Source organism: Ochotona curzoniae, unplaced genomic scaffold, assembly GCF_017591425.1.
Source record: "Ochotona curzoniae isolate NIBS_2020 unplaced genomic scaffold, NIBS_Ocur_1.0 contig_1071, whole genome shotgun sequence".
Taxonomy (NCBI): Eukaryota; Metazoa; Chordata; class Mammalia; order Lagomorpha; family Ochotonidae; genus Ochotona; species Ochotona curzoniae.
In genome coordinates, this window is record NW_024464939.1 from 4528957 (window position 1) to 4601045 (window position 72089).

The 72089-nt window shown below is 38.4% G+C and overlaps 1 long non-coding RNA gene across 1 annotated transcript; it reads left to right on the forward strand.

Moving 5' to 3' along the window:
• The first annotated feature begins 25557 nt into the window (after window positions 1-25557).
• Window positions 25558-41922, forward strand: LOC121166152. The gene is made up of 3 exons (XR_005885347.1): window positions 25558-25577; window positions 39505-39730; window positions 41772-41922. It is a non-coding gene; the product is annotated as an uncharacterized LOC121166152 (long non-coding RNA).
• The last annotated feature ends 30167 nt before the right edge of the window (window positions 41923-72089 follow it).

The following is a 72089-nucleotide window of genomic DNA, read 5'->3' on the forward strand; positions in this document are numbered from 1 at the left end:
ATTTTTCCCAAAACACTAAAAGACCTGAAGGAGTTTTGAGTACAAGGTGACACCATTTCAATTTGAGTTTTAAAAGGAACACGAATGTTAGATGACTAGGGGAGTAAGGTAGGCTTGGGCTTCAGGCAGTGAATGTGCTGCAAGTGAAGGGACAATGATAGTTTGGACAGGCTTGCCGTGGCAATGGTGTTAGAAGCCGTCAGGCTCTGGATGCATGCACAGTCGATCCTGATTATAGTGTGCATTTATAAACAGGCCTATTCACTAAACTTTGTTTTTCTAACCCAGAAGTTTGAACTTGGGCTTTATTCTCGCTCTGTCATTCATATGCATATATATGCACAAAGTAGTGAGTTATTTGAGTTGCTCCTAGTACATGTTCTCAGCTGAGTGCCAGCAAGAGAATGCTCTTCCTTCTTGTTTCTGGTCTCATGTTGTAAGTAAGCATCATTTAGTGCTTTTTATTTTTTTGCAGATTTATGCGTTTTGCTGGTGATTTTCTGGTTAATATATCCATGCCCCAGGATACTCCTGAAGTATTATTTATGTTCCTAAGGATGGGAAGGTTGTGGTCTCGCCTATAGAAAAAAAAATTGCTAGATAAATATGATTTATGCATGAATGATAGTGTTTTGGATTTAAGGTCAATGTTATCGGATCAATCAGATATACTAAAGAAAGTTTTTTTTTTAAAAACTGGAACATATTTTAGATAAGATTATGTATTGATTAACTGATGAAAATGTGACCAAATGCATTTGGAAATATAACTATATATTTCCCCAAGGAGCAATCATTAAATATTAGCTAATTCAGTGACTGTGGTTATTTTACAGAACATAACTCCTATGAATCAGAGTTGGTTGTGTTTTGGAGATAATGACTAGGCTTGCTAATGGTTTGAAAATGGAGTATGAGACAGGTAAGAATTTAAGAATTTTGGTCCCAAACACTGACAGAGTGGAGTTTCCATTTGCTATGTCAGAGGAGCAAGTTTGGTGAGTGATACCAAGTTTGTCCTGACATAACTTGATGGATATCTTAGTGGAGATGTTAAGAAATCTGTTAAACATTAGATCTCTACGGGGGCACCGATTTCACATTCACTTTTGTCAGCTTTTGAAACTGTAGTCCTTCCTCCTTACTTTTGTTGTTTCAGCAGGAGAGGTAGAAAAACATAATCAGTGACTAGGTAGAAGAGAAGGTGGGTTAAAGTGGAGATAAGAAACCTTTGTCCTAACAGCCTGACCTGGAGAGTTAGGAATTTTTATCATCATACTGGATTTGACTATAATAGCTTATCAGCAACATTTTACCAATTTTGCCTGACAGGAAAGCTAGATCTGCCTGAGGTTTTCTCACAGTGTTGGGGGGAAAAGAATGGACCCATGATATGAGTTTCACAGACTATAGAAAAGATAGCACATCCTATTCAGTACAGCTGTGCCTGTGATTTTTTTTTTTTAGGTTCCATATGCTGGTGGATTTCAGATTTGCATCTTTAAACAGAGCTTATGAACTCCAGAACTCTCATTTCCATGTAACTGTTTGATGTTTTTATTTGAATATTTCTAAGTTGCCTCAACTTCAGCACATTTGATGTTGAACTCACAGTCCCTCTCCATGCACTACCACCTCTTTCTCCCTCCAAAAGTATTTTGATTTCAGTAAATGCCATCATTATTCAAATCTTATCCTTGGCATTTCCTCCTACTTCAGCTGACATCACCTCTTCAGTCTCTGTTACTGTCATTGTGTCCTGTGGTTACAACTTCCAAATATTCATTGAGCATCTTTTCAATTCCAATGTCATCACTTTCTGGGAAGCAGTAATGGAGCACAGAAAAGAAGTCAGAGCTTTATATTGTCTGTGCTTCAATTCCTGTGCCATTGCTTATTCTCTTTATGGCATTTGCAAGTCACTCAGTAGCTCTAACCTTCCCTTTCAGATTTGTAAAGATGATTGCAATCTCCAATACATAGAATTGTTGTGAGGATTGTATAACTTATAATGTATTTGACATGTGTTTTTTTTTAAAGTAAGCTACTATTACATTAAGATACCGTTGTCTCTTGCCTGTACTGTTGTCCTTTTAACTGCCTCTGTTCGGTTTGCTTCCCACCCATCTCTAGCTTGCAGCCTTAACCCTAGGGAGATTATCATTTCAGAATCCAAATCTCATTGTATCAGTGTTTATTAAAAACTTCCAAGGAATTTAATGATTTTAAAGATAAAGGCTCGAGTCCTTGCTGTCTCTGGAGCTTGCCTTTCTTGCTAGATTTAGCTTCTTGAACTTCTATGCCCACCTTCTTTGTTTTTCAAGTGTTGCATGCCGTTGTGCCCCTGCCATGTCCTCTGACTGCCCGTTGCTACAGTCTTCCTGAACAAATTGCTTGCTCAATCTGGGATGATGTCCACAGGTCCTAATTAGTTATCTTTATCTTTCATGTCTCAGCTTTGGCATCTTTCTTGAAGATGACTTTTTCTTACTCGAGCCCAGTGAATGAAATCCTTTGGCATATGCTCTTTAAAAACTGCCCTGTCTTTCAGCTCTTCTCCACTTGTTTGTATGCTTGCATTTCTTGACGTTTTTATGATTCATGTCTATTTCCTGGTAAGTTTAATGGGAATCAAGGTTGAAGAAGCATTTCCCCCTCTCGACCAAGTATTTAGTAGATAGTAAAGCTAGACACATAGTAAGCAAGAGATTTTGTTGAATTATTGTGCATATCAAGTACTTTTACTACCTAAACATTAGTTATCAGTGATGTTTATTGAATATGGGGTGATACGATTCTCTCATTCTCTAGACCATCAGATTAAATCCCTGAAGCAAAAACCTAGGCTAGACAACTCGTTATCATTTAGAAGGCTAAGGTCTAAGGGCCATCATGTAGGAATGGCAGAAAAGTCTAGAAGGCATTGTGGACTGGAAGATTATGTTGGACAGTCTTCAACATCAGAGTCTTCAACATCCTTTTTCAAAATTAATTATTTAATTATTAATTACATTGCATTATGTGACACAGTTTTATAGGTACTGGGATTCCCCCCCCTCTCCCTAAACCCTTCCCACTTGGTGGATTCCTCTACCTTGTTGTATTACCACAGTTCAAATTCAGTTGAGATTCTTTCATTGCAAGCATTTACCAAGCATAAAGTCCAGAATCCTATTGTCCGGATAAGTTCAGTGGTTTCTTGGGGAGACCATCTCTGGTCTGAAGGTAGAGCCAACAGAGTATCATCCCGATCAATTAAAAGCCCCAACATAACATCAGTAACAATTTATAACATTATGGAACTAATTGACATGGTATTGAGTAACCAATATGTTTTAAAAAATGCAAGTTCTTAACCACATCCTGTGACTTCTTCATTGACATTTCAATTTTTTGTTTATATACAACCAGGTTCTATACACCTTAAAATGGCTATAGATTTCTATTAAGCTGTCTCATGTCTATTTTCATTTTAGTATTTAACAGTTTATGGCGTTGAGGCATGATTTTGCTGAACCTGACTGTTTTTTGGGTAGTCTTAACTAGCTTATAACTCTAACAAGACATGTGTCACCAGTTTAGGTGCAGAACATTTTTAGGAAGGGTGTGCAAAGAAATCTTCAATACCCTAGTGAGGAGTAACTAATTTTTGTATCCCACCTCATGTGGTATAAGTGAATCCACGCTGACCGTTTCCTGTCTGTTTCTAAGCTTTCCTTGTTGTTCTCTGTCTGTCTATTCTAGATTTTTTGTTTGTTGGTTTGTTTGTTTTGAGGGGTTTCTGGAAGATGCCTGGATCCTCACCAAGGACTATCAGTAAGGGCACCAGGGTCTTCATCCCATTTACTAAGGAGACCACGGGGAATTGGAGTGCCTCCAGGGGCCGAGAACTCTGAGGTCACCCACCCCCGTTTGAATCTCCCACATGGGATGGAAGAAGTCCAAATCCCTCCTCACAGGGCTCAATGTCACCAGAACCACAGCCAGGAGCCCTGAGCGGTTTGCAGAAACAGAAGAATAGTAAACTTCCTTTGGGACTAGGGAGGGGAGCTTTCTCTGGTCCTTGCTTGGTTCCAAGTTTGGGTCCCCACCCTCATTGGCAATGACCATCAGGAACATTCTTTTTTTTTTTTTAAAGATTTATTTTTATTTTTATTGGAAGGGAGGATATGGAGAGGAGAGACAGAGGGGAAGATCTTCTGTCCAATGATTCACTCCCCAAGTGAGCGCAATGGCCAATGCTATGCCGATCTGAAGCCAGGAGCCTGTTCTGGGTCTCCCACGCGGCTGCAGGTCCAAAGCCAGGAGCCTCAAAGTCCCAAAGCTTCGGGCCTTCCTCCACTGCTTTCCCAGGCCATAGGCAGGGAGCTGGATGGGAAGCGGGGCCACCAGGTTTAGAACCGGCGCCCATATGGGATCCTGGACGTGCAAGGCGAGGACCTTAACCACTGTGCTACTGCGCCAGGCCCCATAAGGAACAATCTTAAAGGGTCTGCAAATAAATTATAGGGTTTCTGAGAGTGGCTTTTGTCTTGAAGAAAAAGGGCATTTTTAAAAAATATTTATTGGAAAGGTAGATTTACAGAGAGAAGAAAACACACAAACAGAAATATCTTCCATCCACTAGCTCATTCCCCAAATGGCTGCAATGACTAGAGCTGAGCTATTCTGAAACCAGGAGCCAAGACCTTCTTCCATGTCCCCCATGTGGATACAGGCACCTGAGGATTTTAGCCATCCTCCATTGCTTTTCCAAGCTGTAATTTGGGAGCTGGATCAAAAGTAGAATAGCCAGGCATATGCTGGTGCTAATATGGGATGCTGGTGCTTGCATGTGAAGGATTAGCTATTGTGCCATAGATCTGGCCTCCGTTATAGTCATAATACTGTTATGGCAAAGGGAAGCTGACCAGAAAGACAAGAAAACTGTTTTTTTAATCACATCTTCTATTCTTTGTCATTTCTTTTGTTTCCAAAACTTTTAGTTTTGAATATGAAACTAGATTGTACTTATACCCTATTTACTTTCTTTCTCCCAGTATATTATGCCTTTGTTATTTCAGTGCAAAAACAAAATCAGACTGTATACTATTTCCCTAAAAATCAAGTATAATAAGTTTAGAGTTGTTAAGTGTATTTTAATGTATTTTTTACTGATGTTATTGTTATTGTACAATTCATATGAATGAAGGAAAGCTACAGGACTCTTTCACCTTAATAGAGATACTCTACTTCCACACTTATTTCTCAGACTATGCTAATGTTATATTATAGTGGGGTGGAGAGCAAGGATGGAGAAGTGGGATATGAAAGTTGGGAGGGGAAAATCCCTGAACCTAAGGAAGTGTTTCATGGGAAAAATATTTTGAAATCTATTTGTAGCCTTAAAAAGTGTTCCTGCTGGACTTCATCATGGGTTTTGTTTTGTTTTGTTTTGTTTTGCTTTTAATTTGTGAAACATGAGCTTGTGACTATTCCAATTATTTCTGAAAGGAACATTGATCAGCTTCCTTACTTTGGTGCAAACAATGCAGTTTTCCGTTTGTTAATGGAATTTTTCTTTTCTGTACCTAGATTTTTCACTCCCTAATAGACGATCAACTGGTGGAGTGTTTATCATCATTTTGCTGACTTTCTACATGATCAGTGGAGTAGATTTGATATTTTCTAAAGCCTAAAATACTTGGACGGCAATAGCAGTGAAATTAAGGCCAAATGAGTCTCTTGCATGTAAATAAATGAAGTGTTTATGCCTACTTGACATGGTTTTACAAATTAAGTTACATGACGAAAACACTGAGATTTAAGTCATTTGTTTGGTATAGCATTCTTTGTATTTTAATTTGCCAAATGTATTTATGCTTCCTTCTTTTCCCACAAATAAAATTGAGGTTGATTGAAAAAAGACAAGTTCATAGAAAATGAAAATTACAGATAACTAAAATCAGGAGTGTTTTGCAGTTATATTTAAGAGTTGACACCAGGATTCTTGGTCCTGGCAATCAAGCAACAACAAAAAAAAAAAAAAAAAAGAAAGAAAGAAAGAAAGAAAAAGCAGTTCTCATTATTGAAACAAGAAATAACATTTCTTTAGTGGATTTTTACCCCCACTTTAAAATTTTAAAATATCTCATTCAAGACTTTTTATCTAGGACACAGAATGATTGAATGGACAGTATTTTTTTTTAAAGATTGTATTATTTTTATTGAAACGCGGATATACAGAGAGGAGAGACAGAGAGGAAGATCTTCCATCCAATGATTCACTCCCCAAGTGAGTGCAACGGCCGATGCTATGCCGATCCGAAGCCAGGAGCCTCTTCTGGGTCTCCTGTACGGGTGCAGGGTCCCAAAGCTTTGGGCCGTTCTTGACTGCTTTCCTGGGCCACAGGCAGGGAGCTGGATGAGAAGCGGGGCTACTGGGATAGAACCGGCGCCCATATGGGAACCCTGGGCGTGCAAGGCGAGGACCTTAACCACTGTGCCATCGCGCAGGGCCCTGGACAGTATTTTAAAAATTCATTATGACATAATATAGCATGTAGAAATATTTATCATATATAATAAAGTTTTACATTATAACTGGTATTTTAGACGTTAATTTGGCCATGAAATCCAAGATCTCATATTTTTACATGGTGGAAGCTCATCTGACTGATTTAAGAATAGCGAACAATAGCAAACCTATTGGCAATGTGAGTGGCCTTTAGGAGAAAGTACTTACTGTTGGAGAAGATGCATTCTAAGAACTTGCCTAACAGTCTTCTTTGTGTGCGTTTGTTAAAACTGGCAGATGATCTGACTCAGTGCTTTCATATATTGATTAACTTCAGTTTCTAAAGTTCACTGAAGAACATTTACAAGGAAACTTTTAGGCTAAGTAAGAATACTATATCTGAAAGCTTAGAGAAATACATTTTTTGTTACTCAAATTCTTGTTTTAAACACATGTTAGTAACTTGCCCTCGATGGGACTAGTCTGTTAGAGTCGAAGTTCACAGCTTTTTGGAAAGGCTGTATCTTCTGGTTCTTGGATCATATGCTCTGTGTAACTGCTTCTTCGGTATGCCTATGTCTCCTCACATCACCTCACAGAATATTTTCCTACAAAGTAAAGCAATGAATTGATAAAGAAATAAGTGGCATATCCATCATAAAGATACCATCCTTCTTTGTCCGGGGTGTAAGTTTTATACATGTGCAGGATTATTCTGAGTGCCAGAGTCCGGGGAGTGATTTTATCTTAGTTTTTCCTGTCCTGCAGCGAAGCATCTTTGGGGACTAGTTCATCTGTGTCTTTTCTATTAATCCACATACATTAATCAGCTAATAATTGGAGCAAATATATAAAGATTTATTTTTATTTTTTTTTAACTGGAAACACAGATATACAGAGAGAAGGAAATACAGAAAGATGTTATATCTGCTGGTTCAATCCCCAAGTGACTGTAACTGCTGGTGCTGAGTCGATACAAGGCCCGGAGCTTCTTTTGGGTCTCTCATTTGGATGTAGGGTCCCCAGGATTTGGGCCATCCTCTACTACTTTACCAGGTCACAGTCAGGGAGATGGATGGGAATTGGAGCAGCTGGGATACAAACTGACACCCATATGAGATCCTGGCAGATGCAAGTTGAGGATTTAAACACTAGGCTGTCACGCCAGGTCTCACTACAATTTCTTTATTCATTCCCCTTGGGATGGGGATATAGGTGATTTCCATGTCGTTGCTATTGTAGATTGTGCTGCTGTAAACATAGTATTGCAGGTCAATCTCTAACATGTGGATTTCATTTCCTTTGTATATATTCCCAGGAGTGGGATACCTGGGTCATTGTAGATGATTTTCAGTTGTCTTAGCATTCTCCACATGGACTTCCATAGCAGCTGCATTAGCCTACTTTCCCATCAGCAGTGCAGTAGAGCACCTCTCTCCCTCCATCCATGTCAGCAAAGGTTGTTAGTAGAATTCTCAATGTAGGCCAATCTCACTGGGACTAGATGGAACCGATTGTTATTTTTATTTGCATTTTCCCGATCGTTAGGGAGCCTGGGCATTTTTTCATATAGCTGTTATCCATTTGAATTTGTTCTTTGAAAAATGTTGATTTTCTTCTCCCATTTATTCATAGGGTCATTTGCTTTTCTCTCACCGAGTTTCTAAAGCCCTTCATAAATCCTAGGTATTATTCCCTTAGTGGTTGGGTAGTGTGCAAAGATTTTCTCTCATTCTGTTGGTTGTTTCTTCACCTTGTTGATCATTTCTCACAGTACAGAAGCTTTTTAGTTTTACGTAGTCCATTTGTTTATTTTGGCTTTGGTTGCCGGTGCTTTTGGTGACTTTTCTAAAAGTCTCTACCAGTGCCTGTATCTTTCAGTGTTTCCTCTATTTTCCTCAGATTTATGTCCTTGATCTATTTAGAGCTAATTTTTGTATAAGATGACAAGTGGGGGTCTTGATGCTTACTTCTACAGGCTATCCAATTGTCCCAATATCATTTGTTGGAGACCAGACATTTCCCCTAGATTATTTTCAGTTCTGTTGTCTAGAATCAGTTTGTTGTAAACGCGTGGGCTCCCTTCTGGATTTCTATTCTATCCCATTGATCTTCTTCTCTGTTTCTGTACCAGTACCAGACTATTTTGGTGACCAATGCTTTGTAGTATTTCTTGAGGTCTGGAATTGTGATTTCTCCAGCTGGTTTTTTATTCTTCAGGATAGCTTTGGCTATTTGTGGTCTGTTGTGTTTCTAGTTGAACTTTTGTATCATCTTTTCTATTTCTGAGAAGAGTGTTGGGATTTTGATTTTGATTTCATTTAATCTGTATATTTGGTAATATGACATTTTGATGACATTGGTACTGCCAATCCAGGAACATGGTCAATTTCTCCATCTTTTAGTGTCTTCTTCTGATTTCATTTTTAAAAAATGTTTTGTAATTTTTCTCATAGAGGTCTTTCACATTTTTGGTTAGGTTTATTCTAAGATTCTTTTCTGGCATTTTAAAGGGGACTATACTTACAAGTTGTTTCTCAGACATGAGGTCGTTTGTGTATACTAGGGTCAATGATTTATGCCCATTGTTTTTTTTTTAACCGTGGTAACTTTCAAACACCCTTATGCATTCCAATAAACTCTTTATTGAGTCTTTTGGTTCCCTTATCACCTGTGAATGGAAATAATTTTACTTCTTCCTTGCAATTTGCATTCCTTTAATTTCTTTTTTGTGCTAATTATTTTACCATGTTGAACATCAATGGAGAAAATTGTCATACTTGTCTACCTCCAGATGTTAGTGGAAAAGCTTCCAGTCTTTTCCAGTTTAGTATGATGCTGGCAGTGTTTTTTCTCATACAGTGCCCTGATTGGGTTATAGAATATTCCTTTTATGCCTATCTTATTTAGGGTTTTTAGCTTGAAATGGTACTAAATTTTATCAAGTGTTTTCATCAGTGGAGATGATCAGACGCTTTTTAAATTCAATTTGTCAATGTAGTGTGTTACATTTATTCATTTGTGAGCATTAAACCATCCCTGCATGCCAGGATAAATTTCACCTGTTTTGGGTGAGTGATTTGTTTGATGTGCTATTGATCCTGTTGGCTTGTATCTTGTTGAGGATCTGTGCATCTGTGTTCATCAGAGATATGGATTCTGTAGTTCTCTTTTTCTGTTGTGTCTCTATCTGGCTTTGGTATTAAGGTGATATTGACTTCATAGGAACAGTTTGAGAGGATCACTTCCCTTTCTGTTGTTTTGAATAGCTTGTGGAAGATGGTGGTAAGTTCTTCTAGAAACATTTGGTAGAATTCAGCAGTGAAGCCAGCTGTTCCAAGGTTTTTCTTGGTTGAGAGAAAGAGAGATTTAATTACTGATTTATTACCCATCCTGTTTCTGCTCTATTTAGATTATTAATTGCCTCATGATTGAATTTTGGTAGATTGTATATGTCCTAAAATCTATCTATTTTTCCAGGTCTTATGATTTGTTGGCATATAACTGTTTATAATAGTTCCTGATTTTTCTATGTATATGCAAGTTATCTGTTGTTCTGTTTCCTTTTCTGTCTCTGATCCTATTGAGTTGTATCTTCTACCTCCTTTTTTTTCTATTTAGTTGGGCTAGTGTGGAATCTATTTTGTTAACTTTCTTAAAAAAAAAAAGAAACAACTCTTTGATTCATTGCTCTTATGAATTGTTCTTTTGGTCTCTCTTATTTGGGTTATTTCTTTTTTCCTGCTAATCTTGAGACTACTTTGCTGTTATTGTTCTAGTTGCTTCAAACATATGGTTAGCTCATTTACTTGATACATTTCTAATTTTTTGAAATAAGCATTGATTGAAGTGAACTTTTCCCTTAACACTGCCTTGATCATGTCCCATACATTTTGATATTTCATGTTGATACCATTAATCACTTCAAGCAATTTTCCCTTTGTTTTCTTCTATAACCCATTGTTTATTTAATAGCATGTTGCTTAGTCTCCAAGTATTTGCATATCTTGCATTTTGACCTGTTGGTCTCCGGTTTCTGATTGTCTGAGAAGTTGCACGTTATAATTTTGACTTTTTAAAAATTTGCTGAGGCCCATTTTGTGGTCTATAATATGGTCAGTCCTGGAGAGAGTTTCATGTACTGATGAGAAAAAGCATCTTCTCTGTAGGAGGAAACATTTTATAGAATATGAATTCTAATGCAATTTCAAAAAAAATTTCTCAAATCCAGCTTTCATTGAGTTGACAGATGGTACATTCTACAGCACAATTAGAAAAAAGCCTTTCAGGGAGTTAAAGTATATGAGATGTTTTTATTAGCTTTTGTTGCATTTTAACGAATTTCATTTTGGAATGAACTTTTTCACTTTTAAGACTAGAATTGATATGAGATCCTGAGGACAACTTTACTTTAATTCTACACTGCCTCATTCTGCCATTTTTTTCAAGTCAGACTCATTTACATTGATGCTTTTTGTATATGGATGTGATTATGGATTCCTCTGCACTTTAACGTATTTAAGATTATACACTGCCAATATCTGTTTTCCTAAGTTCTATACTTCTAGGAATCATAAAAGCAAAGGTGAAGTTTGGAACTACTTTTAACTTTCTTGGTAGTCATCATTAGATATATGATAATCAAAGCAATTTAGCACAGATAAAGGAAGGTGGTTTTCTTGACCAGATTTGACCATAAGGCAACACATACAGTCTAAACCAGCTAACATCCGTATGCAAAAGTCCCAGGTGTAGTGTGTTGTAGAGGCTGCTATGACAAGATTTAAATATCAATTACATGCTATGTTTGTTTTTTTTTGTCTGTTTGTTTTGTTTTGTTTTTTCTTTTGTCTTGTTTTTGCAGGAGAGATGTTGAAGATATAAAAGCCTAACCAGTAAATTCTCCCCTAAGCTGTATAAACAATATCTTCTGAAAACACAAAGGATTTGCCATTAAGTATATACTAGTACTTCATTTGCTTTGGCATGTCTATTCCAGTTGTCAAAAGCTGTTAGGAGACATTATTTTGAATTCATGTAAAGCCAACCACCTGGCCTACATCTTAGAGACAGAAGGTTAGTTTGCAATTTCATATGGTTGATGGCATATATCAAATGTCTGTGGCACTTTTAAAAGCAACTTTTTTTTCACTGACTATATTCATTTTATGACATAAACTTAGCAAAGTAAAATCTAAGGAGCTGTATACTAACCAGATAAAACATTTTTTTTAATGTTTTGCCACTGCACTTAAGACAACTGATTACTTTTTTTAAAAAAATTACTTTTTAGCAGTGCACCCTGGATATCAAACAGTCACCTTTTTTGGTAAACCTTGGATAACTTTTCCAGGATAATTTAGTGTAATAGCTACTACAAATTGTTAAAGGTCACCCAGATTTTTAAATCTAATATCACCTTTCTTAAAAATAACTGCTAATAACTGCTGACTCATAGTGTTACTCATCTACCCTTTCTCTCAGACTTTATTAAAAACCACAACCAGTGAGTCAGAAGTAGGGATTTCAAAAGGACAGTAAATTTCCAGGGTGAGACATTTTTGGAAACTCATCATTTTGCATGGTTGTCATTGTTTTTCATAATAATCCCTCCTGATTAGTCCACCTTCCTTCGTGTAACCTTGCGTTTTGAGGACATTTACTAAATCATCAAGTGCTATTTTCTCTTTTCAGAACATTTGCTTCCATATTTCAATCAAATTTTCTGAGAAACCTTTGAAGTATTTTGCCTCATTCTGTGATAGGTATGTCTTTTAGTATATTTGCCTTTTGGTGTTGTCTGTTTTATTTTGCTTGGAAGGTATTTATTTTCCTTGGAAAGGCATATTTACAGAAAGAAATCTTTAAATTCCAGTTCACTGCCCAAGTGGCCACAATTGCCAGAGCTGAACTGATCAAAGCCAGGAGTTAGTAGTCTCTTATAGGTCTCCCAAGTGGGTACATAGTCCCAAGACCTTGGGCCATCCTCTTTTGCTTTCCCAGGTCAAAAGCAGGATTGCTGGATGGGAAGTGAGACATGAACCAGCACCCATATGGGATCCTGGGCACATGAAAGGCAGGGTTTTAGACACTGAGCCATTGCACCAAGTCCTATAGTTGCCTTTTGTGGCTTTCCAGTCTTCATGCACATTTTTTTCTCCTTATATACTCTTTTTTAAAAAAATGATTTATTCATTTTAATTGGAAAGGCAGATTAGATTTATAGAGAGAAGGAACTACAGAGAGAAAGATCTTCCATCTGCTGGTTCACTCCCCAAGTGGCCGCAGCTGCCAGAGCTGAGCTGATCTGAACCAGGAGCCAGAAAGCTTTTCTGGGTTTCCCATTACGGGGGTAAGGTCCCAAGGCTTTGGGCCATCCTCTGCTGCTTTCCCACATCGGAAGCAAAGAACCAGATGAGAAGTAGAGCAGTTGGGACACAGATTGGCGCCTGTATGGGATCCTGTCCAATGCAAGGTGAGTATTTGGCTACTATGCTTCCATGCTGGCCCCTTTTTATACTCTTTTAAGTTATCTGCTTTGCTTCATTATTTTTGCTCTCTCTCACTTTTTTTTTTTGTAATTATATAGTTACTGTTATTTGGCAGATTCAAAATAAATTTTCTTTGTGTCAGTGCCCATTAATTTTCTGTATTGAATAGTAACCTTTTTTTTTTCATTAAAAAAAAAATTGCCTGACAAGGATGGAAAGAAATGGAAAGAGAGGTGGAGGAAAAAAACCTACACACTGTATTATGCCTCAGATGAGCACAACAGTCAGTGTTCGCCTGGGAACCAGAGACTCTGTCCAGGTCTCCATGTCAGTGGCAGGAACCTAATTACTAGAGCCATTAGTGCAGGCTGCCGGGTCAGGAGCCAGGGCCTGGCATCAAACTCAGACACTCTGATGTGGGAAATGGATTTCTTAACTGCCAGGCTAAGCAAGAAAGCTCTGTAGTCAAACTTTAAAGCTTCAGTTTTCAATTAAAAGGCATGATGTTTCTCACCCTCTAGCATTGTCTAACAGAATGGAGTATCTACAATCCATTTATCCTTTTCCAAACTACATTCCCAAAGAAAGTGTAGTAATCATAATTTTAGCTTTTTTCTACCTCCCCTTCTTAACTGATATTGAGAATTTACCATGTGTCACAGCCTTCATGTGCATGGTCTTACATTCACAATCAATAATGCTCTTCCTCTTGTTCCTCTTTGGCCGTAAAGTACTTGAAGATTAGAGCTTGAAGGCATTTACAGATCACAGAGCTGGAGGGGTGTGAGGCTGCGTGCCACGTGTGCTTCTAGCAGAACGTGCTACCACCACTCGTTTTTTTCTGTGAGAAAGCACATATTTTGTGCGTGTGTTTCAAGGATCACATTCTGGGTTGCAAATCGATTTCCAATACAAGTCAATTATACAAGAAAACAATTATTTTCACATTTCCTCCCTCCAGTCATCTTGCCAGATTGATATCTTTAACAGCAAGGTTTCTCCATGTCATAATTAGACAACAAGTAAACCAGAAAGCTTGGAGTCTGCCTTGTATCCTGCTGGGTACATCCTCGGGGAAAAGTCATTTTGATTCTCATGCAGTCCTGCTTTCTGCATTCTGCTTCACATCCGTCTGTTTTCTTCAGATTGCTGTGAACACAGCTCCCTTTCTTCAAAGAGAGTCTGGTAAAAGATCCAAGAGAAGCAAAGGCATGGAGTGCACAAAAGTGGAAATAGCAGCTGGAGTCAGTTTCCATCTGGAAAGGGCTTTACTTGGGGGACTATCCTGCATTCTGGGATGAGGGCGTCAAGTGGAAGAGTGACTTCTGTAACCAAAAATTTGAGCCATTTTTCTGTTGCTGAGATTTCTGAAAATTGTAAAGCTTTCTTAAAAGTAAATGTGTAAATAGAAATATGTGAAATACGAAATAATTTAATGTGTTAACAGTAGAGTGAAGGATGCTGTAGAGTTTGGAAATGGAAATAAAATGTCCTTTATTATTCACTGACAGTTAAAAACATCTATTAATTCAAAGAGAAGACACTTTCTAAATGTTTATGCTTGAAGGATATTATTCTGTGTTCTTTTTCTTTTTTTGAGTTTATTTATCTTTATGATAAAGGCACAGTTACATGAAAGGAGTGAGGGTAGTTAGGATTGGGCAGGAGGAGAAAAAGATCTCTGATCTGCTGGTTCACTCCAAAATTAACTTCAGAATCTGAGACTCGACCAGGTTGAAATCACAGGTCAGGAGTTCTGTTCCATCAGTGGGAGGCAGGGACACCTCTGCTTGTCATCACTACCTTCCAGGATGCAGAGTAGCCAGACGCTGCATCAGAAGCAGAAGTGAGGAGTTGGTGTGTGGCACAATGGGTTAAGCTTCCACCTTCAATGCTAACATTTTATATCAGTTTAACCTCTGGCTATTCTACTTCCAATCCCTGCTAATCAGCCTGGAGAGCAGAGAGGGGTGGTCCAAGTGCTTATGGCCCTGCCACCCCAGTGGGAGACCGAGATTCCACATTCCCAGTTTCAGCCTGGCCCAGTGCTGTTATTGATTGCAGTCCTGTAGAGAGTAAATTTGTGGATGGAGTATCTCTCCCTTCCTCTCCTCTCTATCTCTCTCCTTTTCTCCCCCTCTGTCTCCTGCCCACTCTGATTTTCAAATAAATGAACTAAATCTTTTTAAGATTTTAAAGAAAAGAAATGGAGGTGAAACTTGTTTCCAGGCACTCCAATGTGGGATGCTTTGATAATTTTTAGATTCCTGTAGTGAAGGACATTAATGCCTGCATCTAAAAATTATCCTGTATATTATACCCCTTAACTGTGTTTTTGAATGTTTGGTTCTGATACACTACCTTTTATAATTTCAACTTTAAAGAATATATTTATTTATTTGAAATGAAGAGTTGCAGAGAACAAGGGAGAGAAACATACATTGTATGCATTTCCATGAATGTTTTGCAGACCTTGTGTATTTCTTTGTCTTCAAGATGAAGTCTTTAATCTTACTAAGGTTTTTATAAAGAAGGAATTAGTTAGCCCTAGTGCAAAAGCCTAGTGATTAAAGTCTTTGCCTTGCATTTGCCAGGATCCCATATAGGTGCTGATTCGTATCCTGGCTGCCTCACTTCCCATCCAGCTCCCTGCTTTTGGCCTGGGAAAGCAGTAGAGGACAGCCCAAAGCTTTGAAGGGACGCTGTACCTGCATGGGAGACCCAGAAGAGGCTTCTTTCTGACTCCTGGCTTTTGATCTGCTCAAGTCTGGCAGTTGTGGCCACTTGGAGAATAAACCTGTGGATGGAAGATCTTTCTCTCCATCTCTCTTTCTCTCTATAAATCTGATTTTCTAATAACAATAAATATACAAATCTTAAAAAAAAATATTAAAACTATCCCAAATGTAACACTAACACTCCTCGAAGAAAACACCAATGTGGGCAATCACCCCAGGCCTCTGCCCTGCTACCTACTGGGTGTGGCTTAAAGCTTACTTTCCCATGGCCTGAGGTACAGGGTTCGGGCCTACATTTGGAGTGTGACCTCTGACATGGCTAGAAGAGCAAGGGAATACAGGTTGAACATGACCTCTGATATGACCAGAAGATCAAGCAAAATAGATGTGTTGTATAGCCAATTACAGTGTCTTTGGTAGGCAAAGAGCGGGGCGGGGATTGCTGGAAGACGCCCTTCATATTCTTCATATTCTTCCCCTTCCTGAACCTTTATAACTCTGGACTTTGTTCTGAATAAACAGACATTCCTCACCTGCTTGTCTCCGGTGGTTCTTGCGGCCAAAGGACGCAGTCTTCCTCAACCTCGGTGACCTTGGGGCCTGGGGGCAGGCCTAAACCTTGAAAACTGGTACCCAAACAGCGACTTGAAAACACTGCCTTGAGTGTTCATGACTTTGGAGTAGGCAATGCTCAAGCAATAAGAAGATTGGTCACCATTAAAATTAGGCTCCTGAAAAAAAAAATACAAGAAAAAGAAGCAATCCTTTGATAAATGGGAATCTTATAGTTATCAAATTTCTCATAAATATTTAATAATTTTGCTCCAATGCATTATGAACAATGCAATTGTGAGTTAATATTAGCCGATTTTTGGAAATACTACCTATTTTTGATGATTGTGTGATATAAGCACCACCTTTAAGAACTTGTAAGACTACGATTAATTGTGAATATTTTGGAAATGCTATTTACTGAATAAAACTCAAAACTATGCTTCTCCAGTCATTTTCACTGTCATTACCTTTGTTCAGGCCTTGCTAGCTCTCATATGGGATGTTAGCAATAAGTCTCCTAATTGACCTTTTGACATAACAGTGCTTTTTCTATGGTTTTTCATTCTCCAGGCCCTTCCACCTACTGCTGCGGCAATATCTTCTTTAAGATAATTCTGATAATTTCAGCTCAATACTTTAAAACTCTTCAATGGAATCAGACATTTGGCAGAGTGGTTAAGATGCTGCATGCAACAACCTCATTGCAAGTCATGATGCATGAGTTCGAGTCCAGGCTCCTAGGCATGAACTCCAATTTTCTGCTACTGGACACCCTAGGCCACAGTTCATATGTTTATATTCTTTCTGCAATGATTGCCCAGTTTTTCACAAAAAAATTCCTGAATTTAATATGTTTTCTCACTTTTTAGACTGGAAATAATGGAAGAAGGAATTGTGTCTATTTCATATTTGTGTCTCTATACAAAAATCCATTACTCTGCAGAATACTTGGCATCTAAGTGAAGATGAAATTACTGAATATACATTTATTACTATAGTATTGTTGTGTTTGAAGTCAAATTAAGCCTGCTGGTATAATCTATAAATTCACTTCCCGTTTTATAAGTAGCCTCTTAAAAAGCCAAACCACTAGCTAAATATTTAAAGTGATCACAAATTTCAGTTTGTCGCTGTATTAAATAACTGGTAAGTACCTTCTCTTTTGTTTCTTTGTTAGCAGAAAAAGTTAATGCAGCTTTTAAAGCACATAAGTTGTAACTTGATGCCATGAGTTCAAACCCATAAACTACATGTTTAATTAGTGTGAATTATCTACTGCTTGGTTAAGAATTGTGTTCATTTTTTCCATAGACTATCCTCAGAGAAAGAAGTATTTTAGAAGGGATAATTTAAAAGATCTACTTCCGCTCTATTTAGCTTGTGTTCAGTCAAATCACTTTGGTTTTTAGGAAGACACTCAGTAACTAGGCACTAATTAGTGCGTAGTTTCACTGAGTCTGAAGGGAAGCATGCCTCCCGCAACTAAGAAACCCACAAATATCTTTGATTCCCCCAGAGCTCCTTGTAGGGTCTATGAAGGGGAGGAGGGGACGACTTCGTGTTTACATAATGTTAACTCCAGACACTTCATGTTCTTATCTGAAATATGTGGACATACGCACAGCCACATAGTTTTCACACTTACATTCGGTTTGGGAGTTGGGTTCCCACATGGTCAAAATATCTCAGGAAGTAGTATGAGAATAAAGGAGAACCCGGTCCAGGCTGCCTACTTACTAGCCTAACATCCTTGTGAACAATACCTTGTGCCAGACATTCTCCCAAAGGTCGCGGCATGCCTACCTTACTTCAGGAAAATGGCTGATGGCGTTCTCTCCTGTTCATGACAGGCACTCGTTACACCTTGCTTACTTTGTCCTGACCCTTCACCTTACCATTTATTAAAGATCAGGATGTGCAGAAAGTATGTCTTATACGTGGTCAAATATTAACAATGTGGAATTTATTAAGCTTCAGCTGATTTCTGCTGAAGAGGCTGCCTTGTCTCGTGGAGTCTGCACCAGTTGAAGATATATAAGCATTTTCTTCAAATCTCACTTTCTATTTCTTGGCTGCTTTGACCTTGCATATTATAATTAGATTTGCAACTTTTGCAAATATGCAGACATTCTTCGCACTGTGTGTGTGTTCATATATATATATATATATATATATATATAAACAGTTTGAATAGCCTAGATCCCGTATTTGCTACTTGTAAAAACTGGGCATGTTTATGTATGCTTTCTTTTTATTTGTACTGGATCCTTCTACATTTAATGTAACCTGTTTGATATTCTATCGTATGTCCACAACCATTCAAAATGTGGCTATTTTGAGCAGGCTTTTACTGTTCTTGAGTACCTTAAATCAATTAAAAATTCTGATTGCATATAAATTCAAAAGAAATTAGAAATCTTGGCTGTTTTTTCTGTGTCAGTAATGGTTTTCAAATTATCTTCCTTATAGGCTACACTGTGCTTTCATCTAGTTATTGTGGGCAGTGGAACCTCTTCGGGATTTGTGCTTTTAAATGCACAGACTCGGCTGTTCACTTGTGTGTTCATTCATTCATTCTGCCAATCTGTAGAGCTCACCTAAATGAAAGGGGCTCTGGAACATTATTAGAAAAATTACTTTGGTGTTTAAAAAAATCTGAAAAATCCAGACATCATTTTTTCCCATAATGCACATTTTTACATCAGCTTTTTAAAAATGCTTTGTATATGTGAGAAACACTCTTTTGTTCTAAAACAGGCCATGCAAAGTGTCTATCCATATTTGGGAAGATTCACAGCGCTTTTCTTGGGATTTGTTAAGAACGTATAACACTTCTTTCTGTCTCAACTGTTGGATTGCTATCTATATCATTTTTTCTTCTGTGTGATTATTGTAGTTTTCAATATGCACATTTAACTTATCAAAAATATGATTTAACTTTAAGAAAATATATTCTTTCATGTTTAATAAAAGAGGCATACAAAGTATGCTTCTGTATTTATATTCTACTTTGCTGTAACAAATCACCATTAACAGTAATTTAAATCAGTGTACACTTGTCTTGCAATCCTCAACCCAAGTCCAAGTTGATTCACCTGAGTCTTTTGTTCAGGTTGCCACATGTGAGAATCTGAAACCAACATGGTGGCGAGATAGTAGAAGCTCTTTTTAGGTAGGAGATTTCCTGGATTTCACAATTGTGTCATGGGGATTAAGGTAGGAAACACTGAAGACATTCTTCAAAAAGATTTATCTATTTTGAAAGTAAGAGTTAGAGAGAGGAGAGAGAGAGAGAGAGAGAGAGAGAGAGAGAGAGGAAAGGGAGAGAGCAGCCAGCAGTTCGGATTGTCTTCTAGGTTTCCACATGGTTAGCAGGGTCCAGACACCTGGGTGGTTCTCGACTACTATTCCCAGGTCATTAGCAGGGAAATGGATTGCAATGGAACAGCTGAGACAAAAACTGACATAAGAACAGTGCCAGTGTGGAATGCTGGCATTTCAAGCAATGGCGTTACTCACTGCATCTCAGCACAGACCCCTGTACTTTTCTAATTCTGCCTACCATAGGTTCCACTTCTCTTTTGTTTATTCTGACTATTGTTGCCATGCATTTATATGTACATACATATGTGTACATATATAGTATAACTCTCCTAATATACTCTTATTAGATTCTATTTAAATAGTTTTATTTAACAAAAGTTTAATTTTCTTAAAAAGTATTGTGTATTTGCTCTTCCCTGAATTTTAGTATTCTTCATACTTTTGTATAGATATTATTTTTCACCTAATATCTTTTCCATTCCATCCAGTGCTTTTGGTTCAGTCTACATCACTATGCTTTCTCTGAACTTTGGAGTTCATTTTTATAAGAACTGTCTCTCTAAAAAAAAAAAAAAATCACAGACCTGGAGTATCTGTTATCCAGTTTTAAAAACTGGTTGATCCACATATTTACTATTCTTTAGGGTAGTTGGCAATTCAATAATTTTCGATTATAGCTTAAATTATAAATAGACACTTCTAGAATACAAAGTTTATATGTAATAATATGTATTTTCAATATTAATCTCATCTGAAAAAGTGCTTACTTAAGTACCACTGTTCCTAAGAGGTTTTCTCTGGAATATGTGTTTTATTATACATTTTCACTTGTGCATTAAGAAGACTACATCATTCTTAAATTGTGTTATTTCATACTGGTTTCAGTTTTACATTTTTTCCCTTGTGAAATGTTATTTCAACATTTTGCTCCCCACTGTTTTCCCATTGTGGTTTTATTATTACTTTATACATTTTCTTGATAATATCCTTAAAAATACATCATTTCACTGTTCATCAAATTTATCATTTTGCTTCTTTATATTCCTCTGTAACTCTCTTCTAGTGAATTTATCACTAATGGTTAAGGTGCAATTAGTTGTTGAGTGATGAATGGAAAGGTGCTTATGGACAGATGTTCTGTCAGTTGCAGAATGTTTAGTGATTATTGTATTTTGTATCTTCAAGTATATCATGTTAGGCAAGTTGTTTAGGGAAAGTTGTTCCCATATTAGTTCTAATAGAGTTTATTGTGTTTTGTACACTCATTTGATGAATTAAAATCAAACCCAAACCCAACAACTTATATGTGTCTTTTGAAGAATGATATTTCATTCTCAAAATCGATGTACAATCCATAGATAGACAATTGACAGACTGCAAACACCAAAGCAGAGTTATGAGGCTTCCTTTCATTTAACTTAAACTTCAGATGCCAAAAATTTGGTCTGAAAATTATAAGAATTATATCATAAGGAATGACACAGTTCATATTTAATTTTTGTTAATATAAAACTAGAAGATTCTGATACCCCAGTGGCATTCAGCAAATGATGATCTAAACTGCAATGGCAGCTGGAACTCCATCAACAACAAGGTGGGAAGGGCCAGTCACCAGGAGCTCAGGACGTGAACCCAGAAAAAGAACTGTTGGCCTGTTTGGTTTGACCAGGAACAGAAGACAGAGCAGCAGGTTCCAGACAGACAGTGCAGGAACAGGGTGGATTTCACAGCCCAATGTGTCCATAGAACCAAATTGGGTGCCATTTTGTTTAAGGAGGCAAAGGCTATGGACAGTACTGTGCATGCACTGAGCTGGGAGTGAACTAATTTCTGGCTTAGTGAACTGCAACAGTGTGGTATTTTACAAGTTCTACCCAAGACAGGTCTGGGTAGTCCTTAGACCTAATGGACAGCAGACCAAGAACTCTAGTAGTGGCACATCATCAGGCACCATTTTGTACAGTGTGGCAAGGCTTTAAGACTGCAGGGACAACAGTGAGCTGTGCATAAGCTGTGTTTTGAGTGAACTCACTGAGCTCAGTGCAGTGCACTGATCTTACAGGGAAAATAATACTTACTTTGGCATCAAACAGGTCAAAATGTGTCCATGTGGCCCTCAGACCTAATGGCCAAACAGGTGCTGGAAGTATCAGTACCAGCAACAATCTAGGTATATAGGACATCTGTTGTCTCCCAAATCCTGGGAACTGCTTGAACCAGAAGTAGGAGAAGGGTTGTACAGACAACGGTGCAGCCTCAGCATAGTATCGCAGGAGATGGAGAGTGTTGAGCCAGGAATTGGTGCTATGGAAACCATGGTGGAAATCTAACATAAGTACCCAAACCTGAACTCACTGGATGGAGTGGCACAAGTGACTGCAAATAAAGAGCCATGTAACAATCACAATAAGTAAAACTGAATCGTAGACCTATGGGTATCACAACTGAGAAACCTGCCCCAAGGAGAAGAATCTGATAACCAGAAGTACAATGACCAAGAGAAAAAGAAGACAAAGGCACAGCAAATATTATGGAAGACTCCCCTGCAAAGGAGCAAAAGCCTTTCCCAACCTCAGAGTTAACTGAGGAATGCATCAGGAAAAGGGGGGACACAGAATTCAAAATACTTGTTATAAAGCTTCTTGTCAACAGTAAGAAGCACGTAAAGCAGGCATTCAGGGAATTCAAGGAATATGTCATACAGGAAATGAATCAAATGAAAGCCGATATATCAGATATGAAGAATACAGTAGAGCAAATTAAAAGTACAGTGAAAAGTCTCCAAATTAGAATGAAGCAAGCAGAAGAAAGAAATATCAGAAATGGAAGATATTTCTTGCCACCAGTGGGAAACAAAGAACAAGCCAGAAACAGAGCTGGGTCAAGTTAAAACAAGTGTTCAATAATTGAGACACTGTTAAAAGGCCAAGTATAAGAGTTATGTGAGTTGCAGAAGGTGCAGAAAGAGGATTTGGTATTAAAGGTGTATTCAATAAAATGCTAAGTGAAAATTTCCCTAATCTAGAGGAAATATAGAAAACAACATCCAGTAGGGGGGCCACAGGACTCTCAACAGGCCTGATCAAAAGAGATCTTCACCAAGACACATGATCATCAAGCTCTCTTCAATCAAACATTAGAAAAAATTCTTAAATGTGCACATGAAAAAAATCAACTGACATATGAAGGCATGCCAATTAAATTCACAGGAGACCTCTCACAAGAAACTGTACAGGCATGAAGAGAATGGAGCAACATATTCCAGATTATAAAAGCAAAAATTTTATCAGCCTAGGATAACATACCCAGTAAAGATTTTCTTTGTCTTTGAAAATGAAATAAAATTCTTCCACAGCAAGAAAATGTTAAAACAATATGCCTGTTCCAAACCTGCCCACAAATGATGCTTAAAGATGTTCTCTTGACAGAGAAGAGGAATAGTACCCACCGAAATCAAATGCAAATGTAAAGAACATCCCAGCAAAATAACAACAGAAGACTAAATCAATTAACAACTCATAGCTAAAAAGACAGGACCAAATTACTGCCCAGTCATATTAACCCCTGAATGTAAATGGCTTAAACTCATCAATGAAACATCATCATAATTAGACTGGATTAAAAAATCAAACCCATCTCTATGTTGCCTATAGAAGACATATCTCACCAGCAAAGATCAGCAAAAACAATATCCCAGTGATTTTGATTTTTTTTTTTTGGTTTTTATTCCATCTCTTTAAAATGCTTTCTTCCTTATTAAGTTTTTCACTGACTCATAGATCACATAGCAGCATCATTTTCTTCAAGAAGCTTCTTGATATTCTTTTTTATTTCTTCAGCAACACATTAGTCATTCAGTAGCATGTTATTTAACTTTATGGCATTATTAATTACTTTTTTCTTTCTGTGTGATTTTGTTTTGTGGCTTTTCATTTAAGGTGATCTACAGTAACTGTAATGGAGACTGTTATTTCTAGTGGCATGTTACTTAAATTCATGATGTTGTAAATTTCAATTTTTCTTCCTGCTGTTAATTTTGTGTTATGACTTTTCGTTTGAGGGGATACGCAGTAACTGTGTAATGGAGACTGTCATATCCAAATGTGAGGATACAATGCAGTATGAATCTCTACTTCCAGACCAAAGATGGACTCCCAATGGAATTGTTTACTATATCCTGATAATAGGATGCTGGACTCTGCCGTTGTCCATGCCCGCAATGATGGACATATGACTGTTTATGAAGAACTATAATACAGGGAACTCAGTGAGGGAAAGGAGGCTTGGGGAGGGTTTCAGGGAAATCCCAGGACCAATGGAACTGTATAATAAAATGATAATAATAATAATAATAAAAATAAAAGACAAAATACAAACTTCAGAAATATAAATTCTACTTAAGTAAACCTGGTTTTTGCTTTCTCTTGAGGCTATATCCTTCCTTATGGTTTTTTTTTTGAAAGACCTATGTATTTATTTATTTATTTGGAAGCCGGAGTTATAGAAAGACAGGGAGGGGGAGAGAGAAATTCAGAGAGAGAGACTATTCCATTTGCTGGTGTACTTCCTGGATAGCTGCAATGGTCAGGGCTGAGCCAGGCCAAAGCCAGGAACCAAGAGCTTCTCTGTATTTCCCATTGGGGTGTCATGGGTCCCAAGCATTTGGCCATCTTCCACTGCTTTCCCAGGCACATTAACAAGGAGCTGAATTGGAAGTGGAGTAGCTTGGACATCAACAGGAGACCATATGAACTGCTTGAATTGCACGTTTTGTTTTTTGGGTTGTTTTTGTTTGTTTGTTTTTTACCTTGCTATTCCACCCAAGCCATCACCCACATTGGTTAGGGCAAATTTTCTTTGTCTGCTCATTTGAATGTCAAACTCATAAGGAAACATCTTCACATAAATGCACAGAACTAATAATTTCTCAGCTCTCTGGGCATTTCTCAGCCGAATCAAGCTGATGCACCCCATGGAAAAATGAACAGGGTCTGCCTGGGGCTAGGACAGAGAGGATGTGTGGGCTTTGTGAATAACCCAAATCCCACCCGAGGCCCATGTGTTTCTCACTTCAGTATTTCTTGTGGCATTTGTTCACATCTGAGCAAAGGGGAAGTGAGGCAGACTGTGTCAGGATGGGTGAAGATAATTGGGTGGGACATATGTAGTAGGGTGGTTAATGATCACTCTGCAGGGGAACTAGGGGAAAGATAAAGGTCTGTCCTTCTTTCACTTTATCCCAAACCTGAAAAATCAAAATTTACTGGAAATACAGGAGGCAGTGGATTCAGTCTGTAGTCGTTAACACAGAAGTCAGATGCATACTTCCTGTCTTTATGTTGCTTTTACTTTTCTTTTCAATAACTAATGTGATTGAATCTTTCCTGTCTTTGCTGCTGCTTCCCAAATTGGCCTTTTTGGACTAGTATAGATTCTCTGACACAGGGATTATTCATTGCTATATAGATTTTCTGTCTCTTGCTCCTTAGGGTATAGTGTATTTCATTTCCCATTTTTTCTCCCTTTGTTTGCTTGCTAGTTTCATTTCCTGTTCTTTTTCATGAAATCCAAACCAAATTCTGTTCATACCTTACATTTTTTCTCCACAACATTTTTTTTTCATAGCAGCTTTTCCTTGGAATGATTTTGCCTGCATGTTTTCCCGCCATCGCCTGCCTGGGAAAATTCATCAGTTGCAAAGTACACAATTGTGTTCATCTTTTGCATGTCATGAAAATTCTCAGCCTATTTTAGAGTTTTACTTGAATGTACCTCATTTGCCAAAGTTAGTAAGAAATAAATCTGTGCTTATTACTACTTATTTTTGTTTCCATTTTTTAGGTGTAACACTTTGTCCTATGATGAGGGATATTCATAAGTGAAGACTACTGATGGGCTCACACAAGGTGGCTTAGCGACAACCATAAAGAGAACCATTGCTTGAATCACGTGTGAATGAACTCAGATGGAAAGGTCAGTGGTTTTTTTGTCAGTTTTGCTTTTTCTTTTTGCTAATGTCCCTTTGCCCCCTTCTTTGCTAAATTCTTTTCATTATTTCCTCAAGGCACAATGGTTTGGGACAGCTAGAATTTCCATAATTGCTCTTCTCTGGTTTCTTTGTTCTTGTAGTTTTCCATGTAATTGCTTTATAACAATGATTTCCAAACATGGAAGTCCTGATTTACTTGATTATCTCGTAAAAAAAAAAAATGCATAGTTCATGAAGAACTGACTCGTTAGCAGTGGATGTGGTCTTAGGTCAATTCTGCCCTCAAAATTCTATTTTCAAAGCTATGTGGTAGGTGTTTGGCCTGGTTCATTGCACAAAATAATAATTGCCTATTGCTAAGTACATATATAATTGTAATGTTAGCAAGTGTGCTATAAGCTTTAATGCAGTAACCTAGGGACTTGAATTTGAGAACCAGCGCTTTAAACTAATTTTCTTTTGGCTTTAATTTTTCTCATAGGAAGGTATCTTAACTGTTATGTAAAATTAAGGATGCTAAGCTAATGTTGAATTCATTAGCACATTTGATTTAGAAAAAAAGAGGAAAAATGCTCCAGTATGACATAATGTCACATTTTCTTTTGGCCATTTTGTCATGAAAATACTGTGATAACGTGAAAGGCCAACATCTGAGGGGGCTCTGGATAACAAAGTAGAACGTTGGCTTGTGATGTCACTGTGAAAGTTCATCTTGGCATCATTGAACTCCATCAATGACATTCTTGTTGTGTGATATTTTTTAGAATTATATTCTATTTAAATTGCAGAATTAGAGGTAGAGGCAAATAAACAAGGAGAAACATAGAGAGGAGAGATCTTTCATCTAGTGTTCACTCCCCAAATGAACAGTCAGCGATGCTGGGCCAGGCAGAAGCCAAGAAACAGGAGTTGCTTCTAGGTCTCTCAAGGAAGTGTAGAAACACAAGCACTTGGACCACCCTCTGCTGCTCTTTTAGGCCATCCGCAGGAAGCTGGATTGGAATGGAAGCAGCTGGGACTTAAACTGGTGTCCATATGAAATGCTGGTACAGCAAGCGACAGCTTAATCCACAAGCTACAACACTGGGCCCCTGGTTGTATGTTCTCTCTCTCTCCTTATCTCTATCTCTTTAAGATTTATTTATTTTTATTGGAAAGACAATGTACAGAGAGAACTAAAGCAGAGACAGATATCTTTCATCTGCTGTTTCAGTCCCCCAAATGACCGCAAGTGCTGGAGCTGAGCCGATCCCAAACCAGGAACCAGGATTTTCTTTTGGGTCTCCCACATGCAGACAGGTCCCAAAGCTTTGGGCAATCTTCTGCTGCTTTCCCAGGCCACAAACAGAGAATTGGATGAGAAGTGGAGCAGCCGTAATATGAACTGGTGCCCATATGGGATTCCGGCATCAGCAAGTTGAGCCAACCTGACCAAAAATCACGCAGCCGTAGCTGTATGATTTTTGAAAGCTGCTCTTCACTTCAGATTCTGCAATGATGATGGCTACTGATGCAGAAAAGTGACTTGGACTAAAGGGCCTTCTACATTTGGAGGTGAAAAAATCAATATCAGATAAACAATGATGATATGATTGCTCCACAAAAAGATTGATATTCAATGCTTTGCTTTTCTAAACTACAAAATGTCGATGCTGTCCAGGAGGTATTCTTAGGATTAGAACTCGATGAGTGAGGCAGTAACAAAAGACATCTTTTATTCCGACTACATAAAGACAGTGTTAAATATAGAACATTTTCTGCATACATAGGAAAATGGGAATCAAACTTAAGAGAATTGTTCCATTTGTCCATGTCATATGTGGGGAGAAGGACCCTAAGAAGACAGAAAGGAAGCGTCCTATTGAATTTCTGGTCAATTTTATGCTTTGGTGGAGATGGGTACCTTGGGATGGCTCATCTTAAAGGCTCTCTTCATTAGGAAAGCCCCAGAAAATTCTGTGTCACTTAGGTTTCCCAAGCAAATATTTTCCTATTGGAGATAAAAGTTCTGATCAGATAAGTAGATTGTAGGCTATTTCTACGAATTTTAAGATGCAACTTTCATTCAAGTTTATTAGTCTTAAGTAACTTTTTGGAATTGTGATTTGGTCTTCCGTTGAGAAAAAGTTTCTGAGCCAGCGTGAGCAAGGGTTAATTCTTCAATCTGTGGCAACTAGCATAAGGTAGTATACAACTGTCAATGTCTTGATGGCAGCTGCCTACTCTTGAAAATCAGAAAAAATGAAATTCCATGATTTTAAATTGCTAGGCTAGATCTAGAAAACAAACATCATGAAAAATATATATCTGAAGTTTAAAACTAATAATTCACTAATATTTAGAATGTGCAAGAATGAACCAAAAAAAATAAACAATAGGCAAAAATGGACAGAGCATGAATAAGTAATGCATGGAAAGAGGAAATGTAAAAATCCCAATATCATGTTACAGTATGATTTCTCATTTCTTACCCTAGTAAGAGAAAATCTATCTGCACCATTTTAAAAAATAATATTATGGTGCTTCAAAAATTAATGGACAATTGGAATTAAAAGATAAGTTTATTTTGATAAAATGTTTTAAACTCACAAATAAAGGGAATTTTCAAAAACCTCATGTATGATGCTTAAAAACTTTATTGTACCAACGAATCTTTAAATTTCATTTCCCATGAACCTTTTGAGGTACTTCATAAATGAAAATAGATGAAATTTTATTTTAAAAATTTTATTTATTTTTTGTATATCTATTTATTATTATTATTATTATCATTTTATGATACAGTTCCATAGGTTCCTAGCATTTCCCTTATCCCAATCCCAACTTCCCCCTTTCCCCCACCTCATTCCTCTATATCACTACTAAAGTATAGTTCTTCATACACAGTCATATGTCCTTCATTGCAGGCATGGACAAAGGCACAGCATCTTATTGTCATGATATAGTAAACAGTTTCATTGTAAGTCCATCTTTGTCTGGAAGTAGAGATGCATACTACACTGTATCCTCACATCTGGATATGTTAGTCTCCATTTCACAGCTACTGTACATCGCCTTAAATGAAAAGTCATAATACAAAATCAACAATAGAAAGAAAAATAGAAATTTACAATGCCATGAAATTAAATAACATGTTACTAGATATGACAGTCACCATTACACAATTACTATACATCCCCTTAAAAAAATGAAAAGCCACAAAACAAAATCAACATCAGGAAGAAAAAGGAAATTAACAACACCATAAAGTTAAATAATATGCTACTAAATGATTAGCGTGTAGCTGAAGAAATGAAAATCAAGAAGCTTCTTGCAGAAAATGATGCTCCTGTATGGTCTATGAGTCATTGAATGATTTAATCAGAAGAAAGTGTTTTGAAGAGATGAAACTCATTAGAGATAGTGTGAATTGAGGTGGCCACTCAACATTGTGGCAATGGTTATTCAAATTAACTGCATGCACTACTGCTTCTGGGTGGACAGCCAGAAATGTTCTGCCATAGAACCACAAGTCAGAACATGCGAGTGGAAGTGCTATCGAACTGTTATTGTTGATGGAAATTCCAATTGACAGGATTATTTTAGGAGATGATAGATAGGCATTAGGGACTGAACATGTGTCCACTCCAAATCTATTTGTGGAAGTCCTAATCCTCAAAGTATTAGTAGTAACATGTAGGGGCTTTAGAGAGGCAATTATGTCATGGAAATGGAGCCCTTGTGAATGGGATTGGTGTCCTTGTCCAAGGGACCCTTGAAAACACTTTCATTCTCTTGCTTATGGGGTAACACAAATATAGTCCATTTTATGTCACCTGGAGAAGGCCCTTTAACTGACTGTGATGCCATGGTCACCACCCTGATCTCAAGCTTCCAGCTTCTGTAACTATGAGCAATATATATTTAAACCAATTTATTATAATAATCCAGATTAACTAAACCTGTGGGCAAAATGTGGTAATTGTATATTATGAGTTATTATGTAACAATTAAGAGTGCATGTAACAAATTATAAGCAGATCATAAAAACATGCCTGTGAAGAAAAGGGGAATATAATGAATGTATCACAGAATATCAATGTTTTTATTAAAAATATCTGCCACCAATTAGAGCATAATTTATCAAAATGTGTGCAGAGGGTCTGGTGTGGTAGCTTAGTGACAAAAGTCCTCACCTTGCATGTGCCAGGATCCCATATGGGTGCTGGTCTGTATCCTAGCTGCTCCCCTTTCCATCCAGCTCCCTGCCTGTGGCCTGGGAAAGCAGTAGAGGATGGCCCAAAGCCTTGGGACCATGCACTTTCTTGTGAGACCCAGAAGAATCTCCTGGCTCCTGGATCCTGGATGAGAATAAGCTCAGCTCTGGCTGGTTTGTCCATTTAGGGAGTGAATTTGTGAATGGAAGAACTTTGTCTCTCCTTCTCTCTGTGAATCTGACTTTCCAATAAAATAATTAAATTTTATTTAAAAATGTGTGCAGAAAAGAATATATTAAACCCCAGTATTCTCCATTTGTTAAAATAGTGGAAGTAGGGGATATGAAGAAAATAATTTTCTTTTTTTTTTACTTATTTGTTTTCATTGGAAAGACAAATTTACAGAGAAAAGGAGAGACAGAGAAAAAGAACTTTTTTTCCTTTGGTTCACTCCCCAAGTGGCTCAACATCCAGAGCTGAAGCCAGAAGCCAGGAGCTTCTTCCAGGTCTCCCACATGGGTGCAGGCTCCTAAGGTCTTGGGCCGTCCTCTACTGCTTTCCCAGATCACAAGCAGGGAGCTGGATGGGAAGAGGAGCAGCCAAGACATGAGCTGGCACCCATATGGGATGCTGGCATTTGCAAGACAAGGATTTAGCCACTGGGTCATTGTGCTGGGCCCAAAAAATAAAATTGAAGAAGCATTTGCAAGAATCAGTACCAATAAATAATTAAACAGTCAGGAAACATGATTTACTCAACCCTGTTTGCTGAAAAATCAAGAAAAATACCCATAAAACTCATTCTTGGTAGGTAGGTGGAAAGGAAAACATATAAAATAACATACAATTATAATAAACAAATAAAAATAAAATCCCCACTATCACTGAGGAATAAAAACACTGTATATATAGCAGTTAATACCCAGTATGCTCATCTCTCTTACAGAAAGTAAATTTTTCTGTGTTGTGTGTGATAGTTGTTGAAAGAGAAAATACGATATTTGTCTTTTTGGGATTGGCTTATTGATTTTTCAGGTGGGTTCATTTTGTTGCAAATTGTATGAATTAACCTTTTTATGACTAGTAGTATTCATGGTATATATTTACTACATTTTCGTTTTTAAAAAGATTTATATATTTTTGTTTGAAAGGCAGATTTGCAGGGAGAAGAAGAAACTGGCAAAGAATGTAAGAGAAAGATGGAGATCATTCATCTACTGGTTCACTCCCCAAATGACTGCAGGTCAGGAGCCTTTGAAGCGATGAGTATGGAGCTCCTTTCTAGATCTCCTACATGTGTGCAGGGCCAAAGGACTTGAGCCATGCTCCTCTGCTTTCTCAGGTCATAGGCTGGGAACTAGATCAAAAGGTGAGCAGCCAGAAAATAAACTGGTGCCTATACGTGATGCTGGCACCATAGGCAGAGGATTATCTTTATCATGCCACCACTCCAAACTCTGTTTACCACATTTTCTTTCTCTAGTCCTCTGTTGATGGGTATTGGGGTTGCACAGCTTACTGTTGTAATTGAGCTTCTATATAACTCTCTTACATGCTGATTTCATTTCATTTCATTTAGATAAGTTCCCAGAAGTGGGATGTGTAGGTCATATGGTAGATCTATTTTCAGATCTCCGAAGAATCTCCATAGTGTCTACCACAACGGTTATATTAGTTTATACTCCCACCAACAATGTATTACGGTACCTTTTCCTTTTTTAAAAAATTTATGTATTTATTTATTTATTAAATAATCTTACTTAGTTACTTAAGGCACAAAGGGTCAAGGGCTACAGGAAAATGAGTAATACCATTGTTTTCACACTAATATCATCATTTCCCCCCCTGTATCTGGGGTCAGGGGAGAAACAGAGAAACAGCCTCCCACCCATCCCAGGTCCCCAATGTGAAGCATGCTCTGAGGGTCCTGCTCAAGCAATTTTGATAGTTCAACAGTTCTGAATTGCTGCCAATCTCGTCGTTCCAATCGCAATGAAATCTATTCCGAATCCACTGACTGACATAGTCCCTCCACAGTTGGGGGTTCTGAGATCAGCAGTTCAGTTGGAGGGATCCCCAAAGAAATTTCGTCTGAGGTGATCCCAGACCTGATTCTTGTGTGTGTATGCCAGTACAGGGTCCAACACAGACCATTGCCCCAATCAGCTTATGCATATGCTGGTGGTTGCAATTGCTAGGTCAGTTCTGTTTCCAGCCCTGTCTTCCACGTGAACCGATAGGTATTGTAGTCCAGCCCGACCCTGTCTACTTCCCTCCAAAAGCTTGCCAGCATTAATTGTGCTTTGATTTTCATATAATACCTAGTCTAATGAAGGTGAAGTGAAAGCTCAATGAATTTTTTTATTTGTATTTTCCTGATGCCTTGTGAACTTGAGCTTTTGGTCATTTGAATTTCATCCTTTGAGAAATGCCTGCTAAGTCTCTTGTTCATTTCTTCATTGGATTCTTTTGTTAAGTTTCTTGATCTCTTTATGGAGTCTGGATATTAATCTTCTGCAACTATCATACTTTGCGAATGTTTTCTCCTTTTCTGTGGACTGTAATTTAGTTTATTGATGGCATCCTTTGCATTTCAGAAGCTTCTTGGCTTGGTGTAATTTCATTTGTAGATTTTTGTTTTGATTGCTGGTGCTTTTGGAATCCTTTCCAAGAAGTTTTTGTGTACACCTTTATCTTGTATGGTGACACCAACATTTTCCTCTAGTCATCTGATGATATCAAGTTATTAGATCTTTGATTAATTTAGGTTTGATTTTTGTAAAAGGTGAAAGAGTAATATTTAGTATGAAGCAATAATAACTACAACAAATGACTTCATTTATTTGAAGTCAAGAACAACTGAGGCTTCAGGCTTTTAGAAGGTTTGGGGAAATATATTTGAGTCTATTCTGACTTTTTAATGCAGCACAGAAAAGAAAATTGAGCAAAAATAGTTGCTTCTACAACGAAGGAGGTTGAATGTTTGTGGAGTGCTTTGGAGACTGAAAAGTGATCCAAACCTGTAAAGGATTGTTAAGAACCATTTCCCTGCCCCACTCAACACCCTCCAAAACACACTTAGTTCTAACTAAATTAATCCTGTACTCACTGAATTAATTCACTTAATTCTTACTGAATTACTTTGACTTGGTGATATTTTTCTTTAGCCATATGAATCGTTCTATTGCCTTAAGTTGGTAACATACACATATATCCCTTGCCCTTGTAACTAAGAGTCCCTAATAACCATGTATGATTCTAGAGATGAGTATATTGGTTAAAAGATATCCAGCAAAGAGCAATAATTAATGATACACCAGAATTTTATATATATTAGGACTTTATATATCTTGTGATTATATATGGAGAATATAAATATATCTCATATTTACATATGAGGAACTACATCATTAGAATAATAGTGATCCATATCCATTAAGTGTGTCATAGTATTTTGAGTGAAAACAAAATGCTATCTTTAAAAGGAAGATTTTAAGTTGAAAAGAAATTGAAAACAAATATCCTTTTTCCCCACAGATCTTAAAAATAGAATACTCAAATGTAAAATAAAATAAATATTTATGAGCCATGATTCATCTCTCTCAATTGATATGAAACTGATATGTTTCTATGGTAACAGTAAAACTACCATCTAGGAATGAGCACTTTTGCGAGTGTGTTTTTGAGTGTGTGTCTGTTTTCATAAATACATAATTTCAGAAGCACAGAATATTATGAATATGAAAGAAACTGAAGTGAGCTGCCTGAAAGTGCAATTGATGGAAACAAATCTAATAAAACAAAAGAAAAAAAGTGTTAGAGGATAAATGAAGAAATCATTTAAGGTGATTAGGAAAACTTGGGAAGATTTAGTCCAGAGATAGAAGTTGGAATCCTTTAGCACAAAAAAACTGGGGCAGGTCTGAGGCAGAGTGGGAAGGCACAAGGATTGTGGGTGAAGTTGCTCAAGCCCACAGAGCTATGAACAGAGATTCAGCTCTGATCCATGATGTTACAAGCAGTTTCAGGGTCTCAAGTTTACTGATTTAGGTCAACAAAAAAGTAGCCAAGCAGATTTGGATAGTGGGTGTGGGCCACCAGATTCTGGGTAGCAGTTAAAGACAAGAGTCCTTCTTTTGTCCTCTGAGTTTTGGAGGTGATGCTAGTCAAGGCTGAGTGTAGCAAGTTAAAACATGGATGAGTGGGAAGTGCTTTGCAGCCCCTTCAAGGCAGAGTTCAGGAAAGACCATGCAAGCAGGACTTTCAGTGCTGGGTGAAGACTGCAGTCACGTGGCAGAGCAGGGCTGAGTTTCTGTTCTGCACGCCCCCTCCCTGTCAACACCCTTGGTTTTGAAGAATTCCCCAAATCTTTTCATTAGGTGAATTCTCCACTGGAGGCATAATTAAAAAGGAATTCAAAAAGAAGATTCACATTTTCTGGGGAACTTAAGACTTCACTCCTTGCTGATGCTTCTACTATTTATTGATGGCCCTAAAAAGTCGGCAGGTCTGTAGTACCTGACTGTAGTACCCTGTTTTCCTTCCTTTCCATCATTATCAAAGTAGAACAAATCACCCCAAGGATACTGGTGTCAAAAAAGTTGGATAATTTTACACATTTTTCCCTTCTTACAATAAAACAAAACAGAAATTGAACAAAGACGATTTTTTCCCAAACGTTTAATGGTCTTTTATTAAGCAAATTTAAATTTTATTAAGTTATGACTGCCATATTACATATAAATACTATTGGGAAAGTTATAGTAAAATATACAGAAATTTACTCATGTGCTTTCATATAATTATTATTATTTTAATAACTTCTGCACCTTTATTCTCCTTTGTTCTTGGTGTTTCCACTCTCAGTTATCTGTAGATAACGTTTCTCACAGACAAAGCATCCAGATCCTGGGAGTGGTTAGGAAAGGCATTAATCTGATTCTGAAGAATGAGGAAGGAAGGAGATCTGCTCGTTTAGTACAGTTTTCTTTTTTTTTTAAAGATTTATTTTTTTTATTGTTTTTTCATTGGAAAGGCGGATATACAGAGAGGAAGATCCTCTGTCCAATGATTCACTCCCCAAGTGAGCGCAATGGGCCGATACTATGCCGGTCCGAAACCAGGAGCCTCTTCCGGGTCTCCCACGCGGGTGCAGGTTCCCAAAGCTTTGGGCCGTCCTTGACCTCTTTCCCGGGCCACAGGCAGGGAGCTGGAAGGGAAGCGGGGCTGCCGGCATTAGAACCGGCGGCCATATGGGATCCCGGGCGTGCAAGGCGAGGACCTTTAACCACTTGCGCCACGGCGCGCCGGGCCCAACAGTTTTCAACCAGTTCCATGTCCTGTACCATGCTGTGACTCATCCATAGGCTTCATGTCTCAAACCTTTCTGGTAGTACACAGAAAAAAAAAAAAAAAAACAAACCTGAGTTCAACACTGCACCCAGATGTAAACTCTTGCACGTAAGATCCCTTTTACGTATGAAGTCAAGGACCTCCACACTATTTTCTTTCACAAGTTAACACATGTTGACATTTTTAAACTTACTCTTGTTACTTTTCCTTTGTTCTTAGTATTTATAATTTTTTAAAATTTTATTTTTTATTAGAAAGGCAGAATTGCAGAGAGGGAAGGAGAGACAGAAAGAGAGTGAGAGAGATAGTCCATATGCTGATTCATTGCCTAAAAGGCCACCATGGCTGGAGCTGGCGGCTCTTAGGCTGGGATCCATGAGTTTCCTTTGGGTCTCCCACATAGGGTCACAGGCTTAAGAACTTGACCCATTCTCTGCTGCTTTCCCAGGCTATCAGCAGGGAGCAGGATTGGGAGTGAAGCAGCTGTTACAGGAACCAGTACCCATAGGATTGCCAGCGCTGCAGGAACATGCTTAACCTGCTACTCTGCTGTGCTAGCTGCAGGATTTATAACACTGTAAAATACTGCTGCTTTAATATCTCCATTGGGAGCAGAGAGGAGCTCAATTTGCCTTGTGTGACTAAATGTCTAAACTGATGTACCACATATTATAACATAGCTTTATAAATGCAAAACAGGAGAAATATGTAAGAGACTAATATGCTGTATCTCTTGTGTATGAAATTTAGATTTTTCATCAGGCAACATTTATCTCTCAGGTTTTCCACTACCAATCTTTTATTAATTATACTCTTTAGCTAATGTTTTTCATCAACTAGAGAAAATTAGGGACCTGGTCAAATTTTTCTTTTGAACTCCATAGACCTGTGCATCCAATTGCCTTCCAGGCTTTTCCACCAGGAAGTCCCACTGACAACTCAAAGTAGTCCAGTGTGCTGCATCTACATCCCGACTGGGTCCCAGCCTGCATCTCTTCTCTTGTATTCTTTGCTATCTGAACAAATCATACTACTGTCCATCTAGTGTTGAGAGTCAGGCAATTGGCACTTACCCTTGTCTCTTCTCTGTCAGTTGCTATACCCCCTTCACTTAATCCTCCTTGGGTTCAGGCAATCTATAATTCTTCCTATCCATTTACCGCCCAGGTATTATTCAGTTCATTTTCCTATTCTCTCTGCTGCTACATTTTCAACCCTCTCCAATTCTTAATTTCCAGTATCAATTTCCTCTGACTTTTTCATAATATTTAGATGCTTCCCATTTGATCCATTTTGCACAATGGAGCCAGAGTGAACTTTCTAAGATAAAAGTTTAACTTTTTGTTTAGAATTCTATAGTTCTACAGTGTTCTTAGAATAAAATTCAAATTCCACTTGTGACCAAGTGTCCCACCTAACCTTTTAACATTTTTCCTTGTGATAATCTGTACAATAGCCCTTTAAAATTCCTTTATTGTGCCATATACTTTTTCGTCCCTCAAAATGAACATGCATATTTTTCCCTTTGTTTCTGAAACATTGTCCGTCTTTTCTGTAGCTTCCATCACTACTCAAGTGGTAGTTGCGTTATTTCCTACTAAATCTTCAAGATAAAGCTTAGTGGTCCTAGTCTCTGGGATTATTTCCCTGAAGCTCCCACATGTGGGGCTTAGTATTTCTGCCATGTGCTTTTGTTAATTCTCTGCTTACTAATTGTAAGGTTTATTATCTTGTATTAGGTCTCTAAGAGTACACTTCCATCAGCTGGTTTATTCTCAACATGCCCTAGATAGACAGTTGTCTGAGACCCATGCAGGAGGTTGGTGGCTCAGTTTAGGACTTAGTCTGTATGGCAGGGTCGTAATAACTTGGGCCATCACCACTGACTCCCAGGGTGCACATTAGCTGGAAGCTGCAGTCAGGAGCCAGAGCTAGGGGAGGAACTCTGGCAGCTGTTGGTGGACACAGGCTTCTTAACTGGTAATCCCAGTGTTTGCTGTCTGTAAATTCTTTGGGGATAGGGATAGGTTTCTTTCTTTTTTTTTTTTTTTTTCCTGTTTTGTCTCTGTATCACTACCAGCGTTTCTGGTGTTTGTTAAATAGATTTATAAAATGACATCATGCCTGGTTCGGTAACATGCTCTGATACTTCACTCTTTCCTTCCTGGTTTCCTACCCCTGTGCTTTCCTCCAGTGTTCAAATTACTGCATTATTCTTTACTTTTGATTTGCTTTCTAGCCTTGTACCTTATTCTCTGTATCTGGGCTCTTTGTCACACCTCAGAATCAGCTGGTGTACTTCATGTGAGTTCTGTTGTACTTTAAAGTAAAGCTTTAAAGAGTTCATGGGAAAATGGAATTAAAAGACACTATGCATTTTCACAGGCTTTTGAAGTAGCCTTACACACTCATTAATCACAGTACTTATTAAACATCTATTGACGTTAGATCTAGTGCCTATTCTGGAGATAAAGCATAACCAAAATTGACTTATTTTATATTTTTTTTCAGAGGTAATACTTGAGATGGAATATATGGTGACAGGTAACTTGTCTCTAGTTTTATACATTCACAGAAAGAATTGTGTCCCTGGAACTGTACTTAATGTTGTAAACTGAAGGCCATTTTCCTTACCTGGACCTGGCTTAGACAAGTGTGATTTTGGATTTTGAACTGATGTTACGTTAGGATACAAAAATAGGATATTTTAATAGGGATATTTTAGGGGACTGAATGTGTTTTGCAAGTGAGACCGTTATGAATCATTGGGAGTCAGATGGTGTACTGGGCAGGACAGCTTCATTTGGCCCTGACTTTTACTTACTTCTGATGTTCATACTCTTATGCAAGTATAATCCGCTGCACTTAGATGTCAGTGCACCTGTGACTTTTTCTCAGACCAACAGAATATGGAATAGCTAATGTAATTCTATTCTTATTATTTTATCTTATATAAAACCTTGCCTTGCTAGCAGATTTAGTCTAGAGATGTTCCCTGTTGCTGCCCGTGTTAGGATGCACATGTGGTAAAGAAACTGAGGACAGTTTCTAGGTGACATTCAGCAAGAGCTGGTGCCCTTGGTCTTTGAGTTTCAAGGAAATTAATTCTTCCAACAACTGAAGTAAACTTGAACACATGAGCTCATCTCTAGTGAGGCCTCGTGGTATGACCCCCGCTACTGGCTGCCGGCTTTAATTGCAGAAATTGGGAGTAAGCCCACCTGAAATCCTGACCTATAGCCACTGTAAAATAATGAATGTGGGTTAGGTTGCTGGATTTGCTTTACAGCAATTGAAAATTAGTACAAGAACCATATAACAAGCAAGCAAATAAATATACATTTGCACAAAGTTAGAAGATATTAAATTATGCGAATAGGATAGTGTTATAAAAACTAGCCCAAAACAGAGGTTACTATATAGGAACAATCAAGACAGTCCCTCTTGTAATATTCTATTGACAGAAGCATAAATAAATAAATAAATAAATACATAAGTACATAAATAAGAAGCTCACAATCATGAGCTGGAGTAGAAAGTAGAAGGACATTTTAGCAGAGAGAATATTTGATTGAGATAGGAAACAGCCTGACATGTTGAAGGAACAGAAACAAGGCATTTTGTGTGCATAAAGGAAAATGGTGGGGCCAGTAGGTGGAGTTTTGAGCCAAATAATAAAGAATTTGCATTTCATCTATAATGCCTAAGGGAGTCTTTGAAGGATTCTTGGCAAGGAAGTGACAAGATTTACCCTCTAGCTATTCTGTGAAGAATGGCTTCCTGTTGGGGAATAGTATAAGGTTTGAACAAAAGAGACATGTGTATTCATGTAGGATACCACTGCAGATGAGAAATGCTCATGACGCGGATGGGTGTGGACATGGTTGTGTCTGGGAGAACAGGCTTGTCAGCAGGAGGAGTAAGACCCTTCCTGACTGGTCTCCTGGTTATCTGTGTTTGGCTCTCAGTTCTTCTAGTGAGTTTCCTTTTCTCTGTACTGAGTTTCTGCACATTTCTTGATACTAATTCTCCTGGAACTGGAAGAGATCTTTCAGAATGTGTTTACCACCATTTTGTACGCAGTATTCTTTACCTATGTCCTCTCCCTGTGCACTCTCAAGTTCCTCAGACCTGCTATCCCTGTCTTTTCATTTGAGTCCCAAACTGACACTAAAAAAAAAAAAGGAAAAAGACACCAGATGAATGAAACAAGAGAAAAAGTCCTCTTGTGACACATTATTTTACTAAAAATTAATATTCAAATGATTTTTTTTTCTGGAATTGTCAGTTTTGCTGGTATTCTGACCCCTTTTCTTGTGACATATTTTGAACATCTGTATTCATTATGTTCAATAAAAAGCAGGAGAGAGAACAGCTTCTGTGCCAAAACAAGGATGGGGAAAAGCCCTGTAATCGACTACATTTACATTCCTTGAGAGAACACATTTGCAATTGAGCCTGGCCTGTAGAACATGAGGAATGAAAAGAATAAACAACTCACTGATGCACAGCTACAAGGACTATTTTTGTTTCTCATTTTGTTGAGGACATTTCAGAGCTTCTGAAGAATGAATATAAACCAACATGGGGTGAGTATCCTTGCAAATCAGATAATAGCATTTCTTTAAGTCCAAAAACACATTGTTAACAGTATCTTTAACTTGTTTAATTTTGTTTGAAATATTACTAAAAATTCCTCTACTTCTGTTTTTTATGTTAAATTTCACAGCTCACGGCACTTAGCCTTCATGAAGTAGGAATTGGGTCGTGGCTTTCTGGGAGCGCTTGGACAGGATCCTTCAAACCCTCCAGTCACAGTACTCCAGGCTCTGCCCGATAGCTTCAGCCTAATTTGCTAGGCCCTTCAGCATCTATTCTCTCTCCATTTTCAGGTTTATTTATTTTTATTGGAAAGTCAGATATACAGAAAAGAAGAGAGACAGAGAGAAGATCTTCGTTGCAACAATTCACTCCTCAAGTAGCCGCAATGGCCGGAGCTGAGCCAATCCAAAGCCAGGAGCCAGGATCCAGGAGCTTCTTCCTGGTCTCCCACGTGGGTGCAGGGTCCCAAGGCTTTGGGCCAAGCCATCCTTGACTACTTTCAAGAGGCTACAGGCAGGGAGTCAGATGGGAAGCGAGGCACTGAGACATGCATAGGCATTCATATGGGATCCTGGCGATTTCAAGGCGAGGACTTTAGCCATTAGGCTACCATGCTGGGCCCAGCATCTATACTTTTGCCTGGTCTCTGGAATCTGCTAATGCTGTAATACTCATTAAGTAATACTCATTACTTGTCACCTAGCATTTTGTTTAAAATGCAGATTGTGATTTAGAATATCTGGAGAAAAGTCAGACTGTGCTTTGCTAACTACCCCTCTGGCTGTGCTGATACTACTGGTTGAGTAAGGATAAGTCTAATTTTAGTTCTGACAGTACTCTACAATACCTTCTCCATCTTCATGGGATGACCCTTCCCACCAAATCCGATCTCCTTCTGTAAAGACTCTCTTTCTCCTTGAAACAGTGAGGATAACTTACTATCCCAATGGTCTTCCCATGTACTTCAGATAAGAATGCAAAGTCTTTGCTAGGCTTGTCAGGAAACTGTATTAATCAGGCTTGTTTGTAGTGATAGTGAAAATACCTGAGGCTAACTACCACATAAAGAAAACAGGTTTATTTTGGCTCATGGTCCTGGATGTGCAAGGTGGAGAAGCCACATCTCATGACGCCTTCTTGCTAGTAGTGTCCAAAGGGTGGGAGCAGGAAGTGCATGTGTCTAGTCTCTCTAACCCTCTTCTTATGGTCACCAGGAGTCAGTCATGGGGTTCTGCTGTATGATGCATCCAATGTTAACCACTCCTCCAAAGGCGTCACAGTTTAATTAAGTGCCCTCCCTCTTAATACTTCACAATGGGAATTCAATTTCAGCATAGGAAACCTGGGGCGACACGCAGACCATAGCCAGACCTTGGCAGTTGCTTCTCCAACAACTGTTCTATCACTTTTCTCAAACTCACTCTATCACTATGGGCTACTTGTAGTTCCTGTGTGTTACCATGCTTCAGTCTTTGAGACTTTAAAAAAAAATGCCCTTCTCATTCCACTGTGGTATGGCTAGAGTAGGTAAATTGCCCAAAACTTTTGAAGTATCAAAGTAGCTATAGCAGAAGCTGTTGCTGCCCATTGGCCTGAAAAGGCAAGAGAAGATAACATTTTGTGGGAGCTGGGAGAGAGTTTGTGGCCATAGTAGTGTTTTTCTATGATGATGACTATGATCATGAAACATAAGCAGTAGAGTGGGAAACTAGGGAGGCAGCAATGTCCAGCCAATATATTTTTTTCAGGTCATAAACGTGCATATATATGGCAGAAAGCACAATGGAAGACAGATCATGGATTTGGTGATTGAAACGAGGGACCACAGAAAACAACCATCTCACAGATTTGTTGTTCTAACTTGTGAATGCTTTCCCATAATGCCTAGTTTATCTGAATGACATCATCTGCGCTGACCCTCATTCTGAAAGACTCAGCAGAAGCAGAAGTCACAAAACTGAATTTACAACTATGGCAATGATGAGGAGATTCTAAGAACCCTTTTTTTTTATTGGCATATTTTTGTAGCCAGAAGAAATACATATGTGGATTATAGAAAACATTGAGACCAACTAGTACGGAAATAGCCTAGAGGATATTAATGAAAATCAGGAAGAACAAAGTACGTATTATGAAGAGAGTTTCAAACCTTTGAATATTTTAGGTGGCATGATCAAGAAATTTCTAGAAGGTAAAGTGGGAACTTCTTGATTGCTGTGATTTGGTCATTATTCTTTTTTGGCTAATATATTTTCTCTCTATTTCTCTTTCTTTTGGCTGTTTGGCTAATACATTGTTGCATGATTACTCTTTTTCTTTCGATATCCTCACTATTTATCTTACCTTTCTCTTCAGTTGTTATGCCTGTTAATTTCTAGGTTGTGTTTCCCATAAATTTTTAAAATTTTTTTCAGAGGTCACTATTGACAAAGAAAAAATGATTCTCTTTTTTCAGAGATCACTATTGACAAAATTATGTTTTCAGAGATTGCTATTGACAAAGAAAATCTGAATTATTTTTTTAAGAGTCCATGGTGTATACCACCTCTGTCATTGAGTTATACTTTGGCCACTATATATGAGCTAAATAGTTTTATTCATTTTTGTTTTTCATTCCAAGAAGTTGATTTATTGCAAAGAGCTAAAAAATTTTTAAAATATTTTGGTTAAACGTTCCACATGGAAAGTGAATTAAAATGGTATTCCTTGAAATATGTAGGATAGTTTTTAACCAATAAACATACTATTTAAGAATCAGATTTGACAATATATTTTTAAAGATTTATTTATTTTTATTGGAAAGTCAGATATACAGAGAGGAGGAGAGACAGAGAGAAAGATCTTCCATCTGTTGTTTCACTTGCCAAGCAAGTGTTGCGCTGTGTTGTGCTGATTTGAAGTCAGGAGCCTGGAGCCTCCTTCAGGTTTCCAAGTAGGTGCAGGGTCCCAAGGTTTGGGCCGTCTTCTACTGCTTTCCCAGGTCACAAGCAGGGAGCTGGACAGGAAACAGGACAGTTGGGACACAAACTGGCACCTGTGTGGGATCCTGGCGTGTGCAAGGCTTTAGCTGCTAGGCTTCTGCACCTGGCCCAGATTTGATAATATTTTAATTAAACATCATATCATTTGAATACAACAAAAACAAGTTTGGATTATTTAACCTTTGGGAGTAATACTGATATTATCAAATCTTATGAAGTGTATTAGCTCTGTTATTAGTAATATGGCTTCTGTTTTTAATCTGTACTCAAATTCTATAATCTACATTTTCTGCGTTATTATTCCATGTACTTCCTGGTTAAGTCTTTCTTCATTGGCTTATATAATGACTGAGTTATATTAGTGATTACTACCTTAATTTATTTATGAAAATTTGCAACATTGTATAGCACTTGAAAAGGTTGATTGTTTGGAATTGTGTGTCAATTCTGTCTTCCTTTCAATGTTTAAGGAGAGGCACTCATCTGGATCATTTCCATCAGCCTGGAGCCTGAACTTCCCAGTGTTGCATATAAGCGATCATTGGATTTGTGTTTCGTTCTGGTAGAGATGTCCTACTAATGGATTTTTGCCGGTGGCTGATGATATTCATTGAGCAATATTAGGAATCAGTTAAATGATCCCCTTTTACCTCATAAAAGTGGATGATTTCATAAATGTACAAGTTATTTTAAAGGAAACATATTTTATCATTAATATTTAGTCAAGCTTAAGTCTATATTCAATCTGTTCTTGATTTGACTTTTTTTTTAGGAAAGGAGATGCAATGATTTCACCAGGTACAACAGCTACAGTTTGATTCAGGTCAATTCATTAGGTGCAATGGGCAGTCTTAATTGCTTGACACATGTTTCAGTTTCTATTACTTGAGGATGGTTAAGACCATGGGAATTATTTTCTTTTTTCCTAAAAGAATGCTATACTCTCATGACATATTAGTAGATAAGCCAGAGAATAAAAAGAAATAGTTTGGGGAAGCTATACTTTCACCATGGTGGGATATTTTTATTTGTAGATTTCAAATATAATGGATTTTCCATGATAAATTCTGACTTTTTTCTCTTAACTATGTGTGTCAAGAAACTCTCCAAGAATTTGAACACTTCAGTTTAATATTATTCGGGTTTTCCTATTGCATCACAGGTACATGAGCCTCATTAGAAAAACTGCTACAGAATTTTTGCCTGTTAACTTTTGATTCAGATTAAATAATATTTGCCACATTTGCAAAGTGCATTCAAACTAAATTAATACTCTCACATCATTGAGTTTTGATTGGATTATATTGAAGTGTAAGGATCACAGGAAGCATATCATATGACTAGAATAATTAATTCAGCAACAGCATATAACAGAATATTTCCAATATATTGTCCAGTTCATAGAACATTTTATAACATAAGCTACTTGATTGCCTGTAATAGTCTCTCGCTCCAGCCATTCTTTGTGTTTTTATCACACACTGTCATTCCTCTTCTTTAGAAATGTTCGTTTATTTATTCATTCAAGCAGTAAGCATCTATTAAACACCTGCTGTGCGTTAGACACCAAGATGAATTCATGGGATCCAAAAAAACACATAGAACAAATTTCCTGTTTTCCAGTGTTTTCATAAATCAGTGCGAGACACACATGGGTAATAAATCATTAGACAATGGAACAAGTACTGCACTGTTCCAATCAAACACTATCAGTCAAAAGCGGAGGATGTACTTAGCTCCCTGGAGATATTGGACAAGATCCCCTGGAAGAGAACATTTTAATTGAAATTTTAGGAATATATGATAACTGCTATGATGCCAAAGGGGAAGATAATGTTAATAAATGTCAAGAAAAAAAGTTTTTTTTCCTCACTGCATAATTTCTCAGATTTTTCCAACAAATGGGCCTTTTGTAGTCTAACGTAAGTGCTGTTGCTGCACAAAAATCCACCATTTGTTATGTAAGTTTTTACTGTGCAATATAGTTGCTACTTTTAATTTTCGTGTTATATGTACTTAAGCAAAGCCATACTTAACCTGTTATTTGACCCAATCTCTCCCTCATGTCATGCAGTCCCTTTCAAGCCATTCTTACAACTTTATATCTCCTTTGAGCCTGTCTCTTTGAGGTCATGTTTGTATTCAAGGTAAGTAGCCTCTAATTAGTATCTTGGGAAGTAGCATAACTTTGGTCCAAGTTTTGATGATAGACTTGGAAATATATTTTCTTCCTCACAAAGTGGGTACAATAAAACTTTCCTTCTACAGTACTTATGGAGAGGAAATGAAAAAGTACAGTTGAACATTTTGTGTCTATGCAGATTTGGAATCACCTGGAAGTAATAGGAAATACAGGCAAATAATCTTTGTATATATAAAAATGCATAGGAGAGTAGATAGAGATGATTTCAAAATGAAAGATGCAAATAGTCAATAATATGCAATACAATGAAAGAACAAATCATTTTTCCTTAAATATGTTGACTATTTCTATAACCTAGGGATGAATGAGTGGATGTGGATAAGAAATTAATTGGAATTTTCACAGATAAGTTATTTGGGGCAAAAATGTTTGTGCAAAATGAGATGGACATACACTTTTTGCAGCTCTAGTGTTAAATGATTGTCAAGAACTAAAGCATTCCAGTGTATACTTTTTCCAATACCGACCATAATCCAATTTTCTTGTCACTACCATTTCATGCCTTTGATCACCGAGGCACAGAATGTGGGAGTGGCTTGTTCATGGTTATACATTCTGAATATTGTTACTTGGGTTAAGTTCTCTTCAAAACAGTTTGCACCTACAACTACTTGAGTGCCCACAGTAGTCAGCAAAAAGAGGTTGATTTTTCAGTAAATAAGAATCGGGGTTAGGAAATTTCAGTTGCAGCTTACTAAAGTCTCAATCTATGAGCCTCACAGTATATCAATCACTATAATACAAGCAAACCACACAAGTTCTTTGATACAAAAGATAAACTGTATTTAAAGTTGAGCATGCTGCTTTGTTAAAGATAATGAGATGGTGAAATGGATTTCTATTTTTTATAGAAATGATATTAGCCAGTGCTGTGATGCAATACAATACAGCCACCTGCAAAACTTATATCTGATCGGAAACAGATTTGAGTCCCAGCTGTTCCATTTCTGGTCTGTGATGCAATGGGTTGCACTCCCACCCGTGCCGCTGGCATCCTTATGAGCACAGGTTGGAGTCCCAGCTGTTCTATTTCTGACCCAGCTCCCTACTAATGCACCTGGGAAAACAACATAAGGCAACCCACATACTTGGACTGCTGCCACATTTGTGGGAGGTCCTGATGAAGTTCTGGACACCTGCATTGGCCTGGGCCATTTCTAGCCAATGTGGCTATTTCAGGAGTGGATCAGTAGATCTTGTTCTGTCTCTCCCTTTCTTTCTGTGGCTCTGTCTTTCAAACAAATACCCAAATCTTTAAAACATTATATTAATTTTACCAAAACAATGGCCCAATTAATTCCTGCATACAATTACTTTTTTGGTAGAATTCTTGTCTTTCTGTAAAAAGATTTATTTGATTTTATTGGAAAGGCAGATATGCAGAGAGAAAAAGAGACAGAGAGAAAGATCTTGCTCTGCTGATCCACTCCCCAAATGGCTGCAATGCCCAGAGCTGAGCTAATCTGAAGCCAGGAGCCAGAAGCTTTTTCAGGGTCTCACATGGGTGCAGGGTCCCAAGAGCTGTCCATGACTGCTTTCCCAGGCCATAAGCAGGGAGCTGGATTCCATTGACAACTTCTAGTGAATGAGGCTTGGGCACAAATAAAGCTCTGTATCCTTGTTTCATGGACAAAAATTAGTTGTTTCCTAATCAATATAGTCTACCTACCAGGAACTCTTTTGGGTCTCATTTTCATCTCTACAAAGTATGGCCTTTGTAACATTCCAGACATTACCATCACAGCTCCATATCATATTTCTGGATGTGGAACAAGTGAGTGGAGACACATTGTTTTAAGTGAGAAGAAAGGCTGATTTGTTTAGAGGTGACAAAAGTGGAGATAGGCACGCAAACGTTATTTCCCTTTTATTAATTTATTTGAATGTTGGAATTGCACAGGGAAATAGAGAGGGAGAGAAGAAGAAGAAGAAGAGAAGAAGAAGGAAAGAGAGAGAGAGAGAGAAACTGTTCTATCTCTTGGTTATAAATCAGATGACTGCAATAGTCAGCCCTCTGCCAGACAAAACCAGGGCCAGGAGCTTCATCTGAACTTCTTCTCACATTAGTGGCAAGGTTCCAAACATATGGGCCAAATTCCATTGCTTTTCCTGGCCTATTTGCAGAGAATTGGATTGGAAGTGGAGAAGTTGGGGTACAAACTAGTGCTAATATAAGATGCTGGTGTCATGGGTGGCAGCTTTACCTACAATACCATATTGTACTCTCTATAGCTCTTATTCCCTTCCCCCTTTCCTTTCTTAGACTAGATTATAAACAGTTCACTGTGTTTTTAATTAACATGTTTTTTAAACGTTTATTTTATTTTTATTTGAAAGGCAAATTTACAGAGAGTAGACAATACTGAAATAAACAACTTTGATCCACTGGTCCACTCCCCAAATGGTTGCATTGGGCAAAGCTGAGCCAGTCTGAAGCCAGAAGCCAGGAGCTTCCACTGGGTCTCCCACACAGGTGCATGGTACTAAGGCTTTGGGCTGTTCTTGACTGCTTTCCCAGGTCACAAACTGGGAGCTGAATGGGAAATGGAGTAGGCCGGACATGAATCAGCACCCATATGGGATCCTGGTGTGTGCAAAGCAATGATTCAGACACTAGGCCATTGTGCTGAGCTCTAATTAGCACATTCGTAAAAGTATAAAACATTAAAAAGTTTGACCAAACTATATTTTCAGTTATAATGATCTTTCAGTAAGACACACACACACACACACTTCTTTCTTTTTTCATGTTTTTCCTTTAAATTCTAGCTCACATATAATGGAAGAACATTTGGTATTTGTCTTCCTGTGTGTGGCTTGTTTCACTTTATATTGTATCTTCCAGTTTCATCCGTTTTGTTACTTATGATATAATTTCTTTTTAAAAATTGCTGAATGACTTTCCATTGTGTACATATACATTGCTCTATCCATTCGTCTGATAATTGACATCTTGGTTAATTCCATATTTTACATATTGTGAACAGCACTCTATAAAATGGTGCCATACGGGAAAGCAGTTGAGGACGGCCCAAGGCTTTGGGACCCTGCGCCTGTGTGGGAGACCCAGAAGAGGCTCCTGGCTTCGGATCGGCATAGCATTGGCCGTTGCGCTCACTTGGGGAGTGAATCATCGGACGGAAGATCTTCCTCTCTGTCTCTCCTCTCTGTATATCCGCCTTTCCAATAAAAAAAAAATAATAAAAATAAATCTTTAAAATGGTGCCATATTAGCTCTGTGATATCTTTGTCTTTTGGATGCATACCTCAAAGTGAGATTGCTGTGTCGTATTGCAAATCCTCATACTTAAAATAATTTAACTGTATTATATTATATTTCTTTCTTTGCATAGTTTTTAGGCAGTCTGATTTAGTTGTTGATGGCAGAAATTTTTATTTCCTGCAAATAGGATTTTTTTTCTCTGTCATTCTCTATTTCCCTAAAATCTTAGTTTGCATTCTTGTTAAATGGGATTGTAATTTTACTCATCTCTTAGACTTTTTAGAGATTCTAACTAAATGTTATACTTAATATCGTCAATAATTTAGTATGCCTTTAATAAAAATTATGTATTTGTTATTATTGTCAAAGTTTATTCTCAGTAAATGCTTATGGTGATTACTTACTGCTTTATCTTCTGCCATGGAAAACAGCTGTCATTGCAAATTTGCAGTTCATTTGGAATGTGTCAAATGGCAAGATGAGACATCAGGACCATTGGACAATAAAAATGAGAGTGAGTGTATATGTTGTCTGGAATTGTAATGTCTATTTTTTTATTCATGCTTTGCTTGCCATAAATGCTTGGGGTTAAATCTATAAACTGCAGTTCAAATATGAAACTGGAATTTGAATAAATTTGTTCCCTGCTCTGGGTTTCTTCAGAGTAGCTACTGCAGGATAAAGAGGTAAAGTTTGTGATTCACCCCTGCAATAATTACAAAATTTACAGGCATAATAAATGAAGTATTAGTAAATGCTAATAAGGTGCTGCTAAAAATAATGCCAGAACAGCTAAGATGATGAGAACATATGCATTTTATGTTGTTTCAATAGTATTAACAATTAGTTAAGTATCTATTTGATATCTCTACTGTTTCAGGGGCATCTCAAACTTACCAGGTCCCAACTGAGTTCTGATGGTCTCCTCCAGTGGGCTTTCTGCTTGTATTAAAAGGTACTGTGGGGTTTGAAAAATCAGAAGGTTGATTTTCTTCTCCACCTAGTCCTACACTTCCAGTTCTTTCCTGAAATTGTTGGCAGTTATTTGTCAATTTAAGTTCTAAAATATCCCTTAATTAGCCCATTTCTGCATCCTTCGTTGCTGATATAAGTCTACCCCTTCACATTTAAACAATGAAACATCTATGTATTTTCTTTCTTCATTACTTTCCCATTTTTTAGGTTTTAAATAGTACCATCTCTGAAATGATGTGTAATCATGTCTCCCTCTCTTTGCTTTGCTCCCACTTCTATTACAGTTAGAAGAAAATCCACACACTTTTTACCACACTCGTGGCAAATCAAGGTGGCAAGGTCTTCATTGGCCTAACATATATCTGTGACTCCAGCTTCAGCCTCATTCATGAGACGTCACACATCTCAGGATTTTAAGTGCCTAAACATCCACATTTCTGCCCTTGGGCCTTTATGTATTTTTTCCCCTTCTATTGTGAATTGTTCTCCTTCCAGCTTTATTAATGGTGAGTTAGAATCTTTCTTGAGTTTCTACATAAATGCTGCTTTCCTAGAAGGGTGATAGGTGGATATAAATTTCCCCCTCATTATCCCCAGAGAGTGATACTATTTATTTTTTTGCCTAAAACTCCACATGCTGCATTACATCTGCACATAGTTTTGTTTATTTGCAGCAACAATAATAGATAATCTGTATACACAAGAACTACAATGTCTCTTTATGAATGCACCCTCAAAATCTAACATTGTGCTTGACACATAATGAGAGATTCTTAAATGTCTTTCCAATAAATAAAGGTTAGTATAGGTCTCAGCTGTGGGCAACTGCCTAGGTTGCCATGTATCTAAGCAAGTGTTACACTATGGGGAGAAAAACAGTCAGTGGCTGACAGGCATTCTAGGTCTGATTAATGCCCATTTGTGCTAGCTATTAAAGTAGACCAGCATAGTTGCTCTTTTTTTGCCTTTGTTTTTGAGATCAGTGGGGAGGACAGGGAACATTGGGCTGGGACATACTGCTCTGGTCCCTAGCTAGGGGAGTTACAGGTTGTCTGGGGAAGGGATTGGAGGTGGGCCTGTCTGGGTCAGACCAATGCAACCCACTCAAGTAAGAGACCTGGACTGGCTAAATATCATTGTCTGCTACCCACTGACACATGCAAAACATGGATCTGGGGTGCATGACTGGCTGGGCTAGTTCCTGCCCACAAGTGTTGAAGTGGGTGAGCCATGTCAGGCTGAGCTGGAGCACGCATAAGAATGTGAGAGCACCAGATCTAGAGGGCAGATTCTGCAGGGGGAATTGTAGGCACACATCTGAGGGGCTGCAGCATTCCCTGATTTGCATGGAGAATTAGAGATAGTGACAGACAGAGCCAGATCAACTGTAAAACTTACTAACACTCTTGGGAACCTGCCTCTGAGATGAGTCTGGTCAGGGCCAGGCTGCAGCACACACCAGCGCCTGCAAAGGTCAAGACTGAGGGCAATTATGTCAAGCAGGGTAACGGCACCTGCTGGCATGTCTGAGATCTGAGGTTGGGAGCGGGTCTGGTAGGGGAACTTGAGGAACTGTCCTACTGAGTTTCACTTCTTGCTGAGGAGCCCAAGAGCCAGGGTTGTAGGTGGGCCCAGCCAGGCAGGGCTGCAGCACTCATCAGCATTTTTGTGGGCTGGGTCTGGGGACAAGCCAGGATGCAACAGATTGCAGATCAGACTGGACTAGGTTCCAGCACCTGCTGATATTCACAAGAGCCAAAATAGGTGCAGGCTAATTGGGCTAGGCTGCAGTAGGCATTAATGAGTGTCAGGACTGGAGGTCTACCATGTCAGTCTGTGTGATAGCACCAGCGCATTCAAGGTCCATTCCTGAGATCATTCCTGTGAGGGGAATTTAAGGAACTCCTCTGACAGGCTGTAGCTCTCACTGATGAGTGCACGAACCGGGGCTTGGAGCAGGGCAGAGCAAGCTGGGTTGTAACACCTGTTGGCATATGTGTGAGCTGGGCTTGGTGGTAGGTTAGGAAGGGTCAGTCCATAACACACACTGACACAAATGAGAGCCAAGCGGGGCTAGAGTACAACTTCCAACATTTCACATGGGGACAGGGGTGGGCCAGGCAGAGCTAGGTTGCTACATTCATTGTTAAGAACTGGACCTGGGGATGTGCTGGGCTGAGCACCTGCTGGCAAATGCTGAGATTGGGGGAGGGTCATCTCAGACTGGACCACAATACCTGCTGGTATGCACAATACCTGGAGCTGGGAGTGAGCCTCGTGGGGAAACTTTGGGGACTCCCTGGCTGGCCTGATGCTTCTACAGATGAGCATGGGAGCTAGGTGTGTGGTGGGCCACCTGGGCTACTAGGCTGCACCTGTTGGAGTGCATGGATGCCAGATTTGATATGGGCCAGGCAGGGTAGGCCATAGCACCAGCTGGTGAGTGCTAAGTGTGGGTGTGAGTCATGCCAGACAGGACTGCAAGACCCCATTGGGAGGTACAAGATCTGGGGCAGAATCATAGGCATTCCCCTGCTACACTGTACTTCTCACTGGTGAGCATGAAACCAAGGGCTGGGGGCGGACCCAGCTGGACAAGGCTATTGTTGGCATATGTAAGGGCCAGGTCTGGGGGTGGGTTGGGCTAAACTAAGTCGCAGCACCCATGTATATGCATGAGAGCCAGATGGATATATTCTTGGCTGGATTAGGCCACAGCACATGCTGGCACAATGAATAACCGGGCTGACAGCAGGCCTGGTGGGATTTATGGAGAGTTGCCCTGAGTAGGTCATGACATCTGCTGGCATGCATGAGGAACGGGTCTGTGGCAGGCTGGCTGGTAAAATTAAGGCACAACATGCATCAGTTCATGTGAAATAGGGGCTGGGGTGGAACTAACTAGGTAGCTGCATCTACTGGTGTGAATGTTGGCTGGTGCAGGTGACTAGCTGGCATATATAAGTCAGGTCTGTGGTTACCCCAAGTGAGTTTTCTTGGAAGACTCCCAACTACACTGCTGGACTCAGACCCTGGCCATAGGGAGAATCACAGGATGTGTGATCTAACCTTGGAATGCATGTGTTGGGACCGGGCCTCTACAGTTGTTGATGCCTGTGCAGTGGACAGCATGCCCAGATGCACACAGGACATGACAGCTAGCTCCTCTTGTCCATCAAGGTGACATCAACTGCATTGTAAGAGGATGGAAAGCAGAACAGGTTGGACAATTCCTCTGGCCAAGTTTTGCAGTATGTTACTGGGTCTATGGATGTACTAATGTGGATTTAGTTAGCCAATAGACTTTAGAAAGATTTTCTCAATTGTGGTGCAACAAAGATGACAATGGCTTATAACTAACAAATTCACTCAAGTAATACCTTTAGAACACTCTTTTCCATATTGGAGTCTCTAAGGCATCATCAAAGGACCACCCCAATCCCCAGGTGCTGATGTAGTTTCACTGTGAGGAGTGGCCTCTGCCCCACCTCCCTTGTGGACAGAAGCGAAAAAAAAAAATTGGAATATTTGTCCCACCCATCTTCCTGAATATTCCCACACTAATTTGAGGCTCACATGGGCATGTGTCACTCTCAATTATGTAAACAATATTAAAAAGCAAATAAAGTAAAATATAAAAAATAAATATATTCATTAGCAATCTGCAATACTTGTAGGTAGGGTAGGCTTAAAAGTTACATAATTAAACTTCGGCAAGACATTGGTGTTTATTTTTCCTTTTTGAGAAAAAGAGAATAATAAAAGATACACAGGTAAGAGGGAACTAGATAGAGCTGCCATCCATTGGTTCTATTCCAAAATGCTGCATTAAAATTAGGAGCTAGGAAATCCAGCTTGCTAGAAACTGGGAGACTCAATTCTTGAACTGTCATAGGTTGTCCCCCTAGATCTGCACTGATGGGAAGCTGGAATTGGGAACCAGAACCAGGAATTGAACCCAGACACTCTGATCTGGGACATGAGTGTTTTAATTATTAAACCAAATATTTATGTAGGAGGAGTGTTAAGAAGAAATGCAAAATCATTTGAGAAAGAAAGGTCAGATTTTGCATATGTAACAATCAGAAACGATGCTCAAAAGGAAGTGATGGGTGACTTAGAAATACTTGATAAAACAGTTGTGTTATAGATGTGTAAATCTCAGGTTGTTTTTATGTTTGTCCTTATAAGAAAGTAAACGTATGTAGGTTTATCCTTGACTGATTTACAAAGTCTGACATTTTACTGATATTGAGCAAAGAGATACAGATGAATAAAACTTGCATAATTTTCTTTTGCGTGGATAACACACACCAGGTTCTGTGCCAGGCGTAAGAACACTTATCGCAGTGTGCCTCTAGCATCCTCTGAAGCCTGCCACAATGGCTTTCCAACTTCAAGAAGACTCAGAACTAGCTGGTCGTGTGCTTAGATATGAAGTTCTGGGCCTCATGCCCAAATAGTCTGATTAAGAATGGCATCTTGTGACCTATAATTTTAACACATTCTCTAAAGTAATTGAAATAAAGATGCTCTTTGAATAACGCTGAGAGATTCACAACAAGGAGAAAATTACTATGTTGTGTGACAAGGAGTATGATATGATGAGACTAGTACAAAGTGGTAAAATCGGAAAGATCTGGGCCTTCCTCATGTTTGAAGGTAACTGTTAAAACCTATTCTGTGAGGAAAGCGTATTTCAGATGTGAGATGCATAAGGATCTTTACAGCAGTGTGCAAAGTGTGGCCCTGGGAAGAACAAGCAGCCCTCAACAATGGTCATAGGTGAGGTTGGGAGTGGTAAAACAGGAAAGAGAAGCAGGTCTGATATGCCTTGATATTTTTGTTACAAGTTGGACTTAATCTAGGTAGAGAACATTACAGGAATAAATGGATATAATCAAGCATATTCCTGTGATATAATATATAATATGTAACGTATTTATATAATCACATATAATAATATATATCTAATATATACATATATGTATCATATGCCTGATTGTATCCACGCATCATCACATATATTGCTGTGTTTCTGCCATTCTGATTTTTTAATAGTTTATCTATATCAAGTGGACTAATTTTATGTATCTCACAATACAGATTTAAGAGGAGGAACAGGAGGGCCTTCAATGATCAGGCCAAAATACAAGCACACATGTTAGATCTTAGCTTGGGTAATTCACATTGACCATTACCATGCACCCCTCACTGGCACACGCTAAAGTTAAGGTTGGAGCCTACCAGTGAGAGTTGGAACAGGGATGGATGATGTTAAGATAGGTCATGACGATAGCTAGCACGTAAGAGAACTGGGTCTGGTAGCAGAATCTGTGGGGGAGATATGGGCTTGCCCCTGTAGAATTGCAATCTCCACTGGCATGTCTAAGAACTGTGGGTGGGAACAGGTCTTGCTGGGAAACTAAGTGGAAGCCTCAGCTTAGTTGGGATTCCCACTGGTGAGCACAAAAGCCAAATTGAGGGCAGCAGGCTAGGCTGGTCATGGCTATAGCCTCCACTGGCGTGAGTGTGGGCTGGGACTGGGGACCAGCAGATTGAGCTAGACTCCAGCACCAAATGGTACTCGTGAGAGCCAGATTGGGTGTAGAACAGGCTGGGCTAGGTCTTAACTCCTGCTGAGCCATGTGAAAGCTGTGTCTGGGCATGGACCAGATATTACTGGGCTGCAGAGCCTAACAGTATGAACCAGAATAGGTGTGGGCCTGTTGAGCAAGGACAGAACAATGTCAACCTTGGCAAAGGACCTACTGGTATACGTGAGAACTGCCACTGGGGAGGGACCCGATAGAGTAACTTGGGAAACTCCTTTGTCGGGATAAAGTCCCTGCAGGTGAGCATAAGAATCAAGGCAAGGAACAGCCCAGATCATGCCAGGATACAGTGCCTGCCGGCATACATGTAGGTCAGGTCTGGGGACAGACAAGGCTGGGTCAATTCACTGGCAGATCTGAGAACCATGGTAAGGCACAGGGGGACCAGTCAGGCTGCAACACCAGCCAGTTTAGATTAGGGTCAGGGCAGTGATGGGGCTGGGAAAGGCTGCAACACCCACCAGCAGGAGCTAGAACTGGGGTCAGACTATACCGAACCAGGATGTGCAATATAATAGTGGACACTGAGCTACAGAGAAACATGCCTGTCTGGCGTCATTGGATGCTGGATTTGTGAGTCTTGGAGACAGGGGGCCGATGGAGCTTGAGTTACTTGGCCCAGGTCCTGGGACCTGCCTCCTAGGTGGGTGCCAGGTTTGTGATCCCCAGAAGCATGGGATCTGGCAAGCTTTAGGCCACCTGGCTCAGGTCCTTGAGCCCACCGTCAAGAGGGTGCCAGGTTCATGAGCCCTGGGGGTAGGCAATCTGGCAGAGCTTGGGTCACCTGCCAGGGCCCCTTTTCCCACCTGTGAGGTTAGCACCGGGTTCTTGAACCCTGGGAACAGGGGAACCAGCAGGGCTTGGGTCTACTGGCCTGGGTCCCTGGGCTTTCTTGAGAGGTGGGTGCTGGTTTTGTGGGCCCCAAGAACTTGGGATCTGTTGGGGTTTGGGTCCACAGGCTCAGGCCCATAGGTTCACCTGCAAGGGGATTGCTGGGTTTATTAGTCCACAGGCATGGGGCATCTGGCAGAGTTTGGGTCACCTGGCCCAGGGTCTCTTGGGCCACCTGCAAAGTGGGTGCTGGATTTGTGAACTCCAGGGTCAGGGGATCCAATGGGGCTCACGCTACCTGTGATGTGGGTGCCAGGTTCGTGAGCATCGGGGATGGCGGATTTGTTGGAGTTTGGGTCACCAGGCTCGTCCTCTGTGCCCATCTGCCTACAAGGTGGTGCTGGGTTTTTGAGCCCCAGGGGTGTGGGATCCAGTGGGGCTTGGGTTACCTGGCCCAGGTACTTGGATTCACCTGCAAGAATATGCTCTCCTCAGTGAAAAAGGATGAGCAATGGATACAAACCCTGATGCACATGGAGAATATGGTAGCCCATTTTGTACCATGCCAGAAGTAACACAGAGCAAATTGGAGGAGCACCTCATCCAAATGATGATAGCAAAATCCTGGATTAATGGAGACTTGAGGTTGACTATTTTATCCAATGGACATTGGAATGGTTGCATCATCCTTGGATTGGTAAAATCAACACCATTCCAGATCCATCCAAACCACTTGGGCAGAACCTTCAGAACATGTGCACACTGGGACCCTGGGTGGATATCGGGTGAAGGTTCCCCATCCCTGGGTACTGGAACATTTGGGAAGCTTGGTCTGGCTTCCCCCTTTAAACAGAGTTCCCTCCTCCAGAAACAAGAAGAAATAGCAAATTTGGAAATAATGCTTTCACACATTTATTCCTAATCCTTGATCCTTTCTATCCTGTAATTACAATGAAAAATAAAAATTAAAAAACTAAAGGATTTTAAAATAATCTATGAACAGTGTTTTAGGTTTAATGATGAGGGTTAAAATATTGTGAACTACTTGACTGTATAACTCAATAAACTATAGTTACTGAAACAAACAAAAAAATTTACTTAAATCCTCTTTTAAAGGGCCAAGGGAGACAGACTATTGTGCATTTCCTCTAATTACTTTAATGATAATAAAGTGACGGAGTTCCAGCAGTGGAAGGATACCCTGGGTTGTCTTCTATGGTTCCAGGTCCAGAGTGATTCAACTCATTCTAGTCAAGAGGTTGAGAGTGAGACGCCCTCGTCACTTCTGCATCACAGAACAGAAAACAACTGTGTGATCTATACATAAGCTCTTGCACTGCAATCGTTGAAATGACAAAGCCACAGGGTGAGCATATTTGGTTTACTGAAGACAATATGGAAACCAGATGCCTTAAGGAGTGATCTGATTTCCAAGACACTTCATGAAAACGGGAAATAAGTCTTTGTTTTATTCACCCGTTGAGATCTTAGTATTAATTTATTACCAGAGCTCAGCCCGTCTCATCCTAATAATATAGCAGGTATTATGTAGGTGCTCAGCTCCAGGAAGGACAACTCCAGATTTAGATAAAAGCTGAAGCACTGTGGAGCTGCCTACAATTTCATATCTCATTATTTTTGCCTGGTGGACAAGCACAATCTACCTTTCTCTATGCCTCCAGCATCTTATATGCAACAGTGGCAGGCAATCAAACAGTTATATAGCAGAAATGTATTAGCTTCTGGGCATAGTGGTAGTAACAACAGCAAAGGGAAGCTGACATTCTTTTTGCAAACATCCCTTCCTTGCCTCACAATCTGTGCAGCGGTCATCTGTTAGGAGGACCCCTGTGTGAAAAGTATGGAATATTGCATTCAAATTCTGCAAGAGAAGCCATGGGAACAACTCTGAGGGCATGTGCAAAGAAAGCCAACCCAAACTGTCCCACACAGAATTGCCATCCTCAACTGCGTTCCAAGGTCACAAACAGGGAGCTGGATGGAAAATGGAGCTGCCGGGATTAGAACTGGCGCCCATGTGAGATCCCAGCACGTTCAAGGTGAGGACTTTAGCCGCTAGGCCACACCGCCAGGCCCTTGGAGTTCTCTTAATTAAGCTTCTCAGACTGTGAGAGAAAGCACAAGAAGTTGTCTTTATAAAATCACAAACTCTTGGTTCCTTACCCATTTCAATTGGGCTAAATTTGGCTTAAAGTAGGTGTGAAAAAGGGGAGTATAAGAAAAGTTACTTCAGCTCAGATGAATAGAAAAGATGTACTAAAATGAAAAAAGAATGATGAAGACTGGCTGGATTGTTTCATGTAGTTAGGAAAAACATTAAGCCTTGCCTAGGACACACAACACTATAATTAAACTGAAATATACATGTTTGAATTCAACTTGCATTCAGTTAGAATCCCTCATGTTTTGTGCTTTCCTTATAGAATTATTGTAATAATATGACTTTTAGGTTTCATGAAAAATTGATAGTTTAATTCATTATAGGCTTCATTAATATTTATATAATGACAGAGTGAGACATATCTTGTTACTCTAGCCTATGGCCAATTTTACACTGTAAATTCAAGCTTTGTTATTTAAATAAAGAATTATACAAATTTTTAAATATTAAAGCTTTTTCAGCAGCCATTTTATACATATACTACATAGTGTAGTCTTAACAGGATAAGATGCCTCATGAAGCGTTATTTAACATGTCTATCAGAAATTCTCTGGGTTAGCATTCCTTTTCACAATCTTATATTTAGTTATAGTCTCAAGTAATTAATTCCCATACTTAAAAGACATTAGGAAGAGTATTAGGGCCTAACTTTTGTGTAGGGATGTATTTCAAACATACAAAATAATTCACAAAGTGTAAATAAAAGTTACAACCAACAGGGGAGTTTTATCTAACACGGGCCTATTTAATCTTAAAGTAGCTAATTGTTACATAGAGTTCTTTTTACAAAGTCCTGTTGGGATGAGAGTAGCATTCTCATTTGCTTTGTGCTGCGAGAAATGCAAAAATGTCAACTGAACTGAAATGTGAAGTGACTCAGAGTGTAACCCGAGCCCCTCAGAGCAAACAAAATCACCTAATTTTGAGTCATGTGCATGGGATAACAATCATTTAAGGGCATTTGTCTGGACATTGGGAAGAAAATACTTAACTGGTAAAAGGAAATTGAAAAAAATAATAAGAAACTCTTTTACATATTGTTAAACAGTGATTAAAAACCAACACAAGCAATGCATAATGTAATCTTTATTTCACGGTAATAATAAAGTCAAGCCAATCTTTTTAAAGGTTACTTTGGTCAGAAAATTACAGGTATATTTGTACTTAGAGCTATAGTGGATTTAGTTGAGTGTGAAAATAAAAAGGCACAATGGTGGGAAAGAGAAAGAACAAGCTTTATTACTCTAAGCAAGTGGTTTGCTGTGCCTGGAAATTGAAAATTGATTTAGAAATTCATCTAACATGTATGAAGTAGAAATACCACAGTTCAGTCATGGTCTCCAAGGAACAAAACTCTCTTTATAAAGACATAGACTGTTGACCAAGAGGTTTCTACATTGTGTCAGCCACATTTTTCATCAAAACATAAGGCTAATATATAGAATTTGGAATATAGAGGAAACTTAGTCTTACTTCTGCTCTGCTAAATTCATAATTCTAAGCTACATATTTCAAGGGCAAATGTTGGATTCACTTGACAGTGACTTAATTTGCAGTTTCTGAATGAAGTTAGAGAATAACATCATTTTCCTTGTAAATTCTAGAGAAGCAAAGATAATGATTATATCCAAATACATCTGGGATGCCACTTGGCAGTTATTAGCATTTGTTTTCTCTATTTTCTCCTGGACCAGTGTACTTATTTGGCATTCGTTATTGTAAAAAGTATTTAATTGCAGTTAAGGGAAAACACAAATCATGCAGGCAGTGGTAGTTGCTTCTCTACATTATGCATTTCTTCTACTTCCTGTATGGGAATGTAAGAGCAAGTATCACAGACTTTAGCAATAAGGTCAACCATTCCTTCAGTTGCCCATAGGATTTGCCAACTCTGCTGTAAGGACACAACCACAGGATGTATTTGCATAGAAATAACAAATGCAACATAGGATTCAGGCATCAGATTTGGCTTAGAAAATTAGGAAGCAAAATGAAATTCGGCTTGAATAAATACTCTCTCATTCCTCCAGGTGATTGTGTGGTTCACTGTCTTTTTCCAAAGGGGTTACTTTTGCTCTTGACAAGAGTTACCTTAGACAAACACACACACACATGAAAGAGGGGGTCAAAAAGAGAGAGAGAGAGAGAATCTCCCATCTGTTCACCCCTGAAATGCTAGATCCAGAGATGGGAAAAGAATTAAGGTATTCCAAATGAGTGGCAAGGGCCAGCTACTAGAGCCATCACTGTGCCTCCCAAGAAGTACATTAATAGGAAGGTAGAGCAAGGATTTGAGTCCATATATGCTGATGTGGGCATTTAAATGACATCTTAACCTCCATGTCAAAGCTCAATTCTCTATGTTTATTCTTTTCTCAAAGATGCTCCTTGGCAACTTTAGAACATTTCTCAAAGGACACATCGACATTTTAGCATAGTCTTCTGAGAGTTACATGATCTCAATTCAGAAAAGATGCTCAAACAAGGTAGGAAGATCAGAAAGATTCTCTCAGCTATGCCACGTGCCTTACAGTAAATTTATCAGCTAAGGAGAAGTATTCCAGAACTTAAAGTTCTATTTTGGATTTTATTTTATCATGTTGTTTATAGTATGTCACCAAAATCAGTGAATTAACACCTCTCTCTCTCTCTTTGCTCTCTCTCGCTTCTCTCCTCTCTCTCGCTTCTCTCCTCTCTCTCAGAAATGCTTTGACCTAAAGAGCTGCTTGACTCAAGGTCAAACACTCTTCTCTAGGGACAGTCTGTGTCCATGGTCGGTTTGCTACTGTGTTCAAAGTCTGTTGCCTCCGTTGAAAGCAGTGCTGAAGGGTTATGGGAAATGCAGAACATTTTGGAAAATTGATTTGTTGTAACTGCATTGCAGTTTGACTTCTCCCTCTGTCCCTTTCTTCTCCCTTCATTTCATTACGGGTAAATCCCTAGAGAACTCCCCCTTAAGCTGCTGCAATCAAGTGACAATATGAGAGTCTACGAGGCAGAGATGTTGTATTAGCGTTTTTAAAAACCTATTAAAACTAGAAACTTCTTCAGATTTATCTGGTTAATCCCCAGCCATGAATTACCAAATGTTTGCAAATTCTTCTGAGATCTTTGAATGGAGCATAACTGCCAGCTAACATGCCTGTTTCATCGAGTTGCTCTTAAGGAAGAGAGAAAGAAGAAAAATTAATTCTATCTTTGATTAAATTGCTTCTGATATTTATCTGACTTACGATACCACAGTTTGTTTTTACAAAGATTTTTGTTTAAAGTTTACTTTATTTGTTTATTTACCAGGTAATGCAACAGAGAGAGAGAGGGAGAGAATGTTTATCTACTGTTTCGCTCCCCAAGTGCCTACACACCTGTATGTCTCCTAAGGAAGAAGTTTTTAGAATTTCTGAATTTTTAGGGCACACACTGGTAATGTGTCTATATGTTTAGAAGTGAAGTAATATATTTTAAGCATACCAATTAGCAATACTTAAAATAACTTAATCACAATGGAGAAAATAATAAGTTATCACTTTCCTGTCTTCTTGTAAAATATTTCAATACCACTCTTGAACAAATAATCAAAAAAATTACCAAGTGTTATTATAGAGATGTTACCAGTTAAGTAATAAAAGCAACATGCTTAACATTATGATGTGCTTTTTAACATTTCATGGTTTATATATTTTTACATCTGCAAGATGTGTATCATTATTTCTATTTCTGTAATGATTGCAGTTCTTAAAACTGCTCAGTTTTATTATGAATAGATTCGCCTCTGTACTTCAGTTTGTATTTAAATGATTACATTTCTTCCAGCATTATCTACTCCAGTAGTGTAAACATCAGGCCCTATAGAACACAGGTATATTCCTGTGATTCATGCAGAAGTACCTCTGTGCAGTGTGGCTCTGATATTCTATAGATGCAGTGAGAGTATTTCCCACATGGAACCAAGCAAATATGGTTTCTCACTTATTGGTTATAAACACTAGTATTTTAGGGAAGAAAGAAACAAAGGCGCTAGTGTTGTGGCATTATGGGTTCAGCTATAGCTTGCAGTATTGGAATTTCATATTGGAGTGTTATGCCAGGCTAGATTCCTGGCTGCTTTAATCTCTTGGAGTGAGTTTCCAGCTAATGTCCCTGGGAAAGCAGAGGATGATGCCTCAATTGCTTGGTCTCCTTCCGTCTACGTGTGTGGCAAGGATAGAGTTCCTGGCTCCTGGCTTTGACCTGGTCCAAACCTGACTCTTCCAGTCATTTGGAGAGTTAACCAGCAAATGCAAGAAGATTGCTTTATGCTTGCCACTGCCATCTCTCTAATGCTCTACGTCTCAAGGAAATCAAAAAAGAAAGCTAAAATACAATCCAACATAATTCCATTTTGGGGAGTAATGAGGAAATAGCATGAGAATGATTGTGGCCTTTTCAACAGCAGAAGTTCCGTCTAGGATGCTGACCCATAGGGAAAGGGACTAAGAGCAATATGTGGGGCACAGAAGAGAAGCACAAACAGAGACACACCTCGGAGTAGGTGCTACACTTGCTGGAAGAACTGATGATTTAAAAAGGATAGAAGTCAAACTTTTAACATCTCCCAAGAAATTATAACCTTAGATTATGGAAACATTTCTTTTTTCCATTCATCGGTTCCCTCCCCGAATGATCATAACAGCAGGCTGGACAGTGCCCAAGCTACAGACTTGGATCTCTGTCTGAGTCTCCCATACAGGTGGCAGGAATTCACATTCTTGATTCATCAATGCTATCTCTCAGGAAGCAAATTAGCAGTATGGTGGGAATGAAAGTGGAGCTGTGATTCCATCCCAGGCACCATCTTAACCCACCCCAGTGCTAAAAATTCACTGTGAAACATGGACTTCAGTCTCCAGAGTGATGTGTGATACAAGTAGTTCCAGAATATAAAGTTAAGCCACATTCTTGAAAAACTTATTTTTTATTATTTTCTAAATTAGCTTACATGTATATTTCTGTAACTTAGATAAGCATAGCTTCTCAACATCAAGCATCTTTCTCAATAGAATAATCCTCCTAAACTTATTACTCCAAACATTGGAAATGCGTGAACCTCTTAGCCCCTCAACAGTGTGAAACTGAAAGTAATCACACAGGAATATCCTGGGTCTGAGTCGGGCTCAGTTCTTGGCTTGCGTGGGTTAAGGACCAGGATGCAGCAGTCTAGAGTCTGAACGAGTTCCAACCTTTTGTGCTGGCTCTGAGGTCTTCTAAGTGAGAATCTGTTATTAAGCAGTTTCACACTTACTTCAGTTGGTCTTTTTCTTTGTGTCTCCTCTCACATTTACTCTGATTCTCTTTTCCATACCACCCCCCCACACACACACACACACTTTCTGTGCAGCAGGTAGGCCAATCCATAGGTGAAAAAATTGAAGTTGACTGTAGCAATAATAGGGCATACTTGGACATAGAAAGAGGATCTGCTGGTTCTCTTTTTAGTGTGTTCTCTATATGTAATGTGGTCTTTAGAATTAATAAAAGACAACTGCTAATTGGACACAGTTTTAACAGCTTACTTTATTTTTGAAATCCAGTTTTTGTCCACTCTTGCTGTAGGTGGGCTGTAATTAAACTCAGAAAGGAATTTGGACTGTCTTTCTTGTAATTTCTTTAGAAAAGCCCAGATCTCTTGTATTAATTTATTATGTTGTAAGATCCAAATTTCATGGTACAAACAATTTTTGTCAAGTTCTAGAAATAAACAATTTTATATTTTGTCTACTTGGCAAATTTAGTCTTTCAAAAGTGTGGCCTCCAGTTACTTTTTTCATTACCTATATATTATTTGTATATTTATTCCATCCTAATTTACATGTAAAGCAGTTGCAGAATTGCTAACCCAAACCTCACTGAGAAATAAATTCACGAGAGAGCTGAATGTGTTACAGTTCTTAAAAAAAAAAAAACTGTTGCTATTATGTAGTGAAGCCAATATTTTCTGAAGTCATGTGTGTCACCTCCTTTCTGGGCCACCCCTTCCATCCTATGTGCTATGCTACTTATTGAATGTCTTTGCTGCACACTTAGTTCCTTTTTTATCTTAGTTGATTTAAAAAAAGATTTCTTTGTGTACAGGTCCTTGGATTTTGACAATTGTTTAGAATCTTGTGTTCTCCACTACATTTCTCATGTAGTTCTCTTTCTCTCTAATTTTTTAAGCCTTCAGCAATATTGATATATTATCCATCTTTAATATTTTGCCTTGTCTAGAAATGAACTTGCATGAATAAATGAAAAAGTATATCATCTTTTATAGGGAAAATACACTTAATGATAATCTATGTTGTTTCCTGAATCAGCAAGTTGTTTTCTGAAAACATTTGATAAAGAAGTCAATTAAGAAGTCACTAAAGAAGTCATTCCTCAGATGACTGCAATGGTTGGAGCTGGGGTGGGACTGGAGCCAGGACTTTGGAACTTAATTCAGGCTTTTGTCTTTTATGCTAGAGAGTGTTTAATATATAGATATAAACCAGTTTATGTCTCTCATTAATTTGTTAAGGACATATAGGATGTTTCAAAATGTTGGGTGTTTATAAATAAAGTAATTATAAACATTAGTCAGATTTTTAATGAATTAACATTTTCATTTTGCTAGGGCAAACATCTGATAGTTGTGTTACTAAGTTAAAATGTCAGTGAAAATTCAACTTTATTAGACACTTCCAAAATGCTTTCCAAAAGTGATTGAACCCATTTTTATTACCACCCACTTTTAAAATTTTCCATTGCTCTGTATTCTTACTAACACTTAGTATGTTAGCTTTTCTTTACCATTTTGATAGTTATGTAATAGTTGTGGATTCAATCATCAAATCTATGTGTTTCTTCTATGATCATATCAGGACAAATTCCTTCTTGTTACACACTTCATCCTTTTGATGATTGACTATGTTTAGAGGGATTTCCTGTGATTTGCTGTCCTTTAATGTTTTACAGACATAACCTATCTTGAATTTATAATAGGCAAGTCCTCAGATGTGAATAGACTCCTCTAGCATGAGCATATATAGTCAGGATCTTTACAAAATGAGGGCAACATGGTGGTTGGATGTGAAAACACGGTAAAATAAAAAGGACAAATAAATGATCATCATTTGAAACAGTGAAACATCTGTATGAATCATATATCACAACATCTTCATGAAAAAAGGGGTTTGCTTAATCAGGATAAGGACAAGTATTCTAAATGTCCAGTGCACTATATCAGAATTCCTTTAGTATGCAAGAAACAACATACAAATGGTGAATGGTGAGAATATACACACACACATATATATAAAAAATATATATATAAGGTATATTTTATTTTTATTGGAAAGGCAGATCTATAGAGAGAAGGAGATACAAAGAAGAAGATCTGGCTGCTGGTTCACTCCCCAAGTGTTCGCAACACCCAGAGCTGAGCCCATCTGAAGCTAGAAGTCAGGAGCTTCTTCCCAGTCTCCAACATGGATGCAGGATCCCAAAACTTTGGCCCGTCCTCTACTGCTTTCCCAGGCCACAAGCACGGAGCTGGATGGGAAATGGAGCAACTGGGACATGAATTGGTGCCCATAATGGGATCCATATATGTCACTGCGCCATCACAATGGGCCCAATGGTGAGACTATAAATACAAGTCTGGCCTAAAATCAGCAGCAGCTAGTCCGTGAAGTAACCTATGACTTAAAACAATTAGTTCTGTAATTTAAGATACTTCTGCATTCAGTAATATAGGAAGTCAAAAAATAACTCATATAAAATAATCCCCAAGTGTCACTTCTTTTTTTAAAAAAGATTTACAGGCCTGGCACGGTGGTGCAGTGGTTAAGGTCCTCGCCTTGCACGCTCGGGATCCCTGGGCGCCAGTTCTAATCCCAGCGGTCCCGCTTCCCATCTAGCTCCCTGCCTGTGGCCTGGGAAAGCAGTCGAGGACGGCCCAAAGCTTTGGGACCCTGCACCCACGTGGGAGACCTGGAAGAAGCTCCTGGCTTCGGACCAGCATAGCATCGGCCGTTGCGCTCACTTGGGGAGTGAGTCATCTGACAGAAGATCTTCCTCTCTGTCCTCTCTGTATATCTGTCTTTCCAATAAAAAATAATAAAATCTTTAAAAGAAATAAAAAAGATTTACTTATTTTTATTGGAGTTAAATATATAGAGAGGAGGAGAGACTGAGGACGGTCTTCCATGCTATAGTTCACTCCCCTATTGGCCTCAATGGCAGGATCTCAGTGAAATGTCTGAAGCCAGGAGCCAAGAGTCTCTTCTGGGTCTCCCACATGGGTGCAGAGTCCCAAGGCTTTGGGCCATCCTCGACTGCTTTCCAACAAGCAGGGAGCTGGTTGGGAAGTGGGACAGCCAGGACATGAACTGGCACCTATATGGGATCGCAGTGCATGCAAGGTGAGGACTTCAGCTATAAGGCTACCGTACTGGGCTTGAAGTGTTGTTTATTAATAAGCAACATCTTCTATAGTTTTTTTTTTTTAATCTTTGATCCCAAGTTACAATCAACTGGAGAGAATCAAGTATGTGTCCTTAACCAATCACATAGGATACTCTTCTTATATTCACTTGCCCATTATTTCCTATGGCAAATGTCTCCAAACAAGAGCATATGAAAGCCTCTCTTTTTTGCACTATAAAGGTTTTCCTCTCCTTTGTCTTTGAGTCTCTGCCACAAGCAAGTAGTGGTAGCTGACTCTCTTGCTACTGCAAGCTCTGAATAGATACCCTTTTGTCATCTGCATTAAGTGCTTTTCCTTTGTTTACACAAGTACTTTGCAAAAAATTATATTGCTAAACCCTACGCTAGACTTACTGAAGCAGATTTCTGAATGAGAATTTCTGAACGTCTTAATTTTTTAAAGCCTCTTCAGTGTGATTCTCATGCACATGAAATTTGAGAACTACTATACTTGTGGTACTTAATGCTCTGCTGAATGTTCTTACAAACATAAGAATGAAGATATGGATGGGCTCATCATTGGTTATTACAAGAAATCTAGCAATGTTGGCTACTAATTTAGTACATGTCAGAATTAAAGTGAATTTTTACTCAAAAATCTAGAGGGGCACTGTGTTGGGACATCAGGCTTATCCTCTGTCCTTTGGCTCTGGCATTCCGTATCAGCACCAGATAGTGTCCTGGCTCCTTCACTTCCGATCCAGCTTTCTGCTTATGACCTGGAGAAACAGTGGGGGATGGTCAGAGTCCTTCAGATCCTGTCTCTTTGGACCAAGTATCCTTCGTGCCACCCATGAAGGAGTCTAGGAAGGAACTCCTGGCTCCTAGATTTAGGTCAGCTTAGCTCCAGCAGTTGGGGCCATTTGGGAAGTGAACCAGTGGATGGAAGATCTCTTTTACATATACTCTCTGTAAAATATTTCAAATAAAAAAAATCTAGAAATACAGGGAGTCTCCAGAAAGCTCATGAAAACTTTATATTATGCAAGAAGGTACATGGATTGCAGGAACTTTGGGCTCCAAAATAAACTTAGCACTTACTTAAATTTACCATATTTGCCCATGTTCACAGGTGTTCGTGTAGAAGCTGGGCAATGCTTGGTGATTCTTCTTTGAAAATGAATGAAGTGAGCTTTACGAATTTAGTGTAATGACTAGACGTGTCACTGCAAAAACACATAAGGAGGTAATGATTTCATTCTATCTTCAGCTTTTTAGACTGTCTAGAGTATAGTGCATGGTTAGAGTATATACAGGCTATTGTTTAAAATACCTCAGACAACTAAGACAATTTAGCCAGTCTTTAATTGAATGTAAACTGAGGATTACATGTCTGTGTTATAATTAAACCTTACCTTTCAATTTTCCATTCTCTTGTCATTATTTGCATATAATTTTCTAAAATTATATACTTCAGTGCTATGCTCAAGAGAATTTATGAAGTTTACAAACTATCAATGTTGTAGAGGAGTGTGAATACATGAAAATATTGAGACACATTTTTCACTAAAAAGAAAAATTCAGGTTTTTATCAGATTGACAGTAGAGACCTGAGCAATGCATGTCTTCTAGCTCTGACACTCTTCTTTCTAATGCCAAGGGATTTCATTATAGAGCTTTGCACTTTCAAACTTATCTCTTTCTTCAAGGCTTAACACCCCAATAACTTTGCAATCTTTAATAATTCTTTTTATTTTTCTATCCCTCAGTAATTCACATAGTTATTCACTTTTGCATTCATTCATGTTTCTGTTTGTATATGCTATACGATCTTTAGTAAGCTATCGCCCTTGCACTCCAAAGGATTCAACCTAATGATGTAGACAAGACTTTTGTACAGATTTTCTCCATGTCTGTCCATCCCTTGTCTGACCCTTTCTGACCCATGATGAAATCTTAAATGTGTCTCAGATTGAGATTTGCTGTAAATGTCAGATGTCTCTTTTCCTAGAGTTATTGCATTTCTCTTGGATACACAGACAGCAATGGAATTGCTGGAGCATATCCTTGCTCTAAATTTGTTTTTCTTTTTTTGAGAAATCTTTTTGTTCTTATTAATGGCTACACTAATTACATTCCCATCAACAGAATGCAAGTGTTTCCTTTTCTCCTTATTTTTACCAGCACTTGTCCTTTTAATAATGAACAATCTAACTTGCGTGAAGTGATGTCTCGTGATTTTGGTTTGCATTTCCCTGAGAGGATGTGATATTTAATACTGAATTTAGAAGTTTTATTACAAAAAAGGAATGTAAAATATCATTAGTACATATTGATTGCATATTGATATCAAAATATTTTGGAAATATTGGGTTTAAATAAAATTTAAAAATTCTCTTCATTTGCTTATTTTACTTCCTAAACTTTAGTCATCAGAAAGGTCAACATTAAAAACTTTTTAAAAAGTATTATTATGAAAGGCAGAGTTTCAGAAAGAGAGAGAGCGATAGCAAGAGAAATTCTCTATTTGCTTGTTCACTCCCCAGATGACTTCAAAGGCCAGAGCTCAGCCAGTATGAACCCAGTACCCAGAAATCAGATCCAGTTATCCCAAGTGGGTGGCAGTGGCCCCAGCCTTTATGCCATCTTTCACTGCTTTCCCAGGTGCATTAGCAGGGAACTGAATAGAAAAGGAATAGCATGTTTTTATCATGAAGGAATATTGAATATTAAATGTGTTCTCTATACCTACGGAGATGATCATGTTGTTTTTGTTATTTGTTTTATTGATGCAATGTATGATGTTTATTGATTTTCAAATGTTGAGCAACCTTTGCATTTCTGGGATAAATCCCACTTGATCATGATGTATGATTTTTTTGCTATGATTTTGGATTTGATTTGCTATTATGTTTTGCGAATCATTGCGTCTGTATTGCTGAGGTGAATAGGTCTGTAGTTTTCTTTTACTGTTGTGTCTTTGTTGGATTTTAGTATGAAAATAATTCTGGCCTCATAAAAAGATTTTGGTAGAGTGCTGTCCTGTTCAATATTTTGGAGTGTCCCAAAGAGTATTGGAGATACTTATTCTTTTAATATTTTGTGCAATTCAGCAGGAAAACCATCTGATTCTTTTACCTGGGTGGAAAACTTCAAATTACTGCTTCAGTCTCATTGCTTGTTATGCATCAGTTGAGGTTGTCTACTTCTTGATTTATTCTTGGTACGCTATTTGGTATCAGAAATGTATCCATTTATTTGAGGTTTCCCAGTTTTTTTTAATATAGTTCTTCATAATAGTTTCTTATGAAGCTTTGCATTTCAGTGGTATGGTTTGTAACATATCCTTTTTCATCTCTAATTTTATTTGAATATTTCCTCTTTCTACTATCTTAGCCTGTTTACAGGCTTAGCTATTTTTCTTCTCATAAAATCAACTTTTTGTTCTGTTTGCCTTTTTTTTCTATGATCTTAATTAGTTCTAATTTTGGGCTTGGTTTGTTCTTTTGTCCTTTTTTCTAAATCCTCACAATCTTTCCATCCTTTGGTTTACTCCCCAAGTGGCCAGAACAGAACCGATCCAAAGGCAGGAGCCAGGCATCTTTTCTGGGTGTCCTGTGTGGATACAGGGTCCCAAGGACTTGAGTTATCCTCAGTTGTTCTCCCAGGCAACCAGTAAGGAGGTGGATCAGAAGTGAACTGGTGCCTATATGGGCTGGTAACACTTGTTACAGGAGGATTAGTCAATCAAGCAATTGTATCAAGCTGAATCAGTGGATCTTTAATTTGAAAAGTTTCTATTTTTTATAAGTGCTTCATACTATAAACTTCTCTCTTACTATTGATTTTGCTGTATTGTGTATAGCTGTTGTCTGTGTTTCCACTAACATAAGCTATTCTTGCTCTCTCACTTATCAAACTTCTTATTTGGCAAAACCTTTTCACTGTTCAGTAAATGTAAAATGTTATTTTAAGATCAAAGAAAAACAGAAAGAGACAAGGAAGGAAAGTAGATGGGGGGAGGAAAGCGATGTCCTAGTGCTTTTAGAATTTTATCTACAAATCACAATGAATTTGTCAAACCTCATTATAATTAAAATTGAAAATGAAATATGAAAAATAGTACAATTAATTATTAATTAAATAAATAAAATGATGTGAAACAGCCTGGACTTGAACCAGTGTCCTCAGATAATGCTGGTGTCTCAGGTGACACCTCAGCTCACTGTGTCCACTGAGGACAGCTTTAGTCCATAGATATAATTTATAATGAATTAGGTTTAGTATCTCTCATTTAGAGCAACACTAATGATTATAAAGCCAGATTCTAGTGTTAGATCCATGTTTTATGTCTCTGATATTGTTTAGTAGGCTACCTATAGGGGTTAAATGAGAGACTGACAATAATAACAATAAGGCTATAATCATTAACGCTTGTAGCCTTTACTAATTGTTTAGGTCTCACAGCATTCTCATTAGGTATGGCTTCCTCTTTAAAGATAAGGAAGCGTAATTGTGCAGAGATTGTGCTGTCGAATGATTAAAATAGGGATGGTAATTATTTTTATTAGTTGTAGTCTTGGTCAATGGGACAGAACAGCATGCTGAGGAGGCAGTACCTGGTACAGATAACAGGTGAGACTCTCATTTCACCTGGAGCAAAGTATATGGACAGAGTCTGTTATACTAAATTTTTTCTATAGTGCATGTTAATATTACTATATACTGCAAAAGTGGTCTTTTAACTGGGAGTTATTTTTCCTGTTAACAAACAACGCCTGAAGAACTTTTTGTTGTCACAAATGAGCAGGGGCTCCTGACATCTGGGGATTAAGCTATGCAAGTTGCCAAACTCCCTATGGTGTGTAGCACAGCATGCCCACAGAATTACCTGGTCTCAAATGTCAGCGGTGTTCAGACTGAGAAATCCTATGTTACAAGAGAAAGAAGGAAGGAAAGCAGAAAAGAGATAGTGAAGGAGGAAGAATATAAATATAAATTCATTTTCTGTAGTCCTGTCATACTTTTCTTGCAAAGATGAGAACAAAGCAGCATTATGATTCATATCATATAATCATAATGAAATTGTAAGCAGATGTTTATTAGTTCAGTATACTGCTTAGCAAAGTTGGAGTTAGGCCAGTGAAACAAGACCTATGTCTAGTGACTGTTTTATTTCCTGTGTAATGGTGATGCTGGTGCATGTCCTCCAGGAAAGTGACTGGCTGGCTAAGAAAAAAAAGCAGTGCATCTGATAGTGGGATTCCCACCCAAACCTCCACTTTTCTTCAGTCCCATGTTTGGTTTTGGATGGTAAGTAGTTCATTGTTAATCACCCTGTCCATCCAACCTTCAAAGACCAACTTGATTTTCTAGTAATGTCTTTGAACTTTCTATCAATACAGAATTCTATTACTATTCTTTAGTTTGGATGAGATGTGAAAGTAAGTTATAGACTGGAAAAAGAGCAAAAAATGGGCTTGGTTGTGAATCACTAATATATTCCTATATGTTGGGTTTCACACATTAACTTCAAACGCTGACAATTTTCTGGAGCTGGAGGGACAGATCCCTGTGTGGATAGATGTCTGAGAGCAGAAATGGTCCTGAATCATTTTTCAAGGAAATCTAATGTAAGGCCATTTTGACTCTGAATTACTTAAGAAGTTTATAAACGTGAACGTTTGAAAATTGCATTCACTGTTTTTGGTGATTAAAATAATGCACTCTAAACTTTTTGATAGTATAACTGTGTTTAAAAATTCATTTTTCATGAAATATTTATGAATCCTTGTTCAAGGTAAATAGCTCATTATACCGGGCTTCTCCCTGTTTGCAACTCTAATTGAAGATTAAAAATAAACTGTATTAAAACACATGAGTTTTACATTGAATTTATTTTTCAGATG